The 71,867-nt window shown below is 43.6% G+C and overlaps 1 protein-coding gene across 1 annotated transcript; it reads left to right on the plus strand.

Moving 5' to 3' along the window:
- The first annotated feature begins 24,145 nt into the window (after positions 1–24,145).
- Positions 24,146–55,838, plus strand: LOC101614636 (GDNF family receptor alpha-1-like). The gene is made up of 7 exons (XM_045137632.1): positions 24,146–24,182; positions 24,811–25,101; positions 26,381–26,464; positions 37,537–37,873; positions 49,080–49,186; positions 51,617–51,751; positions 55,658–55,838. Exons 1-7 carry the CDS (start codon positions 24,146–24,148, stop codon positions 55,831–55,833), a joined length of 1,167 nt encoding a protein of 388 aa, XP_044993567.1. The 3' UTR covers positions 55,834–55,838.
- The last annotated feature ends 16,029 nt before the right edge of the window (positions 55,839–71,867 follow it).

Raw genomic sequence — 71,867 nt, forward strand, 5'->3', positions numbered from 1 at the left:
AGGCGTGCGCCACCACGCCCGGCTCCTAGGGATTTTTTTGTGAACACTTTTTTCTCCAAATTTTTGTTTATTTTTATTTATTTATTTGAAAAAGAGAGAGAGAAAATGGGCATGCCAGGGCCTCCAGCCACTGCAAATGAATTCCAGATGCATGCACCCCCTTGTGCATCTGGCTAACGTGGGTCCTGGGGAATCAGCCTCGAACCGGGGTCCTTAGGCTTCACGGGCAAGCGCTTAATCTCTAAGCCATCTCTTCAGCCTTTGTGAACATTCTTAAAGAAGCAAGCACTCACAGCGTGATACACGCCTGTCAGAGTTCTTCTCAACACGTTAGGAAGTGAAAAGAAAAAAAAAGTCTTTTATTTCTCTCTCTCTCTCCCCCTTTCTTTCAAGCAGGAGAGTGTAAGGGCCTGAGGGGCTGTTTCTGTTCTCTCAGGCTGTCGGCCAGCTTCATTCACTGAGCTCGGTCCAGCTTTCCAGTCCCCTTCCAGTTGGTCTGTGGGACTGCGCCTCCCGCCCCCCAACATCCTGGCCTGCGGTCAGTGCTCTGCCTTCAGGTTTCCTGCACAACATCCCTTGCCCTTCCACCCTCCCTCCCTCCCTTCTGGATGAGAGAGAGGGAGGGAGGGGAGAAAGAAAGAAAGAAGGAAGGAAGGAGGAAGGGAGGGAGGGAGGAAGGAAGGAAGGAAGGAAGGAAGGAAGGAAGGAAGGAAGGAAAGAAGGAAGGAAGGAAGGAAGGAAGGAAGGAAGGAAGGAAGGAAGGAAGGAGAAAGAAGAAAGAAAGAAAGAAAGAAAGAAAGAAAAGAAAAGAAAAGAAAAGAAAAGAAAAGAAAAGAAAAGAAAAGAAAGGAAAGACAGGGGTTTAACCTATCCTGGGGCGCCATCTAGCGGATGCTAATTTGTAACGCGGTTCCTCTGCACACTGCGTGGCAATGCAGTGCCTTGCTACCCGCCACTCCCATCCTGGCAGGCGTCTCTTGAGAGAGCCTTTTCCTCCCACCCTGTCCTGTACCGCCTAGGCGGACGCCCATTCCTCGCTGGGATCCAAACCGATTCTTCTAAGTGTCCTCCATCTATTCCTCTGCCTCCGCCTCGCCCACCCTTTCTTCCCATTCTTCCCCGGGGGGGGGGGGGGGGGGTACATGTCATCCATCAGATACTTCATAGTATCCGTTCTGCAGGTGCAGTCGGCGGTACCGGAGACGATGTCTGTGTCCAGCCCGGACTCCCCAGAAACTGCCAAGAACAAGAATAGGTTGCTTTCTGGCCCAAACACAGATGACTTGTAGGATTTCGAGTGGGAGAATGAACGCGAGGGTCTCCTGCCACTGCAAATGGAACTAACTCCAGACACACGCGCCACTGGCTCTTACGTGGTTAGTAGGGAATTGAACTCAGGCATCAGTGTTTGTGAGCAAGCACCTTTAACAAAGTACTGAGCCATCTTCCTAGCCCATTCTTTTAAAAAAAAATGTTATTTATTTATTTATTGGGGAATGGTGCGCTAGAGCCTCTATACAGAGCAAACAAACTCCAGATGCATGCACCACCTTTTCTTTCCTTTTTTTTTTTTTTTTTTTTTTTTGAGGTACGGTCTCACTCTAGCTCAGGCTGACCTGGAACTCAGTATGTAGTCTCAGGATGGACTCAAACTCACAGCAATCTCCCTACCTCTGCCTCCCAAGTGCTGGGATTAGAGGCGTGCATGCCTCACCCAGCTTCTTCTTCATTTTTTTTTTTTTTTAAACTGCTGCTGTGATTCTTCTAGTTGTGCCTCAGCCAGCGGGGAGTCAAACAAGGACCCAAGGGGAAATTAACCTGGATGAGAGAAAAGAGACACAAAAAGGAGACCAAGTCTATGTTCTGATCAAGGTCTTCAGATTTTTATTTTTTACACAATGGTTATATAGGGGAAGAAAGTGGGGAGTTAAGCTGGCTGAGGTGATTTAGGGCTGAGGGATTGTTAGGGAACCTAGAGGAGATGTAACCGGGTGTTTACCTAATCTTAGGGAGCCTAGAGGAGATGTAACTGGGTGTTTGTCTAACTTTGCCTCAATGGCTTAACAGCCTGACCACATCAGGCTTGACAGCCTGACCATAAACTGACCTTTTGCAAAAGATAAGATTCTGCAAGCAGTCTGGTGACCAACATTCCTAATTACAAACTGGATGGACCAGCTTTCTAATAAATGAGTCAACTTAAGAACAGGCCCAGGCAAAATGGAGAGGCTTTTGCTCTATGGCTCCTGACATCTCCTCCCTTCTTTTATACACAAGAGGGGGAGGCCCGTTATTCAGCGGTGGGCTTTTAAGCAAGTGGGGGAGCAGTTACCTGACTCCTCCTGTGGGATGTCTTTTTCCCGCAATCTTGGCCCTTGGTACCTTTTTGGGAGGGGAGGCAGGGCCTATGTGATAACAGTTATGGTACCAACCTCCATGCAAGTCAGGTTTTTCTCTCAGGGAATTCAGAAGCGGTCAGAAAGGGACCTTCCCTTGTGGTGCTTTGCCTCACACCCATGTTGGTGCCCATATTGCACTCACTTTATTGTGAGCTGATATGCATAGGTCTGAATCCTATGTACCTCCTAAAGGTGGGGAGTCACCTGGAACATAGAAGCCCTGATCAATCGGGTCCAATTGATGATAGTGGATTTGGATGGGCTTGGAAAGGGCACTGTCAATCAGTTGTTTAATAAAACCAGTGAGGCATTTAAAAATCCATGGGCCAAAAGAGAGCAAAAGCAGGATTCCTACAAGGGGTCCTAGCAAGGGTAGAAGATAAGGCAACAACCTGTTCCAGGAACCCCAGAAAGAGTTGTCAAACAGCTCCTTTTGTCATTTCTCAAGCTCTTCCTGATGTTTTCCAATGTGATCTTGAACAATTCCTGACTTGTTTGCATAAAAGCAGCAGCATTCCTGTAAAGTTAAACAAATTCCTCCCTTGTCTGTAGTTAAAAGATCTAATCCTCATCTATTTTGTAAAACTACTTCAGCTAGAGAATCGACTTGATTTTGTAAGTCCTTGACTGATTCATATACCAATTTTATATCATCTGCAAGTTGTTGGGACAACTTTGTATAGGAGTGGAGGACACGCCCACCCCTGCTAATCCAGTGGCAAGGCCACCGGTTATCTCCAGCCCTATGGTGAAGGGTATAAATTGGACTGCTCTGTGATGACGGGGAGTAGAGGTGTCAAAGCTGAGAAGAGGCACAGGCTGGTCTCCAGGAACAATATCTACATCAGGCAGAGGACGGCTGGGGCACAAACTCCAGTCCAATTTTGGGGAAGAGTTGAGTAAGCCATAGTATTTCCACAAGCTAAGGTTTTGCCCTTGTCAAGGCATATGGGACTTGTGTCATTAATTATAGTAGAACAAGAGGTAAAAGAAGCAAGTCCCACATCTATGTCAAAAGAATTGTTCTGAGCCTCGCTAAAGAAGCAAGTGGAGAAGTTAAATCCCATAGGTTGGACCTTAAAGGGGGTCATTAAGATGCATTCCTGACTATCTGAAATGTGATGGGAAAAATTAAAGGTGGGAATGGCTAAAGGCAAGAGGTTCCCAGAGCCAGCAGTCCTCTGCCAAGTGGGGATTGGTAGCGTTAAGCGCAAGGTGTGTAGCAGAGATAATATCAGTGGTCTGGGGGTCTAATTCTAACCCTTTGGGTTTGGGGAGGAGGAGGGGATGATAAACTACTTTGGGGATCATAGGATCAATTATGGTTTGAACATTTTCTTGCACCATACTTTCACAAACCTGATCAGTGGGCCCCCCATCTGATACATGTACTGGGGCTACTTTTGGCCAGCAGGCATTCTTTCCTGGAGTAGTAATGCAGTTGGCCTTGATTAGATGTTGACACTTGGAGGTTAAGAGACCAATTGCCCAGCAATGTTCCCCCATATGTATGGTGGGGAATAGCAGTAAAATACTGTACTCCATCCTTTGAACACTACTGTAAAGAGTCATAGCATATTGCATTCATCTGATTTACATATTTACATTCAAGTGGGCATTTGCCATCCTTAAGTGGGGGCTGTGGCTTTGGTTTATCGTAGCAAACCCAAGACTTGGGGGCAAAGCCAGTTCCTGTATTGGAAAGCTCCATACTAAGGCAGGCCTTATTATTTCCATAATCAACTTCCTGGGTACATCTTTTAGGTCTTAAGGAATGTCCTCCCAGACATTCACATGAGGGCCCAAATAGTTGCTCTCTAAGTTGTGGGGGATGGTTTTAATCCTCCCTTCAGAGAATGTGGAAATTGGAGGGCTATGAAAGCAAGGATCAAACAGCTGTAAGGCATCATTAGGTTATATATGTCTAGAAAGAAGCATTTGCAGGGTTAAAGCAAGTGTAACACATAGACACACGAGCACAACACAGACACAGAGGGCCCAATAGAGCTGTGTGTCCTTGATGGCCAGACGAGCCTGTGTCCTCCAGGGACGGTTCAATGATGCCGAACACAGTGTCAATGGGAGTCGGCCTCTCCTGTAGGTTAGCTGTCTTGAGGTCCTTCCAGCTTTGTCCTATCAGGGAAAAAAGGAGATTTTCTCAGGGAAGTGTTTCTTCCCTGGGTATGTGAGATGTCATTGGAGGGTCATCAGCTTGTTTTACGAGTCTCTCTGGCAGCCATCTCGCAGCATTTTCTTTGGTGTCAAACAAGCATACTGATCCTCGGCCCCAAATGAGAACTGGGTCTGGGCCATCCCATTTTAAGGATCTTTCCACATGGCTTTGGCAAAGGTATTTTTTGAATTTGTGTGCCAAAAGTGATCATCAGCTGAATTTCCCTGAGTATCAAGGGTTAAAAAGTTTAGGACAAACAAGGCATGATGAAGGATATTTCTTGGAGAGCCTTTTATGGGATATAAATCCCTTGTTTTTAATTTTTGGAAGGTATATTTAATAGTTTGATGGGCTTGCTCAACAATTCCTTGACCCTGGGGATTGTATGGTATGCCTGTAATATGTTTAATTTGTAGTTGATGACAGAAATTTTGGAATTTTTTTCCAGTATATTCAGGACCATTATCAGTTTTAATAATTTGGGGCTTTCCCATGACACCAAGGCAATTGAGTACATGAGCAATGACATTTTTTGAAGCTTCTCCAGCATGGAGGCTGGCAAAGATGAATCCACTAAAGGTATCCACAGTAACATGGAGGTACTTAAGATTACCAAATGAGGGAATGTGTGTTACATCCATTCGCCATATCTCATTGGGAATCAGACCTCTAGGGTTTATGCCCAAGTGGGGGATGGGTAGGAGGGTGACACAGTTTGTGCATTGTTTGACTATCTGGCAGGCTTGTTCCCTAGTGATTTTAAAAAGAAGACACAAGGTTTGAGTGTTAAGGTGATGTACACAGTGAGCTGCTTTGGCCTGGGCCACAGGATCGGGCTCAACAAGGAAGGCAAACTGGGTGGCTTTATCAGTCATGGCATTGCCTGTGGCTAGAGGCCCAGGGAGTCCAGAATGAGTACGAATATGGCCTATATAAAAAGGGCATTGCCTAGAATGTATGCATTGCTGGATGGAGAAAAACAGAGGGGTGGCATTTGTAGTGGGTTTTATATATGGCACAGTTTCTAAAAGGGGGATGGATTGAGCAATATAAGCACTATCAGTATACAGATTAAAGGCAGTATTTGGAAGTTATTGAAAAACCTGTAAAACAGTAACAAGCTCCACCAATTGAGCAGAGTGGAATGGGGATTATAGGGAAGTGATTTGACTGTTTACAGTGAAGGCTGCCACTCCATTAGAAGAGCCATCAGTGAAAACTAGGGAGACATGGGGAAGGGGTCCAGGAGAGGTCAATGTAGGAAAAACAAATGGTTGAGTTCTCAGAAAGTGGAGAAGCTTGTTAGCAGGGTAATGGTTATCAAGTGATCCCTGAAAAGAGGTGCAAGATATTGCCCAGTCATCATCATTTGTATTAACCACTGTATTTGGGTAGTGGAATAGGGTAGAACAATTTTATCAGGGTCCTCAGCAAATATTTTACTGCTTTGGTCACGTACAATTTTTATTAATTCTGCCAACCATGAGGTGTAAGGGGTAAGGACTTTGGGTGGTGAGGCGGGTAAATGGACCCAGAAGAAGGGCCCCTCCTGCTAGAACACCCCAGTGGGTGTAAAGTCAGTGGCACTAATGACCAAGAGAAGAGGCTTCTCATAAGAGATAAAAGTAACCCTTTGGCTCAGAATTGTGGTCTCCACTATCTTTAGGGCCTCTAGGGTCGGGTCCGTTAATGAGCTGCCAGAGGCAGGGTCTGGGTCTCCTTTGAGGATGTCAAACAAGGTTTAAGCTCTCCAGTAGTTAGCTTAAGATAAGGCCTGAGCCAATTGATATCTCCTATGAGTTTTTGAAAATCATTTAAAGTTTTTTTTTAATTTAATTTTTATTAACATTTTCCATGATTATAAAAAAAATCCCATGGTAATACCCTCCTTCCCCCCAACACTTTACCCTTTGACATTCCATTCTCCATCATATTTTTAGATGATCAGTTCTAAGTTGAATCTTTTGTGAAAGAATTTTGTTATGAAAAAGTTCAAAGCCTAAGAATAAGTAAGGGGGTTTTAATTGAATTTTATCAGGAGCTATCTGAAGATCACCTCCAGTAAGAGCCCTAGAAAGCTCTTGAGAGCAAATAAGGAGTTCAATGGGATCAGGTCTGGCCAAGAGAATGTCATCCATATAATGAATGATATACAAGGAAGGCCATCTATGTCTAAATGGATCTATAACTTGGGCCACAAATTTTTGACACAGTGTAGGTCTATTGGCCATCCCTTGGGGCAAGACTTTCCATTGGAATCTTGGCAGAGGGCCTCTAAAATTTACCACAGGTAAACTAAATGCAAAATGCTGACGATCCTCAGGGTGCAAGGGAATTGTAAAAAAGCAATCCTTCAGGTCAATAATGATTTTACAATATCCTGCAGGAATTGCCACTGGAGTGGGGAGGCCTGGTTGCAGGGCTCCCATAGGTACCATGGCCTTATTAATTTCTCTAAGGTCCTGGAGCAACTTCCATTTTCCAGACTTTTTCTTTATAACAAAGATAGGAGTATTCCAAGATGAGGTAGTAGGTTCAATATGGCCTGCAGCAAGTTGTTCCTGCACTAACATCATGGCTGCAGCTAATTTTTCAGAAGTTAAGGGCCATTGATCAACCCACACAGGTCTTGTTGTTTTCCAGGATATCTTATCTGCATGGGGTACAGGTATGTCAACAGCCATTAGGATAAATTTCCATAGCCTATTCCAGCACGATCAGTTTTTATAGTAACTGGGATTGGCTCCTTTGTTCCCTGAGACTGTTTACCCAAAGCTTGTCCTGGGCAGAAGCCTTGATTAAGCATTTGGCGAGCTACCAACTCATCAGGGCTGCACATAATGAGTTTCATTTGAGAGAGGATGTCTTGGCCTCAGAGAGTAATAGGCAGGCCTGTGACCACATAAGGTTGAATGGTGCCTTGATTACCTCCTCATCTTCCCATTGAATAACTTCAGGACTTTGTAAGGGGTTAGAGGCCTGTCCAATTCCTTTGAGATGGGTCATGGAAGCAGTGAGAGGCCAAGATGTGGGCCAATTTTTATTGGAAATAATTGTAGCATCTGCACCAGTGTCTATAAGACCTTCAAAGGTTTTTCATTTTCATTTTAATTTAAGAAGGGGTCTTATTTGAGTGACCTCTTGTGCCCAATAAATATCTGATGACCCAAACCCATGGGCGCCTCTCTTTTGTTTCTGGTAATGCACCTTATTATTGAGGGGCAATAGTATTAACTGAACAATCTGTTGGCCAGGAAGAATGGTAATAGGTCCCAAAGGGCAGTAGCCATTAATTTAATTTCCTCAGTATAGTCATTGTCAATGACTCCTGGAGAAATGGTTGAACTGGCATGTCCCAAGATAAGGCCAAAAGAGTCCTGAAGTAGGGGGCCAAAGACTCCCATAGAGAGAATTTGAGTTCCAAACTCTGGGGCTAATATTGATTGGGAGGCGGAACAGAGGTCCAGTCCTGAACTACTGGCGGGTGCCCGGGAGAGGGCAGTGATGTCACATTTTGGGCTGATTGAGGGACGAACCTGACAACCCCAGGGTTCTGCCTGGTATTGGTCTTGGGGCCTTGGGGTGGGCCCTGTAAGAAGTTTCCCTGCCTCTGAGGTAGAGGTTTACCCTGTATATCTGTTTTGGAGCGGCATTCAGAGGCCCAATGCTTGCCTCGCTTGCATCGCGGGCACAGAGAGGATGGGAGCAGCCGCTCAGCCTTAGGGGCCATGCATTTTCTGGAAAAATGTCCCAGTTGTTTGCAATTAAAACAAGTTTTGAGCTTGTACCCCTGGGTAAAATCTTTAAGTGCTGCTCCTATGGCTAATCCAATGCTGTGGGATATAGGGTCTACATCAGCACAGAGTTTAATAAAGTCAGAAATATTTTTGCCATGGCAATGGGGGAATATAGCTGCTTGGCAGGCAGAGTTAGCATTCTCAAAGGCAAGATGTCTGACAAATTCATTGTCTGTTTCCTCTTTTCCCATGAAGTGTTCAGCAGCCTCTGTAAGGCAGCCAATAAAGTCACTGTAAGGCTCTTGTGGACCCTGTCTGAGTTTAGCAAGAGAGGTGACAACTGACCCTCTAGAGGGAAGGCTCTTCCAGGTTTTGAGAGCCGCATGTTGAATTTGTGTAGGTAATCCTGGAGGAAATGTGGTTTGTTTTTCATTCATATCATAGGGACGGTTGCTCAAAAGTTTATCTAGTGTCCAGGATTTGGAAGAACCACCAGTGGCCAAGTTACGGTGGACAGTATCCTGGCTCCTCTCAGTGTAATCAGCTTTCCATAGAAGAAAATCGCCCCTAGTTAAAGTAGCTTTAGCTAACATAACCCAATAATTAGCAGTAAGTAAGTCTTCACTTAGAGATTCTAACAGCGAGACAGTGAAAGGAGCAATAGGACCATACAAAGATACTGCATTTTTAAACTCTTATATGTTTAAACTTAAGATGGCGCTATCGCTGGGTTTCATCCCCTTCCTCATTCTCAGCGCTTTCTTACCCAGCAGGTTCCCTTATCTCAGATTCTTCCTCCCCCCTTCTGGGATTTGTGGATCCTGCAGCTCAGCCTCATTAAATCTTCCTTCACTAGGTTTAACTTGGGAGCGAGTTACAGGAAAGGCGTGGAGAGTTTTACTTTTGGTTTTAGTTTTATGAACAGGGCTTGTGGAAGGGGAGCGTATTTCTAAATCAAGATTGTGTAATTGCTTGAGCAGCTGAGATTTCTCCTTTTTGGCTTGGAAGAGTGTCTTAAGAGATTGCGCCTTCCGAGAAAGTTTTGTAATGGCTTGTCTAGTTATTTCTCCTAAATCGGAAGGAGCATCAAGTGCCGGGGCACAAAAAGGGGGTGGTATGTTATAGGGTGGTGGCCGGGTACCCAAAAGTGCCTGGTGGGGGGCAATCAGGGTTATTCTAATTCAACCTCTCCCTCAGCTTCATTTGACTCTTTCTCAGGGGAAAGGGAGTCATCATCAGGATTGGTGGTTTTTAAGTCAGATAGAACTGGATAGATAGAACACGGGAGAGGTGAGGGAGGGTTATTAGGTGGCGGATCATCAGCATTTTCTGACATAGGAATGATAATAGAGGGACAATTAGCACCTGTGGAGGAGGGGCAGGTTGGTGGCCTGCAGTGCTGCATGGAGCAAGAGCCAGGCCGGGAATTCTCTGGGGGGTTCTCTGGGACTTCATTCTTATGGAGGGAGGTCTGACTGCTGATGAATTTATTTTTAAGGAATTTCTCTGGGACCTCCTTCTTATGGAGGGAGGTCTGACTGCTGGTGAATTTATTTTTAAGGAATTTCTCTGGGACCTCCTTCTTATGGAGGGAGGTCTGACTGCTGGTGAATTTATTTTTAAGGAATTTTTCACTATCTGTAACTACTTTTGAAACATCAGGGTGATAGTGGCGGACCTGTAACACATCATTTATGAGATTCCAATAAGAAAATGCCTGCACTGGAAACTTTTCAGGACCAAAAGAGTGGTAGTAATCATTTAGGCAGTCACCAACATGGCACCACTGCTTTTCATCTATAGTTTCTTCCTGGGGGAACCAGGGACAGACATCTTCTAAAAAGACAAAGAATTTCACTAAATTGTTTTTCTTAACCCGTATTCCTTGTGTCTTGAAAGAAGTTTTAAGCCCTTCAATAAACAATTAATGCTTATTTAATGTTTGTACCATAATTACGTTGCTTTTCTTACCTCTCTGGATCTGTATCACAGGCGGGAACTCCTACGGTGATCTGCATGCGGATCTTTACTCACTGATGAGGTGGCGATCCAATGGGGTGGGGGCGACGGCCATGCACTCGAGCAACATCCAGGTCACACTTCGTACCTCAAGCCCTACGTTCGCGTGCCACTTGCCCTGGCCAGCAGGGAGTCAAACAAGGACCCGAGGGGAAATTAACCTGGATGAGAGACAAGAGACAAGAGAAGGAGACCAAGTCTATGTTCTGATCAATGCTTTCAGATTTTTATTTTTTACACAATGGCTATATAGGGGAGGAAAGCAGGGAGTTAAGCTGGCTGATGTGATTTAGGGCCTAGGGATTGTTAGGGGACCTAGAGGAGATGTAACCAGGTGTTTGTCTAACTTTGCCTCAATGGCTTAACAGCCTGACCACATCAGGCTTGACAGCCTGACCGTAAACTGGCCTGTTGCAAAAGATAAGATTCTGCAAACAGTCTGCTGACTAACATTCCTAATTGCAAGCTGGGTGGATCAGCTTTCTAATAAATGAGTCAACTTAAGAACAGGCCCAGGCAAAATGGAGAGGTTTTTGCTCTATGGCTCCTGACATAGTTGTCCTGCAGGCTATTTGAACTAAAATGCAACAGACATTTTATAAACACAGGGCTTGCTTGTGATGCACAGGTATGTTTCATCTGTCCCTCTTATGGATTTTTATGTGAGAAGTCTTTTTTTTAAAATTAGATATGGACATATTTTGTATGTAAACAAAACATGTTGGTACCATCCTTTCCCTCCTCTCTGCCCCCTTTCTGAAGAGGGCTTCCTCATTTGGGATGCTGGTCAATCCCATAGGGATTTTGGGCCACGAATTATGGTGTGTGTGTGTGGGGGGGGGGGAGGCACTGTCTCTTTGCAAAATGTCCCAATTTGTGGCTCTAACTATCTTCCTATTCCCTCTTCTGAAAAATTTCTGGAGCCATGCTGGGAGCATTTTAAGTCTACTTCAGTGATGGGCACTTAGGAGCCTGTGGATCTCTGCTTTGGTAGGTGTTGAGTGTTCTCAGTGTCCATCACCCTTGTGCTGTTATCAGGTTCACTAAGAAAGCAGCATTCTTGCTCATTTCCCCAATTCCTCTATGGTTTCAGCTGAGGCCAGGGTGGAGTGTGCTGGGTCATTTATCGCCTGAGGTCCAGCTCGCATCTGAAAAGGAGAAGCAGTTTCTCCAATGGAGAGTGACATCAGTACTGGTTGAATGGGATAACCATTATTAATTTAGAGAGAATTTAAAAGGTGTAGACTCTCTTATAGCCCAAGATTAGTGGGAGCTTGATAATGGAAAGCAGAATCATTATCTGGATATGATTCTTACTTGTTTCCCAGTTCCAGATATGGTTTCCTTTCCACTGAGCAGATTTGTTAGCCAATCCAAGGGCACTTGGTTACCCACCTTGGCTGTGTGCCACTATTGCACTTGTGTGAGCATCACATCATGTTGTTTGCTTCTCAGTTGCTTAGATTTTGAGTTGCTTGGGCAGATGTTGGCCACTTTCCCCTGGTAGCTCATGTAGTGCCTTACAACACTAGATGGGCTATTGCCTGGGCACCCTCTCTCTCTTCTGGATTCCAACCAGGCCTCTCTATGGTCCATGCCAACAGTGTATCATGTCCTCAGCAGTAGGGTCTTACCATTAACCTCTGGTGGGAAAGCAAGTGTTCTGATAGAAAACTCTGTCTTGTTTGTTTTGGGAGATCTAGTAGGTCTCTCTGGTCAACAGCTCATTGTGGATGTAAACCACTTCCTGGTAGGAGGAATTACAGGCCAGTGCTAAGGGAAAAGAAAAAATAAAAGAGAAGAAAGAGAAACAGGAGAAATTTAAGGTTAGGTTTTGTTTCACCATCTGTAGGGCCCTTTGATTCAGGTGCTCTCCCTAAGGTCCTCTTGAGTGTTACACCATTTAGTCCAACTTTTGGGATATAGGATTCTATGTAACCATCTCAATTTGGGTTAAGTTTTGTGTTCTCCCACTTTTCCCCTTCCCCAATCCCTACCCTCCATTGTACAAGCCTCGAGATGCTATTCAGTTATGTTAGCAACTTGGGCTGATCCTGGTTAGGAAATTCAGATGCGTGAGACCATACAATTGTCCTACTGTGATTGTGCAAGTTCACTTAGAATGATCTGTTCTAAGTTTGACCATTTTTCTACAGATTTCTTTGTGTCATTATTTCTAATTGCTGAGTAGAATTCCATCGTGTAGATGTACCATGTCTTGCTTATCATTTCATTCAATAATGGGTCTTAAATATAACAACTTGCCCCACTTTTACCTTTGAAGCCCCACTCTCCATCATATTTCATCCCCCTCTAAATCAGTCTCTTTTATTTTACTGTCATGATCTTTTCCTCCTATTATGATGGTCTTGTGTAGGCAGTGTCAAGCACTGTGAGGTCATGGATATCCAGGCCATTTTGAGTCTGGAGGAGCATGTTTGTAAGGAGTCCTACCCTTCCTTTGGCTCTTACATTCTTTCTGCCACTTCTTCTGCAATGGACCCTGAGCCTTGGAAGATGTGATAGAGACTTTTCAGTGCTGAGCACTCCTCTGTTACTTCTGAGCACCATGGAGTCATCCCAGGGTCACTGTCGTCTGAAAAGGGAAGCTTCTCTAACCAAAACTGAGAGTATCATCAACATATGGGTATGAACATAAAGATAAATGTTTACCAGGCCATATGGAAAGCATAGTATATAAACTTATCCAGATACCAGTAGACATTATGCACCTGTTGGCTCATTTTGCCTGGCTGGCCAAATTTAAGGCTTGCAGTGTCCACTGTTAGTACCTCTGGTGGTGATATCTCTCTCTCCCATTGAACTGCATACAGCATAGATTTTTCTACCTTTCTGTCAGCTGGTCTACATGGAGGAAGTTTTCAGCTCTGCTCCAGAAGGATTTCTTGGTGACCTTGCAGTCCAAGTATGTAGAGTTTTAAGCAATAGGGTCTTGCCATCTACTCCTAGTGGGAAACCAAAAACCGAAATGGCCTATCATGTTTTGGGGTATCAGAGACTTCCATGGCCAACCATTCACTGGAAGGTATCCCATCTCTGGCACTGAAAATTTTCTAGTAACAATATATGCCTTCTGAGTGTTCCATTGTCCAACAAAGTAGGTTTCCATATGATTTATTTATATCCTCTTAGATTTTGATTAGCCCTCCCTCCATATTTCCTTTATTTAATCTCTTCCCCTGAACTCACTTAGGCATTTCCACTCCCATTAACCTTTTCTTCTACTTACACACACACACACACACACACACACACACACACACGTGTGTGTGTGTGTGTGTGTATATATATATATGTGTGTGTGTGTGTGTGTGTGTATATATATATATATGTGTGTGTGTGTGTGTGTGTGTGTGTGTATATATATATATATATGTATATTACCATCCTATTAAGTCCCCTCCCTCCCTTTCCATTTCCTTTGTATCACCTTTCTAGCTTATTCTGTTACTGAGTTTTATTCCTACTCACAGAGAAATCCAATCATTTGTAGCTAGGATTCACATATGAGAGAGAACACATGATGTTTGGCTTTTTGGGCCTGAGTTAACTCAGTAAGTACAATCCTTTCCAGATCCATCTCTTTTCCTGCAAATTTCATTTTTATTTACTGCTGAGTAGAACTCCAATTTATAAATGTGCCTCATCTTCATTATCCACTCATCAGTTGAGGGACATCTAGGCTGGTTCCATTTCCTACCTATTGTGAATAGTGTAGCAATAAACATGGTTGAGCAAGTATCTCTAAGGTACTGAGACAACTCCTTAGGATATATGCCAAGGAATAGTATAGCTGGATCATATGTTAAATCTATTTTCAGTTTTGCCAGATACCTCCACACTGATTTCCACAATGCTGGACCAGATTGCATTCCCATCAACAATGTAGGAGGGTTCCTCTTTTTCTGCATCCTTGCAAGCATTTATTGTCATTTGTTTACACAATGGTAGCCAAAATGACAGGAGTCTCTGACTTTTATCATGAAGGGATGTTGGATTTTGTCAAACTCCTTTTCTGCATCTAATGAGGTGATCATGTGATTTTTGTCCCTCAGTTCATTTATTGATTTGCATATGTTGAACCATCCCTGAATCTCTGGAATAAAGCCTACTTGGTTGGGGTGGATGATCTTTCTGATCTATTCTTGTATTCTGTTTGCCAATATTTTGTTGATAATTCTTGGATCTATGTGCATAAGGGAGATTGGTCTGAAATTTTTGTTGTTTTGTTCTAACGTTGTCTGGTTTTGGTATATGGTATTTGGTAGGATTCCTTATTTTCTATTTCATGGAAAAGGTTGAGAAGCATTGGTGTTAGTTCTTCCATGAAGGTCTGATAAAATTCAACAATGAATCAGTCTGGGCCTAGACATTTTTTTAGTTGGGAGATTTTTTTTTTTTTTTTGATAACTGTTTGGATCTCTGTTCTTGTTTCAGTTCTATTTAAGTGGTTAATCTCATCTTGATTTAATTTAGGTAGGTCATATAAAATCAAGAAAATAATCCATTTCTTTCAGATTTTGAAACTTAGTGGAGTATATAATTTCTTATAGTATGTTCCTATGATTTTTTGAATTTCTTTGGTATCTGTTGTGATGGTACCTTTTTCATCTCTAATTTTATTAATTTGTGTCTCTTCTCTTTCTTTTGCTTAGATTTGCTAAGGGTTTATCAGTTTTGTTTATCCTTTCAAAAAACCAACTCTTTGCTTCATTGATTCTTTGGTTCTTATTTGTTTGTTTGCTTGCTTGCTTGATTTCTATTTCGTTAGTTTCTGCCCTAGTCCTTATTATTTCTTCCCATCTACTGATTTTCAGGTTGTCTTGCTCTTCTTTTTCCACGGCATTAAGGTGAACATTAAGTTGTTTACTTGTGACCTTTTTAATTTCTTAATATAGACACTTAAAGCAATAAATTTCCTTCTTAGGACTGCTGTCATTTTGTCCCAAAGGTTTTGGTATGTTGTGTTGTCATTATCATTTTATTCTATGAATTTTTTAAAATTTTTGTTTATTTTTATTTATTTATTTGAGAGCGACAGACAGAGGGAGAAAAAGGGAGAGAGGGAGGGAGGGGGGAGAGAGAGAGGGAGAGAGGGAGAGAGAGAGAGAGAGAGAGAGAGAGAGAGAGAGAGAGAGAGAGAGAAAGAGTAACCCAAGGCCTCCAGCAACTGGAAATGAACTCCAGATTTATGTGCCACCTTGTGCATCTGGCTTACATGGGTCCTGGGGAACTGAGCCTCAATCCAGGGTCCTTAGGCTTCACAGGCAAGTGCTTAACCACTGAGCAATCTCTGCAGCCTTCTATGAATTTTTTGATTTCCTTCTTGATTTCTTCATTGACCCATTCATCATTTAGTAGTGTATTGTTTAGTTTCCAAGATTTTGTATATGCTCTATAGCTTTTCTTGCTATTGATTTGTAGTTTGTTACCATTGTGATATGATAGAGTGTAAAGAAATATTTCAGTTTTCTTGTATTTGTTAAGATTTGCTTTGTGTCCTAATATATGGTCTGTCTTAGAGAACGTTCCATGTACTTCTGAAGAAAATGTGTACTCTGCAGTATTTGTATGAAATGTCTGTATATATCTGTTAGGTACATTTGTTCTATGACCTCATTTAATCCAGAGGCATCTCTGTTTGCCTTTGGCCAGGATGACCTGTCAATTGATGAGAGTGAGGTATGAAAGTCACGTACTACAATTGTGTTTGGTGTTAACTGTGGCCTTAGTTTTAATAGCATTTGTTTGATGAAACTGGAAGCCCCCATGTTAGGTGCATATATATTTAGGATTGTAATGTCCTCCTATTGGAGTGTTCCTTTAATGAATATAAAGTGACCTTCCTAACTAGTGTTGGTCTGAAGTCTACCCCATCATATATTAGGATAGTGACCCCTGCTTGTTATCTAGGCCCATTTGCTTGAAACACCATTGTTGCAGTTCGGTTCGCATTGCTGTTAGAAATCACCCAACCAAGAGCAGCTTCTGGGAAAAGAGATTTATTTTGGCTTACAGGCTCGAGGGGAAGCTCCACGATGGCAGGGGAAAATGATGGCATGAGCAGAAGGTGGACATCACCCCCTGACCAACATAAGGTGGGACACAGCAACAGGAGGGTGTGCCAAACACTGGCATGGGGAAACTGGCTATAAAGCCCTTAAGCCCGCCCCCAACAATACACTCCCTCCAGGAGGCATTAATTCCCAAATATCCATCAGCTGGGAACCTAGCATTCAGAACACCTAAGTTTATGGGGGACACCTGAATCAAACCACCACAACCATTTTCCAACCTTTCACCCTAAGATAGTGTCCATCCTTTGTAGAAAGGTAAGTTTCATGGGGGCAGCAAATTGAAAGATCCTGCTTTTTAACCCAGTCTACAAACCTATGTCTTTGGTTGGGTCATTGGGGCTGTTGATATTAAGAGTTATTAATGAAAGGTGTATATTTATTTTTTCCATTTTTCTTATTTTGTAGTTCTTCCAGTTTTACCTTTGTTCTCTTGTATTAACTAGTACTTGAGTATTTTTTTTTCTCCAGGTTACTTATATGTGTGCTTTTCTTTCTGTTCAGCATGGAGGATCCTTTCAAATATTTTCTGTAGAGCTGGTCTTGTCTTCAAATATTCCTTTAGCCTGCTTTTGTTGTGGAATGTCCTTATTACCCCATCTATTTGAATAGATAGTTTTTCAGGTGACCTTGGTTGACAGTTGTTATCTTTCAGAACTTGGAATACATCATTCCAAGCCCTTCTGGCTTTTAAAGTTTGTGTTGAGTAATCTGTTGTGATCCTGATGGGCTTGCCTTTGTATGTGACTTAATTTTTTTCTCTAAGTGATTTCCATATATATTTTCTTTGGTTTGTGTGTTTGATAGTTTAATTATAATATGCTGTGGAGGGGTTCTTTACAGGTTTTGTCTATTTGGTATTTTAAAGGATTCCTTTATCTGCATTGGCATCTCTTTCCCAATTTGAGGGATGTTTCCATGTATGATTTTGTTGAAAATGTGTACTATGCTTTGGATTGAAATTCTCTTCCTTCTACTATACCCTGAATTCTTATGTTTGATCTTTTCATAGTGTCCCAAGTATCTTGAATTTCTCATTCATACTTTCCTATTAGTTTGTCTTTCTCTTTGTTGGACTATATTAGATCTACCACCTGGTCTTCTAGTTTAGATATTCTGTTCTTTCTTTTATCCATTCTACTGGTGAGATTTTCTAGAATTTCTTATTTGACCAACTGTGATTTTCACTGCTAGTATTTATGACTGGTTTTTCTTTATTATTTCTATTTCCTTATTCATGACTTATATTGACCTCCTTATTTCATTAAATAAATTTCCTTTGTCTTCATTGATTCCTTTGATTTCCTGTTTGATTTCTTTGAATGTATTTATAATCTTTCTTTTGAAATCTTTCTCAGTCTTTTCCTCTAAATCAGTCTCACTGGAGGTCATTTTTGATGGATTAATTTTTTTTTTTTTGGTGGATTTATATTGTCTTGATATTTTGTGTTTCTTGTATTATAATGTAGAGGACTTTGTTGGAACTGCGTTACTGGCATAAGAACTGCCTGCATTCTGCTGCTCAGGCCCAGAGACTTTTATCAAGGTTAACTTTGTAATGGACTGATGTGGTTGGCTAAAAATATTGGACTGAGAGGTTTAATATTTTAAGTTGGAAAACGTCAAGCCAATTAAAATTAGAGGCAATGAGACTGGTTTTAGGTTACTGAAGCTGCTATTATCAACACATTAGCAATCTCAAAGATGATGGCCCACTGCTTTACATAAAAACAATGGAGAGGGTGCCTGAAGAAAGACTGTTAGAAATGCAAACTCTTTTGGAAAGAGCTGAATGGAGAAAGAACTTGCTTTTAAAGGTTATGATTTATGTCATTCATGAATTAAGAATATAGCTGTGTCCTGCATCCCTGGTATTGGCTTTGGAAGCATGAAAAATATGTGGAGTGGTTGTGAAGTGCACATGGTTCCAGAAACTGTTGCTAAGATGCAGAATGAGGCAGAGCATAATGACCCTGATAGGCTGGAAGAGCCTTTGGAAGATGGACCATGATTTGGACGAAGACTTGAAGATGTTTTGGATATACCAGGACTGTGAAAGTGCTACCATGGAGCACACTGTTGGCTTGGGATAGAAGTGTTTCCTGGCTATTCTGCCCAGCTGGAGAGATGGAGTTGGAAAATCTGGAGACTGTCAGTCTCTGGTTTGTATTGGACTTGAACTACAGAGGTTTGATCAAATGGTGGTTGAAATTACATTGTTTTAGTCTCTCTTTGCTATGTCTTTGAAGGACCCAGAAACTGGATAATGCCATGACAGGCTTCAGTAGAGTGCTGCCCTGGTTAGGCCTAAGTTACAAGTTTCAGCTTAAACAAAGAAACAAAGGGGCAGCTGCCCTGCCCCCTGTCCAGGACACCTGAGACTTGTCCTTCCCACCTCCCTGCCCCAGCCAGTTAAGAGATTTAGCCCTCCTACCTCCCTGTCTTGGCCAATCGAAATACATACAAATGTTATTGCTGCTTGTTTAGCCAATCGCAACAGAGGTTGCTTAGTTACCTAACTCCTGCCCGCCAACTTTGCCAACTAAGCCAACCAGAAGAGTACAAGTGCAGTTTCTGTTTAAATCAACCAATCATGTACCCATTCCCTTCTTCTATGTTCAAATCCCTATAAAAACCCTACCCTCCTGCTACTGGAGGCTCTTGTATGGACCCACTGTGTTGGTGAAGTCAAGAGACTGAGCTTAAGCCAGAAAATAAAGCTCCTTGCCCTTGCATACGTGTTTGGTTCTCCTTGGTGGTCACTGGGGGTGCTGAGAACTGGGCATAACAGTCTTATACCAGTTGAACATATTGATTGAGTGTCTTTATAGGCTGAAAGTATTTAACTTGTTTGGTTTTATGGTAATCACTTAAGTGGCTTTGAATCTATTGGGGGCAAGTGGAAGAATGTGGTAGTTTGAATATATGCCCCCCAGTATATTCAGTGCTTTATTAGCTTGTGTGTGTGTATGTGTGTGTGTTCACATGCACAGACAACATCAAAGAACCTAGATCAGAAAACTGTCTCGGTTTATGTAGGCTAAAACATTTAGATTTCAATTCCACATATCTCTTGAAAGAGAAAAAGTGAAACTGTATTCAACCTTAATTTTTTAAATTATTTATTTGAGAGGGAGACAGACAAACAGACAGACAGAAAGAAGCAGACAGGAGAGAAAAAAAGAGAGAGAATGGGTGTGCCAGGGCCTCCTGCAATTTTAAACAAACCCCAGATGTACATGCCACTTTGTGCATCTGGCTTTATGTGGGTATGGAGGAATCAGACCCAGCTCATTAGGCTCTGAAAACAAGTGCTTTTAACTTTCTCTCCAGCCCTTGAAAGGCCCAAGAATTCAGAAGCTCAGAAATACTATCACACTCCAAAGGGAGCTTAAGCGGGCCCCCTGCATACCTCAAACTCCAGGCTTTACTCTCTGTTAGAAGCAAGTAAAGAATCCCTCTTCTCATTAAATCAGAGCCCGCTCCTAATATAAAACTAGGTAAAAAGGGCATAAGATAGCCCTCAAGGATGGGAAATGAGTAATAAAGTGAACCACATATTTGGTTTCTGTAAATAGCCTACACCATAAGCCTTAATAGCCCACACTGTAAGCCTTAGTAGCTCACACCATAAGCTGTAGCAGCCTGCCTCAGACCACCAAGGTCCTAGGAGGCTGATACCATACTCTGCCACCCCCACCTAAGGAATTGCACAAGTGCTGACCTCCAAGGTCATAGGAGACTGGTACCACACTCTGTTACTCCCACCCAAGGACCTGCGCAAATGCTGACCACCAAGGTCACAAGAGAATGATTGGTCCATGAGGGGCTTGAACAAAGTAAACTAATTGGCTTAGAAACTATGGGGTGGCACAAACTGACTGGCTAACACCTTGCAGGCTCCTGATATTGTTAAATGATTGGTCTAATGCACAGGCTTTGTTAGAAACCCTATAAAAACTGTCCCATTCCTGCATTCGGGGCTCTGCAGTCCTCTACCCCTGTGAGGTGTACGACTGTGGGCCCCAGCACACTCGGAATAAAATCCTCTTGCAGTTTGCATCAAGACCGCTTCTCGTGAGTGATTTGGGGTGTCGCCTTATCCGGGCAGAGCTTGGGGGCCCCCTGCGGGGGTTTTTTCCTACACCCTATGTCTTCTTTTTCCTTTTTTGAAAACTGAGTCTTACTGCATCGCAGGCTGGCCTACAACTAGTGCTTCTCCTGCCTCAGCTTTCTTGGTAGCTAGGATATGCACTGCCATCCCAGTCTGTACCAAATATCTTCAGCAGATGTCTCCTCCACATGCTACTTACTTCTTGTGTGTCACATGGGAAAGGACAAAAGACTCTCATGGGGACTGGAGAGATTACTCAGTGGTTAAGGCACTTGCCCGCAAAGCCTAACGACCCAGGTTTGACTCCTCAGGACCCATATAAAGCCAGATGCACAAAGTGGCACATGCATCTTGAGTTCATTTGCAGGGGCTAAAGGCCCTGTCATGCCCATATTCTCTCTCTGTGCTTGAAAATAAATAAAAAGTTTAAAAAAGACTTTCATAACACTTCCCCTAATAAATGGTTTAGAAAGAGATGCTCTCTGTTCTTTTTGTAATAAACCCATTGAAAAGATTATTTGACTCATGTGTGGTGATACACATCTGTAATCCCAGCACTCAGATGTTGAGGCGGGATGATCACCATGAGTTCAAGGTCAGCACAAGCTATATAGCAAGATTAAGGCCAGCCCGTGCTATGTAGTGAAAAAATTGTGTGTGTGTATGTGTGTGTGTGTGTGTGTGTATGTAAATACTAGGTGTGGTGGTGCACATCTTTAATCTCAGTACTCAGGAGGCAGAGGATGGAGAATCATAGTAAATTCAAGGACAGTCTGGGACTACAGAATGAGTTCCATGTCATCCTGGGCTAGAGTGAGTCCCTATCTCAAAAACAAACAAACTTGGCTAGAGAGATGGCTTAGCAGATAAGGTACTTGCCTATGAAGCCACTTGGCTGGAGGCAGTGCCACTGGGTGGATCTTAGGGTCCAGGCCTAAGGTGTGGTGCTGGGTGTGAGATTTCAATCTAAAGAGATGTAAAGTGTGCCTAGCTGGAATTCCTGAAGTGTACTGTGCTGTGTGTCTTTTGGCTTTTTTTTTTTTTTCCCTCTCTCTCTCTGCTTGGACCAGTGAAGGCAGGCCAGCTTCTTCTGCCATTATGGAACTGCCCCTGGATCAGTAAGCTTCAATAAATATTCCTTCCTTCATAACCTTGCCTGGTCTGGAAGTTCACCTCAGTGAACCCGAAGCTGTGTGCTGCAGGCCTCTGCCCCTTCTTCTTCCCTGAGAGGTCTTGTAACTGTGTGTAGTTTTGTATTGTGTGTGTTGTGTGATGTGAGAATTTGTTGTGTGTTATTTTTTGTGTGTTGTGGAAGTGTTGTGTGTGCTTTTTGATGTGTTTTTCTCTTTGGTTTGTGTGCATTCAGTGTCGTGTTTTGTGTTTGTGTGTAGTGTGTGTTGTTTTGGTGTTATATGTCAATGTGTGATGTTGTGGATGTGAGTTGTGTGTGTTCTATGTTGTGGGAATATGCTGTGTGTGGTTGTGTGTTCTGTGGGTGTGTGTTGTGTGTGAGTGGTGTGTGTCCATTTTGTGTAGTGTTTATTGTTTGTGTGTACTTTTGTTTGTGTGCTGTGGGTGTTTGCTCTCTGTGTCATTGTGTGTTGTGGGAACCTGTTAGGTGTGTTGTTTGTTGTGTTGCGTGTAGTGCTTTTCTCCTGTACTTGTGTGCATTGTGTAGCATTTGTCTATCACTCAGACATTTCCTGGATCTTCCTGTCATTCGCTTTTACCTGGAAGTTACAGATTCTCTAGGGTGAGAGCATCAAGCTGTCACCCTGTTACAGAATCTGCTCTTTCTATGTAAATTGTCAGACTGATTGACTGAAAATAGACTGCTGAATCAGTGACCATGTGCTAGACGGAATATGGATATTTTAAAAACTGCAAAGAATAGTGGATGGTAATGAAGTCTCTGCAATGGCCACAAATTCATCTCTGCCTGCACTTGTAAGTACACACCCCTAAGGATGTAGAGGTTAGGAACTGGTTTTAGATAGGGTTTATTTTAGCAAATACCAAGGGTTAGGGTTTTAGGGTTACAGGTGAGAGGTTGGAGTTAGGGGGTAGGAGGTAGGGGTTAGGGTTTAGGGTGTAGGGGTTAAGGGGGTAGAGATTAGGGTTATGGATTAGGGGTCAGGGGGCCAGGGGTCAAGGTAGGGGAGTGGGGTTACAGTAAGAGTTAGAGTCAGGGTCAGGGAGGTCAGGGTATGGTCAAGGTTGCTAGAGTTAGGATTCTTATGGTTCAGCTTTGGGTTGGAGTTATTGTTATGATTTGGGGTTAGGATTTAGGGTTTAGGGTTGGGGTAAGGGGTTAGGGTTTGAGGTTGAGGTTAGGGTTGGGATTAGGGCTTAGGGTGAGGGTGGTTAGGCTTGTTAGGGTTAGGGTGTTTAGGGTAGTTAGGGTTGGGAAGGTTAGGGTTAGGGTGGTTAGGGTTGGGTTCAGGGTTAGGAGCTCAGCACTCATATACAATGTCTCAAGTCCTCCATAGGTAAACTGCTCTACTTTCACTCATACTGGTGTTGGAGTGATCTTTCCAGAGAATTCCTACAACACATTGAGGTGGTGTCTGGAGTTTCCATCCTCTGTAAGTAAGCCCTCACCCCAAGGCTGAGGGAGGAGCATCCATGGGGGTAATCCTGAAATAGTGAGCCCTAATGTAGTGTTTATTTGGGGTCTTGTGCTCTGTAAGCAAACTCTCACCCCAAGGCTGCGGGAGCAGCGTAGTGAGCCCCACTGCAGCGCGGCTCCTGGACAGAGACCAGGAGGGTCTAGAAGCCTCCGCAGGGAAGTTGTCATTCACTGTGGAATGAGACCTCACTACGGTATGGCTGCTCTGGGGTCCTGATGCTCCCTAAGTAAGCCCTCATCTCGGGGCTGAGGGAAGAGCATCCAGAGAGTAATGTTGAAACAAGAATCTCCATCAATGTGGCTGCTTTGGGGGCCCCATGTTCCTACCGGTAACCCATCTTCGTGTTCTGTAAGTGACCCCCCAGTAAACCCATTGGTTCACTGAACTGGTGTTGGTGTCGTGGTACTTTGGTTTGTCTCCTGAGTCCTCTTTGGGGTGAAGATGTGTGTCTTGTTTCCCCAGGGGAACGTTTCCCTCGACTGTGGGTCTGAGCACAACTTGGAGGGTGAAGGGCTGTGGCCACCTCTGCCCCCCAGGGCGGGGACTCCCTGCAAGGCGGCTTCCGCCCCAGAGCTAGGACCTTAATTAGGTGTTTGCCTCTGGGGTTGTGCAGACCCCCGCGTGGGCTTCCGGAGGGTGTCCGCACCCTCGGCGCCCTCCCCCACGGATGTGCGCTGACCTCCCGCGCTCAGACCGGATCCAGGCGGGGGGCGCGTCCACACCCACAGGGAGACCCCCGGAGCGAGCTAGGGAGGGGGAGGGTGGAAGGAGAGACTTCGGGCTCTAGTGTCAGCGCGCTTTCGAGGTTCAGGGTCGAGCGGGACCAGAGCCCCTGCCCGCCACCCACAGAGCCGGCCGAGCTGTGACGGGACTTAGCGGGGCGCTGCGGTGCGGGCGGCGCTCCGAGGCCCAGAGCCGGCTTGCCCAGCACCAGGGACCCGCCGGCTGCTCGCACTTGGGGATCAGCTGCCCAGCACCATGTTCTCGGCTCTGTACCTCGTGCTGCCCCTGCTGGGTAGGTCCAGGCCCGCCGCTGGCCCTTCTGTCCCCGGGTCTTTCCGGAGACCACTGCGCCCTAGATGCTCCCAGACTGCAGGGCGTGCGGTGAAGAAGGCCAGGGGGAGAGGTCACGGCTCCGCTTGGGAAGTGGTGGCTTGTCGCCTTCGCTTGTGACTCGGCTGTGGGTGTCGAGAGGTTCGAACCTCTGCTCCCGCCCGGACAGAACGAGTCCTCGGGAGCGGGCGAAGGAGCGCGGCAGGTGGAGCGCGGGCGAGCGCCGCGTCGGGAGAGGGGCTTGGGGAGAGCTTCTCTGCTTTACCTCCCCACCGGCACCGGCACATGCAGGGCCGCCACTCGACGCCTCCCGCTGCCCGGCTCCTCTCAGAGCTGCTCGGCGAGGTGACAGCCTGAGCCGCTCACGGGGCACCAGCCATGGGGACAGCGGCTCCAGGCTGCAGGATCCTGGGCAAACCCCCTCAGATCACAGGCTAGGGAAGAGGGCATTGAGGCAGGGCAAAGCGGTGGACCAGTTCTCTGCCCAGGGTATTCCCCCCCAATGGACCAATCGTCCTTGTATCAGGCCCCCACCCTCTCCTGGGCCTGGAGTTGGCTCTTCAGTAAATAATTCTGCGTTCACGCTGCAGAATTGCTCCTGTCAGCAGAGCTGAGCGGTGGGGACCGCGTGGACTGCATGAAAGCCAAGGAACAGTGCTGGAAAGAGCGGGGCTGTCGCACCAACTACCGCAGGCTGAGGCAGTGCTTGGCGAGCAAGAAGACCGACTTGAACCTGGCATCGGGCCTCGAGGCCACGGATGAATGCCATAATGCCGCAGAAGCCCTGAAGCAGACGTCTCTCTACAGCTGCTACTGTGAGCGTGGAACTGACGAGGAGAACTGTCTGCGCATCTACTGGCGCATGTATCAGAGCCTGCAAGGTAAGCCCATCGCCCCTGCCTGGTCCTTCTCAGAAGGCATGTGGCCCCTAGGTCCCTGAGCAGGCCATCCAGTCCTCCATTCCCTTCTCCCTAGATGGGGAATGAGCATCCTGGAGACAGTGACAGCTGGTGCCCATTTTATTTTCCTCCCCCTCAAGCTTGATTAAAAGGCATATGTGTGTTAAACCAGTATGTCATCTTAGATTAGTTGACTCTTCAATCAACTGCTGCTGTTCGCCCTTCGTTAAAACATGCACAATTAACTCAGGGAGAAGAAAAACAACTGATCACAGCTGTCCATCCCAGTGAAAATTTAGTTATTTATTTTTAATATTTTAGAGAGAGAATTGGCACCCCAGAGCCTCAGCCACTGAATTTGAACTCCAGACTCCTGCACTACCTAGTGGGCATGTGCGACCTTGCATTTGCCTCACTCTTGTGCCTCTGGTTTATGTGAGATGTGGAGAGTACAACATGGGTCCTTGGACTTCGCAGGCAAGCGTTTCACCTGCTAAGCCATCTCTCCAGCCCCTGGTGCAAACTTTTTGGTACTTATGTGCCAGAGGCCACAGGAATCTATAAATTGCCCAAAAAACATGTGGCACCTTTAATCTCCACCAAGAATCACAGTAGAAACGTTCATGATATATTGGTCTGGCCCATTAGCAGCCATTTCAGAATCTATTATATAAAAACCTATTTTAGAAATATTTCTTGAATAGCCAGTATACCTGCTTTCCAACCATATACCATGGTTTGGGGAGGAAACCAAAATAGAGCCTCTCCTTGGTCCCCTTCCTTCCATAGGTTCTTGAAGTCCACTGGGTCTTTACTCTCAGATTCCATTCCTTCGTAAAGAGTGGAAGAAGGGGGCTGGAGAGATGACTTAGCAGTCAAGGTGCTTGCCTGTGAAACCCAAGGACCCAGGTTCCATTCCCCAGGACCCACATAAGCCAAATGCACCTGGAGGTAATTGCCGTGTCCAGGGACCCTGGTGTGTCTATTTTCTCGCCGGCCTGTCTCATAAACAGAATTTTTTTTTTAAGTGTGAGAGTTTTCTGGTAGCCAGGCTGGGTTGTGCTCTAGTATTTTCATGGCGCTCTGGGAGACTGAGGACAACAAAGACAGAAGAAAAAGAAAATCATGCTCTTAAAATCTTTGAAAGTTTTGGTATATTCTTGTTACACAGTCATAACAGGATTAACATTCAGATTCATCAGTGAAATACTGCTTGAATTACAAGATTTACAGATCTGAGCCCAATCTTTGTGGTTTCCAGGAAATGATCAGCTCAAAGGTTCCCCATATGAACCCGTGAACAGCACACTGTCAGGTGTATTGCCGGTGGTGCCAATCCTGTCAGGTAAGCAGATTTACACTTCTACGCAGACGACTTCGCCAACCTGAAGTCAGTTGACTTGCATTTTCTTTGGCTCTCAAATACGTTGTAAGAAACCAGTAGAATGGCACGGTGTTTCTGGTAAATTAGAAGTAGGATGATGAAAATCATGAGACAGAACCCTTAGCAGTGATTGTTCCACTTCAGAGTAATTCTCAGGGAAGTACTGTGAGTGGTTTTGAGGGAAGTGACTGACTTGTTTGGTTTTTTAAACATTACAATATATTTGAAAAAAATGTGTGTGTGTGTGTGTATATATATATATATATGATATATATGTATATATCATACATACATACATACATATATACATACATGTATACATGGCCAACTTTTGGCCAAGGAAATGCTGCTTCTGTTTGTGGCAGTCGTTTTCTTATTGTTTATCTTATAAGCACATGCCTCAGTGGAATGGGATCTTCTCTAATATTGCAACTCTGTTAGGAAACACTGAAGATTACCTTAAATTATTGAAGAATTTTGGACAGATTCACTTGTCTGCCTTTGATTTAAATGCTTAAATTCTACCATTTCTTAATAGTTCCTTCCTTCCTTCCTTCCTTTCTTTCTTTCTCCCTCTCTCCCTCCCTTTCCCCCTCCTTTTTTTTTTTTTTTTTTTTTTGAGGTAGCATCGTGCTATAGCCCAGGCTGTCCTGCAGTTGACTATAGTCTCAGGCTGTCCTCAAACACATAGTGATTCTACAACCTCAGCTGGGATTAAAAGCATGTGCCCACACTCCCCATCATTTTTGGGGTGGCATTCCTGCTGCTTCTAATGCTTCCTGGCCAAGTGTTGGCATCAAGAGACTCTTTCACCCCAGTGGCCCCTGAAAATGTAATCTTTCTTCCTGTGACTTACTTTGCCTTTCTTTGCAGTTCTCCAGTTTGCTTTGGTTTATAAGTGATTTTTAAATTTAGAGTTATGTTTTTCTTATTATCTGAATTCAAGACAGCCCATAAATTAGGGTCAAGGCAGGTTTCATGAGAAATTATCTTTTTTTTTGAGAAATTATCTTTATTTATATACAGTTAAGACATTTTCTCATGTATATATACCACTAAAAATTACACATTTCTTTAAAAAAATTTTTTTTGTTCATTTTTATTTATTTGACAGCAACAGAGAAGGAGGCAGATAGAGAGAGAGAATGGGTGCACCAGTGTCTCCAGCCACTGCAAACAAACTCCAGGTGCATGCGCCTCCTTGTGCATCTGGCTAACATAGGTCCTGGGGAATTAAGCCTCAAACCAGGGTCCTTAGGCTTCACAGGCAAGTGCTTAACCACTAAGCCATCTCTCCAGCCCACATTTCTTGGTGGCCGAACATGGTAGTTGAATTTGAGTTGAATTTGACTCTATGAGGTAATGGCTTGTTAGTGAGTGTTCTGCATTCCCAGTGATTTGTACTGTAGGAAAGTACAGATGCAAGGGAAATGGTAAGGATTGACGTGTGGGTTTTACATGCATACTCATTTGCCTAATATCCACTGGGCAGGAATGTGCTCTCACAGATGTTACACTGTGTTTGCAGTGAGCCAGTTATCACCTCTACCCTGTGTATCTTATGAACCACCAACTACCAGCACTTTTAGAGCCTTGACTGCATGCCAGGCATTGTGTGGAGAGATTTGCATCATTAACTTACACCCTCATTTTTGGATGCTTCCATTTTAGAGATGAGCAGATTGAAGCACAGCAAAGAGAGGACACTAGCTCAAGATCACAAAGCACCCAAATGGAAGAACTAGATGAAAACACACACTTGACTTTTTCCTTAAAACAGCTACCTCTTGATGTTTAGAGTGCAGCCTCATCTAGGGCCACATTTCAGAAGGCCATGGAGCCCCTACTTTCTCAGCTTAATCCTTCTATCTTCCTGGAAGCACCATACCTCTTTCCATTAAAGCTGTCTGGGCTAAACTGTCCCTCAGGTTTTCCATCTGTGCGCCCCTCCTGGGTATTTGCCTGTGACCTTGCCTTGGCTTGGGAAGCATGTAGTAGTTCTTCAAGACCATGATCACATTTTATCGCTGAAAGTCTTGTTGGAATTTCCTGAGACAGGTCCTTTCACTCAGGACTGTGCTGTTGATTTTATGGTGGCCACTGATGATGGCGCAGTGAGAGGTTTTAGTTATGTGTCTGTCTTTCCCCTAGAAAGTCCAGACTATTAGTTACCCACTGTCTGCTCAGCACTCCTCCTGTTGTGGAGCAGACATACCATTGTCTCTGGGTACCTGAATGACAGAGGGCTTATTTACTGTTGGCCTTTCCCCTAAAAGCCAGGAACTATTAGTTACGCTGTGTTTACTCACAGCTCCCTTCCTTGTCTGGAGCTGGTGTACCACTGTCCATGGGTGGCTAAATGATAGAGAAGTGTTCTTAGAGGTCTAGTCCAACCCTCTTACACTTTCTGTGTCCCAGAAGGTCATTGGAATGCACTGTGCCTCACTTTCCTTGGATATACAATGGGGTGATAACACCTACTTTGTAACTTCTTTTAGCTTAACAGTGTTTTATGTACAATTCATAGCATAGGGTCTAAAACATGCTTGATCTTTGATAAACCCTGGCCATTTCAAAGCATTGCTAATGCCCTATAAACTGTTGGCTTGCTTCTGACTCTAAGACTGGGCTTCTTATTCCCCAATAAGGGATTAAAAGAAACTTGCAGTCCTGAACCTTCAGGAAGGCAGCTCTTAAACTACATTGAGCAAGGAATGAACAATCTACTGTACCTCGTTTCTTTCAGCGTGGGTGCTTATCAAATATCTTCAGTAAAAGTGAATTTGTAGTTGGGGCTGGATGTGGGTTGATGGCATGCTTTGCTTCTCATTTGTGAGGATATATTTTTATCTGGAGAATATGTTCCAAAGTAAAGTATATCTGTGGCAGGAGGGGAATACATGCAAAAAAAGATTTTAAATTTCACATAAAAATAATGGAACTTGTTTTTCATGAGAGATCAAGCAGATTATTAAAAAATCAAGGTAAAGTGTTGAGGAGATGGCTTAGAGGATAAGGCGCTTGCCTGTGAAGCAAAGGACCTAGGTTCGATTCCCCAGGACACACGTAAGCCAGATGCACAAGGGGAACATGTGTCTGGAATTCCTTTACAGTGACTAGATGTTCTGGCCTGCCCATTTTCTCTCTCTCTCTCAAATAAATAAATATAAAATAAATGTTTAAAAAACAAGGTGAAAGGTGCTATTGAAAAGGAAGACAGTTTCCTAGCTGAAGAAAGCATTAGATGAATATGCTGTGCTGTAGTAACTATCTCACTATGTCATTATGTATTGATACATCATAATGTGCATCTTAAATGTATGCCGCAAAAAGAAGGAAAACACATTCGTGTAAGTAGTGTTTCTGGAGAAAATAGGGATTCACTTTAGAGAACTTTGTGTGTGAACAGTACACATGGTATGGTGTGTTGTATGTATGTGTATATACTTGTATGCAGATATGCATGCTCTGTGTCCATGTGTGCAGAGGCCAGAGGAGCACATCTGGGGCCATCCTTAGGTTGACAGATTTCTCAGGATGGCACAAAAGAATAAGGTGGCTGTCTTGTTGGGAAAAACACCAGTTGGATGATCCAGCTTAGTTCAGAAATCCTGCATTAATTAGAATGGTAATTATGAGGAGGGGTTTGCCTTCTCAAGAAAAGTGGGAGGTAAAATGCTTCTGAAGCCCAGGAGCTGAGGAAAAAGACAAAAGGAGCCACACCTCAAAACAAATTGATAGGAAGTGAGCTGTTCATATGGTCCATGGCAAGAAATACTGATTATAGCAATCGACACACTCCCCCGAAGCCATGTTTGTTGGAGTCTAAGGAAGATAAGTGTTTTGTCCACTTTCTTCTGTAAGAGAGGCCTTTATAAAGAGTTTTTATTTGGGGGTGAAAGGCCCAAGAATTCAGAAGCCCAGAAATAACTATCACGCTCCAAAGGGAGCTTACGCGGGCCCCTGCATACCTCAAACTCCAGGCTTTACTCTCTGTTGGAAGCAAGTAAAGAATCCCTCTTCTCATTATATCAGAGCCCGCTCCTAATATAAAACTAGGTAAAAAGGGCATGAGATAGCCCTCAAGGATGGGAAATGAGTAATAAAGTGAACCACTTATTTGGTTTCTGTAAATAGCCTGCACCATAAGCCTTAATAGCCCACACTGTAAGCCTTAGTAGCCCGCACCTTAAGCCGTAGCAGCCTGCCTCAGACCACCAAGGTCATAGGAGACTGATACCACACTCTGCTACCCCCACCCAAGGACCTGCACAAATGCTGACCACCAAGGTCATAGGAGACTGATTGGTCCACGAGGGGCTTGAACAAATTAAACTAATTGGCTTAGAAACTATGGAGTGGCACAAACTGACTGGCTCGCACCCCGCGGGCTCCTGATGTTAAAAAAAATGATTGGTCTAATGCACAGGCTTTGTTAGAAAGCCTAGAAAAACTGTCCCGTTCCTGCATTCGGGCTCTGCAGTCCTCTACCCCTGTGCGGTGTATGACTATGGGCCCCAGCGCGCTTGGAATAAAATCCTCTTGCAGTTTGCATCAAGACCTCTTCTTGTGAGTGATTTGGGGTGTCGACATATCCGGGCAGAGCGTGGGGTTCTCGTTCTGGGGGTCTTAGAGGGGCAAAGGGGAACACTGGATAATGGCAAATCAAATGTTTTTTTTTTTTTTTAAAGAAACCAAGCAAGAGTGGAAACTGTATGGACCAGACACTTCGAAGATGTTTCAATGGGCTAAATCTTTCTTTTTGGCCAATAACAGTGGAAGATTCCCTCTAGGGTCTATAATTTTTTAACAATAAGACTTGATTTACTTTATATATATATATGTATATATACCCCAAGACCCACGTAAGCCAGATGCACAAAGTGGTGCATGCATCTGGAGTTCATTTACTGTGGCTGATGGCCCTGGGGAGTGAGAGAGAGAATGGGCATACCATGATCTCTAGCCAATATGACTACTCCAGACACGCCTGTGCCAGCTTGTGAATTTAGCTTTATGTAAGTACTGGCGGAATCAAACCTGGGTCCTTTAGCTTTGACAACAAACACCTTAACCGCTAAGCCTATCTCTCCAGTACATTTTTTTGTTTATTTTATTTATTTATTTATTAGAGAGCAACAGAGAGAGAGTTAGAGAATTGGGTGTGCCAGGGCCTCTAGCCACTGCAAATGAACTCCAGATGCGTGCGCTCCCTTGTGCATCTGGCTAACGTGGGTCCTGGGGAATCAAGCCTGGAACCAGGGTCCTTGGGTTTCACAGGCAAGTGCTTAACCACTAAACCATCTCTCCAGCCCTCTCCAGTACATTTTTAATACCTATTTTTGTGAAGTATATGTTAAAACATTTGGTCTTATTTTTTTAGAGAGAGCAAAGTGGGGGGGGGACGACAGAGAGAATTGGTGAACCAGGGCCTCAGCCAGTGAACTCTTAACTCCAGATGCTTGCATCACCTAGTGGGCATTGCAGCCTTGCATTTCCCTCACCTTCATGCGGCTGGCTCACTTGGGATCTGCGAGTCAAACATGGGTCATTAGGCTTTGCAGGCAAGCACCTTAACTGCTAAGCTCCAGCCCCACAATTGATTTTTTATATGAACTTTATATTTGCTGAGTGATTCCACTTATTCTAATGGCTGTTTTATAGAAGCTCTGCTCATATGCAAACAGGTATGTCTTCCTGTGTACTCTCTATACCTTTTATTTCTTTCTACTGCTTGATTGCAAAGGCTAATAGCTTTAGCATAATATTTACTATACATGGTAAATGAGCTTTATTTGCTCCTGATACTAGGGGGAGACAATCAGAATTTTACCATGAGATGTGATTTTAGTGTGGGTTTTGTCACAGCTTTCTTTGACCAAACTGAGGAAGTTCCGTTCTATTAGATTGCTGAGTCCATGTACATTTTTCTTAAATAATAGCATTAAGGTTAAGTGAATACTTTTTCTGTTTCTTCGGAACTAATCATATTTGTCTGTACTTTGTTAATGTGCGTGGTACTGATTTTTAAACATTAAGTTACTTTAGAACCCTTGGAATAAACCTCAGTTGTTCCCGATACAATATCTTCTTCACATGCATGCTAAATGCACTTTGCTAAGCTTTTGAGAAGATCTTTGAACTTAGGTTTTGCAAGGAGTGTGAGTCTTGTTTTCTTTTGCCTTTGTTGTGTTCTTGTTTAGGGGTAAATTGGTCTCAAGTTGAGAAGGTTGGGTGAAAACATTTTGATAATGAGTGAAAAACATAAAGGAAGTCACATGTTAACCTAAGAGATGACAATAAGTTACTGTTCTCTGAATGTACCATGTTGTATATTCTGAAACTTGTCACCACTCTAGAGTGAGGTGGTGTTCCAGTCAGACTTATATATCGATGAAAACTGGATTAGCAGAAAGTGAGGCAAAGTCATTCCCAGTGTTAAAATGAAGTTAACTTTTTTTTTAAATATTTTAAAAAATTTTTTATTTATTTATTCGAGAGCAACAGACATAGAGAGAAAGACAGATAGAGGGAGAGAGAGAGAGAATGGGCGTGCCAGGTGCAAACGAACTCCAGACGCGTGTGCCCCCTTGTGCATCTGGCTAACGTGGGACCTGGGGAACCGAGCCTCAAACCGGGGTCCTTAGGCTTCACAGGCAAGCACTTAACCACTAAGCCATCTCTCCAGCCCAAAATGAAGTTAGCTTTGAGTAAGCAATTCAGAAATGAAATGGCTTACTATTTCCACCTTGTACAAAACTTTTCCTTTAAAATACTGCTGTTCAGTTTTAATACACTCTTAGGAAAAACTTAGCAGCCCACATAATTTTAAGACCTGTTAAGATAACAGAAAGGTGTATACCAGGCCAATTTTAAAGCTGTGTGTTAACATATGTGTCACTTGCAGAGAAAAAGAAATTTCTTACATGATGTGTATTCAATGTAAGGAATGACTTTTTTGTTGAAGCAAAGTGTTCACAATGTGAATGCAGTCTTTGATGTCAGTGTGTTTGTTTGAATTTGACAGGCTCCTAAGTGTGGATGCCTCTGTTCTTCTTTTAACATAGAGGCTAAAGTGTCCTCCATCAGACATAAAGTGCAGACAAAAATCCAAGTAGTTAAATCATGTATTTACCAATATTCAGCCCTTAAAGTCCTAATTCAGATTACTCAATGTGGTTTTAGTAAATTGTAGTTGATGATTATACAAATGCATAACTAATAAATCTAGAGAAGAATAGACTTTCAGAGTGTCCTTGGTCCCCAAAGAACAACTTTAGAAGTTTCAAGACTAGGCTGGAAATGTCACCCAGGCCCAGATTCACAGGTGTCAGCCTGGGCACACCGTGGCTGTTTCCTTCCTGGGGTCCCAAAGAGTGTGAGTATGTCCAATAGAAACAGGCTTTGGAGTACGAGGTGCGGAAGGCTGCACCAGGAGCGCTTGCTGAAGTGGAGGGCTGCCGTGGGCGGACACTGGCCGCACCTGTACTGCTCACTGTGAGATGATGGAGGTCGCGTTTACTGCGTCCACACTGAATTTGTAGGATGAACCTATGGTGTGCTGATACATGCCCTGTGCGTCAGGGTATAATATTGAAGTTTCTGATTTCAGGGATTCACTTAAAACAACGTACAGTTTTCATAGAACATAGGAAGTTTTCTTTTCATGAAGAATTTGTTACTTTCTGTGCCTTTTGTTTTTATGTTGTAATGAATATATTTTTGAAATGTGATGAGAATATTTAATACTCAGTTTGCCTGCCTATTAAAAATAAGACTTAAAAAGTGTTCTGTATTCCCTGTAGCAGTTACTTTTGCATTTTCTGTGAACAAACACCTGACCAGAAGAAACTTAAGGACATTTATTTTCAGCTTAGGGGCTATATCATGTAGGGAAGCTGTGGTGGTTTGAATAGGATAGATGGCCCCCAATATATTCAGTTGTTTGTTTGTAGTTTGCATCTGCTGGCTACCTGGCTGGAGGCAATGTCACTGGGTGATCTTAAGGTGTGGTGGTGGGTTTCCATTTCAATCTAAAGATATGCAAAGTGTGCCTAGCTGGAGTTCCTGAAGTGTGCTGTGGCTTTTGACCTTTAGGCTTGTGCTTCTCTCTCTCTGCCTGGTCCTGTGAAGGCAGGCCAACTTCTGCCATTATGGAACTTCCCCTGGATGTGTAAGCTTCAATAAATCTCTTCCTCCATAACTGTGCCTGACCTGAAAGTTCATCTCCGTGAACCTGAAGCTGTCTGTTACAGAATCCAAGACAGGTGTGATTGCTGGCTCCTCACATAGTCACCAGTGCACGCAGAAAACAGAGCAAACGACACATGGGGCTCCAGCCCTCTCCACTCTACTGTGACCCACTTCCCCCAGCTCGGCTCCCCAAGATTATAGGACCTTCCCAAACAGCACTACCTGCCGGGAATCAAGAATTCAAACACATGAGCCTGCCACACTCAGCCCATCACATGCCCCTTTTAGATGTCTGTCCTGTTTTTTAGCCCCATCCAGACAACCGGAACCCCCTCATCCTGACACTTCTCTAGCCTCTGGTACTTTCTCAAGTGTTCCTGCCATTTTGGGGTGTATAAGCAGGACAAAAAGGAGGCACAGAATCCGCAGTGGAGCCGAGGCTTGAGTGGGAACTTACTGGGGTGCCTGATCCCGTCGTTGTGGGGTCCTAGTCTCCTACCTACCTGCCCCCTCTCAAGGATCTCCGGCACACGTACTTATCAGTCTGACGTAAGCCACCTTTACCAAATGACTCTGCAGGGTTTGTGTCACTTTCTTTTCCCTGCTGGAGGAAAAACAAATCTTTATGGGGGATCTGAGCATAGTCCCTCTGGTCCATTCACTTGTAACTTTGTAAATTGTGTATGACCCAGGTCAACCTGCACAACCGTGCTCCCTGGCACTGATATACATACAATACAAGCGTGTCCCAGGGCTGGGGAAATGGCTTAGAGCTTAAGGCATTTGCCTGTGAAGCCTAAGGACCCAAGTTTGATTTTCCCAGGACCCATGTAGGCCAGATGGACAAAGGGGCATGTGCATCTGGAGATAGTTTGCAGTGGCTGGAGGCCCGTTCTTTCTCTCTGTCTCTCTCTCATAAATAAATAAATAGATAAATAAATAAATAAGTAAATAAAACTTTCAAAAGAAAGCGCCCCAAAGTAAGTGGCGATGGTTCCCCAGGCATCATGAGCACAGGGAATTTGAGCAGAAGGCAGTATGTGGCTTGTGATAATCCTGTAGCCCTTGCTGTGGAAGCCCAATGAAATGCTATCCAAAGTCCCAGCCAAATCTTCCTAGTTGGAAATTTTTAATAATCACAGAACAGATGTTTTATATGTAGGGAAATAAGTGATAATCAGGGTTTGCAAATTTTTAAATGATGTATTCTGTTTTTCTTCCAATGGTCTGGGAGCTAAATGTTAAATACAGCAGGCCTAATCTTTTGTGGACTCAATTAACCATGCAATTGCTCTAAAAGCATACAGTAGTCAGCATGTCCTACATGTATTTATTAAATAATTATGGAGAACTACTGTAGGAAAAAACCCCCGCAGAGGGTCCCCCACGCTCTGCCCGGATAAGGCGACACCCCAAATCACTCACGAGAAGCGGTCTTGATGCAAACTGCAAGAGGATTTTATTCCAAGTGCGCTGGGGCCCACAGTCGTACACCTCACAGGGGTAGAGGACTGCAGAGCCCCGAATGCAGGAACGGGGCAGTTTTTATAGGGTTTCTAACAAAGCCTGTGTATTAGACCAATCATTATTTAATATCAGGAGCCCCTGCAGGGTGTTAGCCAGTCAGTTTGTGCCACCCCACAGTTTCTAAGCCAATTAGTTTACTTTGCTCAAGCCCCTCATGGACCAATCACTCTCTTATGACCTTGTTGGTCAGCGTTTGCGCAGGTCCTTAGGTGGGAGTAGCAGAGTGTGGTACCAGTCTCCTGTGACCTTGGAGGTCAGCACTTGTGCAATTCCTTAGGTGGGGGTAACAGAGTATGGTATCAGCCTCCTATGACCTTGGTGGTCTGAAGCAGGCTGCTACAGCTTATGGTGCAAGTTACTAAGGCTTACAGTGTGGGCTATTAAGGCTACTAAGGCTTACAGTGTGGGCTATTAAGGCTTATGGTGCAGGCTATTTACAGAAACTAAATAAGTGGTTTACTTTATTACTCATTTCCCATCCTTGAGGGCTATCTCATGCCCTTTTTACCTAGTTTTATATTAGGAGTGGGCTCTGATATAATGAGAAGAGGGATTCTCTACTTGCTTCTAACAGAGAGTAAAGCCTGGAGTTTGAGGTATGCAGGGGCCCGCTTAAGCTCCCTTTGGAGCGTGATAGTATTTCTGAGCTTCTGAATTCTTGGGCCTTTCACTACATAGCAATTATAACTCATTCAGCATATCATTTTATGTACTGTATCCTGAACAAGTATATAATTTGTTGGTTTTTGAAAATTATTTTCATTTATTTATTGGAGAGCAACAACAGAGAAACAAAGAGGCAGATAGAGAGAGAGAATGGGCACAACAGGGCCTCCAGCCACTGCAAAGGAACACCAGACACGTGTGCCCCCTTGTGCATCTGGCTAATGTGGGTCCTGGGAATCCAGCGTCAAAACGGAGTCCTTAGCTTCACAGGCAAGTGCTTAACAGCCAAGCCATCTCTCCAGCCTAATTTGCTGCTTTTTGGATACTAGTTTCCTTTCTCAGAGTAAAGATTGGAAACATTTTTGTGTTTGCTAGTACGAGGCAGATGCCTGAGATCCTGTGCCTAGCTCCATAGTGACTACTTACCCATCTGCGGGAATCCCAGGAGCTTGTGCTACTGTGGACCTCTGCTGTTTGCATCCCAACGCCTTTTCCGGGAGACTCATCGGGTAATTAGCCTTAAAATTCCTTGATTTCTAGAGGTGTGAATATGATCAAGGGAACAGCAAAATCTCTGTGCAAATGTGGAGGTAGAGGTAGACAGAGGCCAAGCACTGTGATCATGTCTGTCTTTCTCTGCTTTGCAGTTAAGCACATTTCTGAAGAGAACAATTGCCTGAATGCGGCCAATGCCTGTAATCTCAATGACACCTGCCATAAGTATAAGGCGGCCTTCGTCACGCCGTGTATCACCAGCGTTTCTAACCAAGTCTGCAACCGCCACAGATGCCACAGGGCCCTGAGGCAGTTCTTTGACCAGGTTCCTGCCAAGCTCAGTTACGGCATGCTCTTCTGCTCCTGCCACAGCGTGGCCTGCAGGGAGCGACGGCGACAGACCATCGTGCCTGCGTGCTCCTATGAAGAGAGGAAGAGACCCAGCTGCTTGGCTTTGCGGGAGTCCTGCCAGAGGAACTACATCTGCAGGTACGTGTGCTGGCTGCAGGATTTAACGTGGTTCAGAGCGATCCGTGGCTGCTGCTCAAGCTGCCAGGCTCCGGGTGTCTGTGCTGCTCTTAAAGCCAAGAGCAAGGCCAGTTCTGTGAATGAACTGAGACTTTGACCTCTGCATCTGTAACATGGATTTTCATAGCTGTTTAAGCTCTTACCCTGGGGACAGTCCTGTCTTTAACTGGGGAACGCTTTTGAGGCAGGTGGTCCATGGTTGATACAGGTTTGCAGACATGAGCCTACTCCTCAAGTCCTGGGAGGCTGCCCAGTGAGGAGAAGGCTGGTAGGAGATAAGGAGACTCTTGATCCTTTCAGAAAATTGAAGAGCAGTGCGTGGTGGAGCACACCCCTAATCCCAGCACTCCGAAGGCAGAGGTAGGAGGACTGGCATGAGTTCGAGGCCACCCTGAGAATACATAGTGAATTCCAGATCAGCCTGTTTTAGTGAGACTTTACCTGGAAAAAAAAAGTCACAGAAAATGAGATGTAGAATTGGGTTTGAGTGAAAGGAGAATATCTCGGTCACTCTACTCATGCGCAACCCCAAGCCCCAGTGACCACTGCTGACAACTTGATAAACATGTTCCCAGGACTTAGGGTTGGATTCTGTTGCTGCTGGAATCAAGTCACTGCTGCTGGGCAGAGACTGAGACTGACACCAAGGCTCTGCCATGCTTCTTCAGAGGTGTGCGCTGGATCCCAGCTTACAGGTTCAGCTCCTACTGCCCAGTGCCTGCCCTTGTACCCAGGACCGGGCCAGGAGACTTCCGTGCCATCTGAGGCAAATCCTGCATACTCAGTAGGTGTGTGACAGGTGAGAAAGCAGGTGAATGTGACTAGGTGCTTGTTTTCGTAAAGGTTCTTTATTTCTGAAGGCCAGAGAGCAGGTACCGCGTGGGACATGTTAGCTGCGCTTCTGCTCAGCTTGTCTTGCTCCGGGGGCATGAGGCCCCGCGTTCTTTAAACAAGCTGTAGCACTGACCAGAGGAAGTGGCACCCTTATTACTTTATAACACTCTCAGGTTGAAGACGTGCTGAGAGTCATGGCCTTCCACTTTTTTTTTTTTTTAAGTTGGAAGAAGCTGATCTGTTTTATAAGGAGGATTCAGGTGGCAAAACATCACAGGGACAATTTGTGCATTGGGAGGAGACAGATAGTCCAAAAGTGTAACTCGAAAGACTCTTCCCTTTTCCTAGCCACTAGTCCGCTGGGGCCCTTCTAGCTGTGGGCTAGGAGCAGAGCTGTGTGCGCTACAGTCTTGAGGCTGGGCTGGGCTGGGCATCAATAGACAAGAAACTTGGGAAGAAGGATGGGAAAGACTGAAGAGGCTTGGCCATGTAGAGGAAGGCTCAGGGATGCTGAAGAACAGGAAGGCTTCTCTCTTCTGTGAACAGAAATGGGTTTCTGAAGTCTCCGGCTTGGACACTGACCACTCCTCTCCTAAGATACCACGCTATTCACTATTGCCCCACTGCCTGTGGAGGAGACCTTGTCTCCACTGAGAATGAGAAGGAATACAACTCCTCTCCTAAGATGCCACGCTATTCACTATTGCCCCACTGCCTGTGGAGGAGACCTTGTCTCCACTGAGAATGAGAAGGAATACAACTCCTCTCCTAAGATACCACGCTATTCACTATTGCCCCACTGCCTGTGGAGGAGACCTTGTCTCCACTGAGAATGAGAAGGAATACAACTCCTCTCCTAAGATGCCACGCTATTCACTATTGCCCCACTGCCTGTGGAGGAGACCTTGTCTCCACTGAGAATGAGAAGGAATACAACTCCTCTCCTAAGATGCCACGCTATTCACTATTGCCCCACTGCCTGTGGAGGAGACCTTGTCTCCACTGAGAATGAGAAGGAATACAACTCCTCTCCTAAGATGCCACGCTATTCACTATTGCCCCACTGCCTGTGGAGGAGACCTTGTCTTCATTGAGAATGAGAAGAAATACAACCTGCTGTCCATAGACTGACCTCACTCTGACATTGGGATCCAGTTGGTTGAGTTATGCTCGAAATGCGTCCCCAAACAGGATTTTAGAGTAGTCACTTGAAAAGAAATGCTGCTTCCCCAGAATGACCTTCAGGGCAGTCTGAGCTGAGCTCTTCAATGAAGGACAGCTGTGTGGTCCTTAGCTCTGCTTGTCACTTTTATACATGGAAACATCTTTGCTTGTCAGGAAGAAGTTGGAGTGGGCAGAGCAGACGGTCATCTGTGCTGCTTCTCAGTATTCTCAGTGCAGACAAAGTAAGAGGGGGTTAGCCTGGGTAGCCTTGAGACACCACCTCATATCTATCCATGAGAGCCTATTACCAACCATGTATGAGTGCCGCCCCTCCCCACCGGGAGACAGCCTGTGTCCCTGCCCCCGTGCTGGCGGGAGGCATGGTAGAACCCAGCTAGAGTCTTAGCTCCTTGCCAGTCTGGCCTCCAGTAGGTCTTGATGATCCCTCTCAGCTCTTTTTCATGCTCCCCTCCTGTGAAGGAGGAGTAGCACCTGCCCATATGGTCTCCCAGTGCCATGTTACTGGTCAGCTGTGTGAGAAGATCCTTGAGAGGAGGAACAGCAATGTGCATGTCCAGGTCTCTCTTAGGCACTGAACTTGCTACCTGATACTGGGTTATAGGCTTTAATCCTGAACACTGCCTCATGGAGAAGGCATCAAACTTTGGTATCTGTATTGTGTCCATGGGAAAGTAGATAGACAGGTGCATGAAGTACAGTACCAGGGCAGTTGGCATTTGGTCAGATTTCAGATGTCACGTCCTTTCCCATGATCCACGGCACCGGCCCGCTCTGCGATAGTGTATGCATGCACATATGTGTGCATCTTTCTTTTCAAGGGAGTTGCCTAAGAAAGTGATCACAAGTATGCAGTTCATATGGAAATGGTGACAGAGTTCAAGAGAGGAAATGAAAAGGCCCAACATCTTAATCTTTCTGCATTATGGGTGAATATGGCATTGAGAGTGTGGGCTGCTTTTCTAAACCTTATTCTGACTCTAACCATGTGCATATCTTGGCTGGTTGTGGGTCTTACTGGGCTGCAGCATGCTCACCTGTGAAATAGGGCCAACCTGGAGGTTACTGCATGGTAAAAGTCACTCCAGTCTGCACAGTATCATGTGCAGTGACTGATGGTAAATAAACATAATTGTAAAAACAATGTCTACAACAATGCAACTTGGGCTGCAGTTCATTCTCATGTGAGGGCTGGAAAGATGGTTTAGTAATTAAGCACACTTGCCTGTGAAGCCTAAGCATCCTGTTCGAGGCTTGATTCCCCAAGACCATGTAAGCCAGATGCACAAGGTGGTGCATGCGTCTGGAATTCGTTTGAAGTGGCAGGAGGCCCTGATGGACCCAGTCTCTCCCTCTCCCTCTCTCTCTCTCTCTCTCTCTCTCTCTCTCTCTCTTACACTCAAATAAATAAATAAAAATAAAACAAAAAATACAAATAAAGATAGTGAATGTGTACAGCAGTGACAGGGAGGTTGTGGGTATCAAGGCTGACGTGACAGACCTTTGAGAGCTCTGTGAATGGGTCAAAGTAAACCTTGTGATTGTCCGGCAAGGCAGAAAAGTTGATGAACTCATTTCTAGAAAGTGATTTTGTATGAGCCAAGAATCTCAGCTACTTTACCCTTAAGAAGAAAAGGTAGAGTGTTTAAATGCAATTGTGAAGGTCTTACATAAAATGCAGAAAAGGGGATAAGGTGAGGTTGTTGTTCACAAGAATATATTGAAGATAGGAATGGATTACCAAGATGAGGAGCAGCAGACTTCGTGGGAAAAGGAAAGTTATCATCTGATGTCAGTGGAGTGATTTATTAACCCCAAGAACAAAACACCATTTTCCCCGCCTCCTGAGCAGGTATCATACTCTCTATGTCCTTTCTTGGAAGGAAGGATTTAGGGAGTAGTTGCTTGCTAAGCTCTAAAACCCTGTTGGTTTTAAAACCACTTGCCTAGAAGAAACATGGCCTCTCGTATAATTACTATTCTATATAATTTTCATCAGGATGTCTGTGGGTCCATTAAGGAATAATAGAGGATCTTGTTTTTATGTTTCTGTTAAAGATTGTGTTCATGGTACTGTCAAGTCATTAGCCATGAAGGCACTTATTTATCTACCCCTTCCAACCCTTCTACAGGCTCCGCTTTAACATACCACAGGTGAATTAACATTCTGCATAGCAGAACGTTAGACCTGAGTTCCACAGTGGCAGTTAGTGCTCACTTTAGTAGGTAGGGAAAGGGCCTTTGTAAGTTATTAAAGGGAAAGTGTGTGAATTTTTAATTGTTAATCTTCTGGAAACCCAAAAGCACCACGTTTTGGATGAAGGAAGATGCATTTGGGATCATTTGTAGAACATTTTTTTTCCCAAAGCTAATTAGAGCTTTGGCACTGTGGTTGGAAAAATCAGCATGCTAAGTTGTCACAACCTTCTGAGAGCAGTCAGCACATCTTAAGCATACTGGCCTGGTGCTCGGGTAACCATCCAGTCTCCTGGCAGGAAGCACACCATGGTCTCATTGGGCTGAGATCAAGGTGTTGACAGGGTTGAATTCCTCCTTCAGGTCCAGGGGAGAATCTTTTCCTTTCCTTTAATCCACCCAGACAATACAGGGTAATCTCCCCACCTAAATCTCATCAGCAAAGTCCTCTCTTTAATCCATGCAAAGAAACACTCTCAGGATTTAGAGATTACATTGTAGCTGCCTTCAGGATCTAAAGATGCCCAGTGGTAAGTATTCATCCTTCTATATGAATGTTTTCCTTCTTTAGCTTTTTATTGACAACTTCCATTCATATAGATGATCTACCATGATCATAATCTCCTCCCTTTTTCCCACCCAAAACCCTTTTCCACTGAATCCCTGCTTCTATCCAACTACTCTGTTTTTGTTTTGTTTTTCAAGGTAGGCTCTTGATCCAGCCCAGGATGACTGAAATTCACTGTGTAGTCTCAGGGTGGCCTTGAACTCATAGCAGTCCTCTTACCTGTGTCTCCCATGTGCCGGGAGTAAAGGTGTGTGCCATGACACCTAGTTTCTAACTAGTCTATTTTGATGTCATTACTTTCCCCTCCTATCATGCAGGTAGCCACTGGGAGGTCATGAATACCACACCAACTTTGTGTCTGGAAGACAGTACTGCAAAGCACTCCTCCATTACACTGACTCATACATCCTTTCCACTACCTCATCCACAGTGGTCCCTGACTCTTGGAGGGTGTAATAGAGATATCTCACTGTGGTAGTTTGAATAGATGGCCCCAAACATGTTCATTTTTTTTATTAGTTTTTAGTTTGCATTTGCAGCCACCTGGCTGGAGGTGGTGTCACTGGGCTGATCTTAAGGTGTGAATGTGTGTTTCAGATTTCAATCTAAAGATATGCAAAGTGTGCCTAGCAGGAATTCCTGAAGTGTGCTTGGCTGTGTGGCTTTGGGCTTTTGGCTTTTGGCTGGTGCTCCTCTCTCTCTCTGCTTGGTCCTGTGAAATCAGGCCAGCTTCTTCTGCCACTATGAAACTTTCTCTGAATCTGTTAGCTTCGATAAATCCCTTCCACCATAACTGTGCCTAGTCTAGAAGTTTATCTCAGAGAACCTGAAGCTGTCTGCTACACTCACTTAGTGATGAATACACCATTGTCATTTAGTGTCACCATTTTAATGAGTTTTTAGTTTACTAATGTTGACAGCCATCTGAAAAGAGAAGTATCTTTAACCCAAAATGATCGTAGCATTAATAAATGGGCACAAGCCTAGGTATTTGTAGGGTACTTTGTTGGTCATAGTATATATCCATGTACCCAAACAGTGATAGTTTCCCCTCTAGGGCTCATGACTTCTTCAGTCATAGGCTTTTGATAAGATTTTCACTATCAGTCAGGTATTCCCTCCCATGGAGTAGGCCTCAAATCTAATCAGAGAGCAGTTGGTTTGTTCCATAACAGGCATAACATTGCATCAATTAGTGTATTTGGCTTGGCTGGCCAGCCCTAGAACTTTCAGGGTCCACTGTTGGTTAAAACTATTGATGGATTTTCTCCCTTAACAGGCTATATGGCTCTCTGTAGCCTGACAGCCAGTCAACAGCAAGGAGGCTTCCAGCTCAACTCCAGTTTAATTTATGTGACATGAAGCCTAAGCATGTGGTGTCTTCAGCAGTAGGGTCTTACTGTATAGTTCTGGTGGGCAACCAAGAGCCTTGGCAACAGCCCACAATATTTATTATTATTCATTTTTATTTTAACAAATATTTCTGGGCACAGCATTATCCACCCCTCTTGAGTAGTTTGGCCTAAACTTTCTCCTTTTAGCACATATATTATTTACCTAACAAAGTAGATTTCTATATGGCTTATTCATGACATCTCACATGAATCTTTTCTTGAGCATCTATCTTTTAAATTTTTATTGGTGAATATCATGCCATGGCTTGTGGAAGTACTTTTATTAATTAATTAATTTGAGAGAGAGAGAGAGAATGGGTACACCAGGGTCTCCAGTCACTGCAAACAAAATATAGACACATTGTGCATTTGGCTCTGTGTGGGTCCTTAGGCTTTGCAGGCAAGCACCTCACTTGCTGAGCCATCTCTAGCCTTGTCACTAGTTTTTTGCTTCCAACCCAGGGGTAGGTTGATGGCTCAGAGCCAGATATGTAGCTTTCACCTAGCTTGTTGGGGTGTGTGCGCTGAGTGTATCTCAGTATGCTTAGTTTGAGTGTAGCCCAGTATGCTTAATTTTTTTTTTTTTTTATTTGGTGGGGAGGAAAGTTCTCATTCTAGGTCATGCTGACATGGAACTTACTCTGTAGTCTCTGGCTGGTCTTGAACTCAAAACAGTTCACGTACCTCTGCAGCTTGAGTACTGGGATTCAAGGTACACACCACCATGTCTGGCCTTAGTATTCTTTTGGAGGTGGACATAATAATAATTAAATGAAACCATGGTGAGAGTCCACTACTGCTCAGAGATACTGAGATGATGTGGGGGCTTTGTAGAGTTCCAGGATATATGTGAGACAATTTCTGAAATATCTCCTCAAGACAGAGGGACCTTGTGAATTCTGTGTAACATATATACAAGCCATCTTTTCCTGGTTTGGTTGACCTCATGAAAGATTGGTTGACATGATGATTAGATTTTTATTTCTCCTTATAGCCGCTTGTAATAAAAATAATTTATTAATTTTCCCTGGAGAAATATGAATGGATTATTGGCAAAAACTTACTCTAAGGGGTTTGAGCATGTTTGTAATCTGTAGTTATCCCAGCAGACACAATTGGATAGATGAGAGCTTTATGATCTTTTCATCACATACAAAGGTCTCCATTTCTTTTTGGCTTCAGTTTCTTTCTTGAAAAAACAAGCTGGATGTTCTTCACTAATAGACATACAATGGCATCAGTAATCCAAACAATTTTATTTAAATTATATATCCAATACAGAGCCACCTATGATGTTTTTCTTTCTCTGTCTCATTATTATCATATTTATACTGTGCTCAACAGCTTGTGCAGGGGGAGGAATTGGCTGAGGGTGATGGAGGAAACAGTCTGTACTAAAGGGGAGCCCTAGGGTATGAGATCAGGGTCTCCTAAAAGCCCTTCCCATTTGGGTAGATACCCATGCCAGGGTCCAAAATTTGCCTTTCAAGTTTTCTGAAGCAATTGTAGATGTTGAGTTCTTCCAACCACCTGACACACATGGATGATGCCTGCCTTTGTTCGTACAAGGTCACTTTTGTAGGATTCCAAGTTGGTCTGTTGCTGGCCAGACTTCCCTCAGGGGCCACTGCAGTGTGATAGGATCAGAAAACGGTCAGGCAATATTACCTTTGCAGACTGATTGCTGCTAATTAAACCTGGAGAGATCCCAAAGTAGGAAGCACTGTCTCGACAATGTAAGATGTCCCTGTCATACCTGAACTTCTTTCTGAGGCAAGGCTTTGTGGGAGCCCTTGTGGGGACTGGCTCAGAGCACAGCGAGGGCAGTCTTGTGTGACCCACGTGCCAAACCCTGGTACCCGGGACCTGCCATGGTGTTTGGCCAAGGGAATAGCAGTTAATTAGTGAATCCTTCGGGATGTGTGCAATAGTGTGGAGCCTAAAAAATACAAGGATAAGGGTGAGCAGTGATTTGGGGAAATGGGTTGAAATCCACTTGGACACAGGGCCCTTCCTGGCCCAGGAAGCAAAGTCTCAGAGGCTTCTTTCCTAAAGGGTGTGACAATGAGAGGTTCTACGTGGCACCACAGGATTCTTGGGTTTGGACTTCCTCAAAACTTGCTTGTGGTCAAAGTTGGTACTTTTTCTACATGTGTAATATGAGGGACTGCAGAAGACCGACCAAGATACATGTTTCTGTAGTTGTGTTTATTGGAAGTCATAAAGTCAACATGACAGAAACTACCCAAAGAGGTGAAGAGATGGATGTAATATCAGAACAGAACAGGAACTGGGGAAAGAGGTGAAGCGATGTGTGGGATGTGTGTAACTTCAGAATGGGACAGAAATGGGGAAGAGGTGAAGGGATGGGTGTAATGTAAAGATGGGGTAGCAATGTTTAGAAAGGTAAAGGGGTGGCAAGAAAATTGTACTGAGTAGCAGGTGTGTCGAGGAACTCTACATTATTGTCACTGTGTCACAAAACCACAGGGCTCACTTTCCAGATGATGAACTTGAGGCTAGGAGAAGTTAAATGCTAAAGATAAGAACATTAGAAGGGAAGCTATACTAGGCGCAGGTGCTTGTAAACCTGAGTACATTAACTTACTGACTGAGAATGCATTCAGATACTGAAAGGCCCAAGAATCCAGAAGCCCAGAAATACTATCATGCTGCAAAAGGAGCTTAAGTGGGCCCCTGCATACCTCAAATTCGAGGCCCTACTCTCTGTTGGAAGTAAGTTAAGAATCCCTCTTCTCATTATATCAGAGCCCGCTCCCAATATAAAACTAGGTAAAAAGGGCGTGAGATAGCCCTCAAGGGTGGGAAATGAATAATGGAGTAAACCGCTTATTTGGTTTCTGTAAATAGCCCACACCATAAGCCTTAGTAGCCCACACCATAAGCCGTAACAGCCTGCCTTAAACCACACTTTGCCACCCCCACCCAAGGACCCGCGCAAATGCTGACCACCGAGGTCATAGAAACTAATTGGTCCACGGAGCGGGGCTTGAGTAATTTAAACTAATTGGCTTAGAAACTATGGAGTGGCATAAACTGACTGGCTCACACCGTGCGGGCTCCTGATGTTAAGAAATGATTGGTCTAATGCACAGGCTTTGTTAGAAACCCTATAAAAACTGTCCCGTTCCTGCATTCGGGGCTGTGCAGTCCTCTACCCCTGAGTGGTGTACGAGTGGGGGCCCCAGCGCGCTTGGAATAAAAAACCTCTTGCAGTTTGCATCAAGACCTCTTCTCGTGAGTGATTTGGGGTGTTGCCATATCCTGGCAGAGTGTGGGGTCCCCGTTTTGGGGGTCCTACAATACCAAATGCTTTGAACAAATCCAAGACTTTGAAGTGGGAGTCCTAATGCTAACATTGGGTCAGAGAAAATTTCCATTTACTTATATATTTGTTTTTGAGACAAGGTTTCATGTAGCACACACTAGCCTTGCACTGTGCCCCTCTCAAGCTGTGATTGGGAGGTGGCAATTCATCCTTTCTCTAGTGTATGTTAATGTGACCACCTGCTCTGAGCAGGTGCTTTGCCTCTTTGGCTCTTGATTGTCTTGCAAGTAGGATGAGGATATTCCTGAGAGAAGTCTTCTGCATATTCAAAGGAAAGGAGGTGTATTGACACTGAAATCATGGTGAATAGCAGAATGGAATATAAATAATAATGCAGATGCATGTGCCCCTTGTGCATCCGGCTTATGTGGGTCCTGGGGAATTGAACCTGGGCCCTTTTGCTTCTCAGGCAAATGTCTTAACCAGAAAGCCATCTCTCCAGCCCCTCCTTCCTGTTTTTTTTTTAAATAATATTTCTCTTTACTTACTTGAGAGAGATAGAGACATAAAGGCAGTGGGAGAGAATGGGGGTGCCAGGGCCTCTAGCCACTGTGAATGAACCCCGGAGCATGCACCACTTTGTGCATCTTGTTTTATGTGGGTGCTTGGGAATTGAACCTGGGTCCTTAGGCTTTGCAAGCAAGTGCCTTAACTGCTAAGCCATCTCTCCAGCTTGTCTTTCTGTGTTTTGACTTGCACAGTTAAGTACCTTCTGTTCTTTTTATTTTTTTTTTTAACTCTTCCTTTCCCTCTGACCCAGTGCTTTGATCTGGTTCTCCTAGGAAATCTTTCTGCCTTCACTCATTTGCTGCATTCCCCATTGCTACACAATGTGGGTCCAGAGCAGATCCCAAGAATGCCTTTGCTGAATAACTGACAAATACAAGAGTCTGCCTAACATGCAAATCTGATCATCTTATTTCTAGATTTAGAGTCCTTCAGGGGCTCTCATTGCCATGAAGACAAGATCCAGACACACTTCACCAAGGCTTTTAGAGACATCAATACCATCATCTCATCTCTATCCTGTGGCCTGGCTGTCCTAGGTGAAATAGCCAGCAGTGGTCTTGACAAAGCCCGTGGTGAATGTAGTGGTTGGGAGTCATGTCTGGTGTTGGAATTGAATGAAATGTTGCCATGCCCTTCCCATGGAGGGCTACAACATGAAGGGAATCATTTATGGAATACAGTGTGACATTTCAAAATGTGTGTATGTATAAGGTCAGGTTAGTTGGCGTGTGATTCAATCTTGAATCATTTCTTGGATTGGGAACATTCAAATAACTCTACTAACTTGGCAATCACAGTTGCCTCAATGAGCCATAAAACATTAGAAGTTATTTCTCCTGGGGGCTGAGGAGATAGCTCAGCAGTTAAAGGCACTTGTTTCAAGTCTTGCTGGCCAGGTTCCGTGCCCCCGCCACTCAGGCAAATGCAGACGGAAATTTGTTTATAGAGAGCCTACACTGCCCTGTGCATGCATATGTGTGCACACACACATGCAAATAAATAAATCATATTTTGAAAATAAAGCAACTTCCTCCTAGGCATCTGTGCCCCTGGGCTTGCTCTCCCTCCCGCACTCCTCCTCTCAGCTGGGAGGCCTATGATGTTTTCAACACATCTCTTTTCTTCCTATTGCAGAGCTCGCCTTACAGTTTTTTTTACCAACTGCCAGCCTCAGTCAAGGTCTGTCACCAGCTGTCTTAAGGACTACGCTGACTGCCTCTTGGCCTACTCAGGGCTCATTGGTAAGACGAGAGAAGATGGATGGGAGGACAATATTACTTTGAAAGTCTGTTTGTGTCTGCACAAGTGGCAAGTGTCTAGTAGCCTCTTTGCTGGGGTTTTCAAGATAAGCTCTCTAAAATTCACTACTGGGAAAAAAATAAAGAAAATAACAATAAGAATAAAGGATGCAAGAAAAACAGGGCTTATTAAAATCCATGCCAGGTGAGGAACTTCTCACACAGAATAATGGCAGGGGAAAGTGTGCTTATTGAAGAAGACAGCAAGTAAAACAAAGTTAATGGAATTAGAGAGCTTTGAGGAGATGGAACTCAGAAATCATTTTACTTGGGAGAATAAAATATGTTTCCCAAAAGTGGCTCATTGGGAATAAACACCCAATACTAGGTGCTTCTTGCCATTATTGTTCTTGGTCATCTGACACCTGTTGTACAGGGGGTGCTTAAGGGGAATTTTCCCTCTAGAGATACTGTTTGCATAACAGGAGTAGCATTTTTAGCCCTTGGAAGCCTGTGAACAGTTAGACATGGCTCCCTTGTGTGGGAAGGGAGCCAGAAAGAGGAAAACATGTCTGAGGCAAATGTGGCCAGCAGGAGGAAAGATAGGTTTCCTGGGGTAAAGGAGAAGCCTCTGTCAGGGTCTGGATGCAGTGAGCATTTGAAAAGGATCACTCAGTGAAGGCTGTGGAAGGTGTGAGAAATCAGTTATCATATCTTGATGGCTCAGTGTCACCCATTCCTGGGAGTCCATGTCAGGGTGACATGCATGACCACCAGGAACATCCTCCACCCTGAATGACAGCACAGTCTACACTCCTTATCACCACAGCATCTTCAGCACAAGCCTTTGGAAAATCAGTAATGGTATGCAATACAAGGCTATTGTTCTTGACACACTTGCCATGCTCAGTTTTGTGAAAAGACACCTGTGCTTCCAGGGATGATCCCTTTAATAGTATCTTCGTGATTCCTCCAGTGATGGACTGTTTGTTGATCTAGTCAATGAGTACACCTTTCTTAAGCCAGAACTTCAGGTTTGCATTCACATTTTCCTCTTAGCAAAGTAGTTAAGGCATGTTTGTTGTTGAAGATGAAGGGAAAATAAAGCCAGTGGCGCTCCCAGAAGGCACTGTTAAGTGTCTGCAGCCCACTCCCAGGTGAAGCCACTGTTAGTACTTCAGTCTGTATCCTTCCAGGAGTCCATGCTTACTAGCTCCCCATGGGTGGCCAAAGCCAGGTCTTGCCGGGACTTCATTGAGCTCTCTCCTAGACTTCAGAAATCCAGTGATGAAATGGAGGGAAAAAATGGTAGAGGCAGTACTTTCTACAGACCAAAATTTATTTATCTCCTCTGCCCCTCCATACTAGTTAATAGGTCCATGGATCCCACCTTGTGCACAAAGCTTGTCCCTACCTCTTCCATATGTCAGGGACCCATTAATTGTGGTATCATGTATATGTTCCTTTCTCACTTGTGTTTGAATAGGGATTCACTAAAGGTTACAATTCTCATACTAAGGTGTACTGGGTTATTCAAGTTCAAGTCAGTAAGAAATGTAGGGAAACTACAATACGCCCTTGATTCAAAGAAACTTATCAAATACGGTTTGTGACCCAACTCATCTTATGGACTGCTGGCACCCTGTTTCTTCTTCTCTCTACAAAATAGCTAAATACACAAGGTTCTTGACATCCTTGGGCATGGTTGGTGTGAGCCACCTAGAGGAAGATATTATGGTTGTATTGTGTCTAAATGCATTGAGTATTTGACCAGTTAAGAACTCAGTAACAAAGCCATGACTATCACAAGATATAAACAGATAGGTTGATCTAGAATCTTTTTGAAAGCTGTGAATGGTCCACATATAATAGTTAGGGACCCTTAGCTAAGAACAGTTTCCAATTCTTTTACAACTTAAATCATTGAGACTCTGGGTCTCATTATATACATTGGCATATATTCAGGATGTGGGGAGCACATTGGACATTTACACACTTCCCAATGTTACTCTAAGAAAACAATTTGATCCTGATAGTAGTGGATTAACAGCCCCCAAATAATTCTTATGATGTGTAACCCAGTACTATCTATGAAGATTAGTCTCTTTCAAGAAAAAGCAAGGGATTTTGCAGCTCAGGCACTCTTAAGTTTCATTCTTTCCTAGGCCATGAGATCCAAAGCATTTGTGCAAGAAGAAAATATCCTAAATGTAACCCAAGGAGTTTATTTACTGTTTTAAAAGTAAATATGTAAATTATTTTATGCTCTAGATAAATTGCAAAGCAAATGGCACTGCTTAACATAATGCCCCATTTGGCAATTATAGTGTTTGTGATTTTCCACCGCATATCCACCATAGAGGAACACTTTCTTTTTAAGCTACAGAGAAGTCCATAATATCACAGGAAGATGACGTGTTTTCATTCTTTCAGGCACACTTATGACCCCCAACTATATAGACTCCAGCAGCCTCAGTGTGGCCCCATGGTGTGACTGTAGCAACAGTGGGGATGATCTGGAAGAGTGCTATGAATTTCTGAATTTCTTCAAGAACAACAAGTGTCTTAGTGAGTTTTTGTAAAATGGGGAGCATGCAAATACATGTATACTTTCCTGTCTAGGCTAAATGTGAATGTCTTTGTTACAACTGCTCTCTCTCTCTCTCTCTTTCACTTTCCTTTTCTCTTTCCCTCCCTCCCTTCTTTTTGTTGATTGCAGGTAGTAACTCTAGCTCCTTTTGGTACACTGACTGATAGAGCAGGGAATCATACAAGTGATGAACTGGATGCTGCCAAGATTGTGATCCCAATAACACAGTGCATTATAGGGAAAATCAAAGTTTGATCTTCAAAACAAGCAATAGTGTGCTCTCAAGGTTCCAAACACCTAAAAGGAATGCACAGTGTGAGAAACTCAGACAAATTAGATGGAGACAGGTCTCTAAGGACTCTGGTAAAAAATGGAATGTTAAGACCAACAGCTACCTTCTTGGATTTTCAGGGTTGGCTTAGAGTTGAAACAACAAACTTGGGAGGCAGGCTATTCGTGCAGCAGAGAGATGCAGGGTACAGGTTATCTTGTGAGATCACTAATCACTGATGAGCAAGGATCGAGCTGGTTATCATGCTGTTTAGGCACTTTGGAAGCATGCTTGACAAAGGAACAGAAGTAGAGAGAATTAAACAGATACTAACAATGGGCATCCATAAGACACACTCCAAATACAAGATGTCAGGTCTCCCTCACACACCCCACAATGGCATGCTCTGGTTGACTATCCAGCTGAGAAATCTAAAACTTCATTCACTCTTGTGACAAGCACCACCTAGGCAGGGCCTTCAGTGTGTTCTAACTCTCTTTATAATATCCATACTTCATTTTTGTTCTCAAACAAGAATATTATTACCAAATGTATAAAAGCCAGGCATGGAGGCAATGCCTTTAATCCCAGAACTTGGGAGGCAGAGGTAGGAGGATGTCCATGAGTTCAAGGCCACCATGAGACTACACAGTGAATTCCAGATAAGCCTGACCTAGAGGAGACCCTACCTCAACGTCCAAAAAAGAATGTTATGAGATACAGATCTCATAATCTGAGTAAAAGAGTAGTATTACTTTAAATTCTACAGAGATTGGGCATGCTAGGGCCTTTAGCTGCTGCAAATGAACTCGAAATGCATGTGCCACTTTGTGTATCTGATTTACATGGGTCCTGGGGTATCAAACCTAGGTTCTTTAGATTTGCAGGTAAGTTCCTTAACCACTAAGCCATCTCTCCAGTCCTAGACTAGTCTTTTAAGATACCCCAGATGTGGTAGAGTTAGGATTCAAAGTCCTGCGCAGGCCCCTGTCTCCAAAAGGACTTACACATGTCTGATACTAAGACATTTCTTGGATAAGAGTATAATCAAAAGGGTCAAGGACCAGCTGACTACCTGGTGATAGGGATGGGCCAAATTTCAGAATCAACATTCAGCCATGTTCCTGAGAGCCTTGTCCTCAAAGGGCAAATTCTTTACAGTGCTCTTCTGAATATTTCCTGATCCATGAAGAACTGGATAATGATTTACCATATATGCATAAATGAGTTTTATGTGTTTTTCTAAAACCTCATTATTTTTTCTGCTAGCTCGTTTGCTCACCAGTGCTTCAAATAATGTGTTTTTGTCCTCTTACAACTAAAACAATGAAGGCTCGGTGGAAAAGTGCTCACTGCATAAGCCTGAGTACCTGGGTTGAGGTCCAGACTCCATAGAAGAAGCCAAAGCCATGGTGGGTTTCAGCAATCCCAGCAAGCTGACACTGTGAGAGATGGGAGGAGGAGCAGAAGTGCCTAAAGCGCTCACTGAGAGCACAGCCAAGAAAACAGGAGAATCCAGAGAGACAAACACTGCCTCAAATGAGGTGGAAAGTCAGGGAACTGAACAAAATAGTGTACTTTGATCTCCACAGGTGCATGCCGTGACACGTGGCCCTGCACGTGCACACATGCGTGCCAGCAAAAATGCTTACTCACACAAGCACATACACACAAAGTAAATAAAGCACAAGAATTCAGCCTTGGATCACCAGCACCCACTCACATTCCTTGAAGAGATTCCTGTCTGCCTGTAGTTCCAAGTCTTAGGAGAAAGGATCCTCTGAGAAGCTGCCTAGCTAGACTATTTGATCTGTAACCTATATGTTCAAGTTTAAGACTATGGGCTGGAGAGATGGCTTAGTAGTTAAGGTGCTTGCCTGTGAAGTCTAAGGACTCATGTTCTACTCTCCAGATCCCATGTTAGCTAGACACACAAAGGTGAAGCAAGCACAAGGTTGCACATACCCACTAGGTGGCACAAACATCTGGAGCTCGATTTCAGTGGCTGAGGTGCTGGTGTGCCAATTTTCTATCTCTCCTCTCCTCTCCTCTCCTCTCCTCTCCTCTCCTCTCCTCTCCTCTCCTCTCCTCTCCTCTCCTCTCCTCTCCTCTCCTCTCCTCTCCTCTCCTCTCCTCTCCTCTCCTCTCCTCTCCTCTCCTCTCCTCTCCTCTCCTCTCCTCTCCTCTCCTCTCCTCTCCTCTCCTCTCCTCTCCTCTCCTCTCCTCTCCTCTCCTCTCCTCTCCTCTCCTCTCCTCTCCTCTCCTCTCCTCTCCTCTCCTCTCCTCTCCTCTCCTCTCCTCTCCTCTCCTCTCCTCTCCTCTCCTCTCCTCTCCTCTCCTCTCCTCTCCTCTCCTCTCCTCTCCTCTCCTCTCCTCTCCTCTCCTCTCCTCTCCTCTCCTCTCCTCTCCTCTCCTCTCCTCTCCCTCCCCTCCCCTCCCCTCCCCTCCCCTCCCCTCCCCTCCCCTCCCCTCCCCTCCCCTCCCCTCCCTCTGTCACTACAAAAAGTTTAAGACTGTATTAGTAAACACAGTGGAGAATGATGGAGGAATTTTATACCAAGCTTGGGCCTTCATGAATACTCACACACATGAGAATATAGACACACACCACATACAGATGCAATCAATAAATAAAAGTTTTGGATTCTGAGGTAAAATTCAAACCATAAATTGAGCCTAAGTATGGGTACATTTTTGGTAAGGTCTTTGTTTTGAGAAATTTCAACTTTGACCTCTGACTTGGTCTTGACATAATTCATTTCTTCCCTGTATCTTGAGTTCTCTGACCAAATGAAAGTTAGCAGAGATAAGGCAATGGCAATAGAATTAGCATGAGGAAAGATTTCACCCAAAACTATAACGTTGCAAAAACAAGCTTCCAATTTTTCTAAACTTAAAGGATATTAATAATGTTAGAACAATACCTAGAGGAATGTTAAGGCCTAAATTCTTCTGTCCTTATGTATCAGAAATGCCAACTAAGTGTCATATATGAACAGTTTACCCATTTGAGTCCCAAATGAAGGACTTTGATTTCTTATACAATTAATATGAAATGAAGTCCTAAATTGAGGCCAAGTTTCAAAGACTGCTACTCTGGTGGGCTGGAGAAGATGGCTTAGCAGTTAAGGCACTTGCCTGAGACGCTTAAGGACTCAAGTTAGAGACGCTTAAGGACTCAAGTTAGTTTCGCCAATGCACAAGGTGGTGAATACATCTGGAGTTTGTTTGCAGTGACTAGAGGCCCTGATGTGGTCTTTCTTTTTCTTTCTTTATTCATTTCTTTCTTCTCTCTCTCTCTAACAAATAAATAAACAAAAATTTTAAAACTATCAAAACAATCTAATGAGATTTGAAAGTTTTACATTGTAAACTTTTCATATGAACAGGGCTGCTTCTACCTAATTACGGAGAGTTTGTTTAGAAGGGTGGGAACAGGAAGGGAAAAATTAGCTTAGTTCTTAAATATTCACTAGAACTGGTGATGACTTTTGTTCAGAGAAGTCAAATGCTATAATCAGGATGTCTTTTTTCCTCTCTCCGCTGTGGGTTTTACTGTCTTGTTACATTTGCTGCTTCACTTTGACATTTGATTTTCTCTGTTTTACTGCAGAAAATGCAATTCAAGCTTTTGGCAATGGCTCCAATACTGCTACCAGCACAGCTTTCTGGGTCAAGAAGACTCTGGGACCAGCCGGGTCTGAAAATGAAATTCCCAAACACGTCTTACCACCTTGTGAAAATTTACAAGTAAGAAGTGGGTTCAGATTTTCCAGAGCTTACTTCTGAAGAGAATGGGCTGGACATGCACTTATTTTCTGAAATAATAGGAAACGCTGCTCAGATTTGAATCTTGAAGCTGTATTTTAAACATCAGTGGAGATTGTGATATGTCATGAAGTAAAGAGATGGAACTGGCTGCTTCCTATTATGGATGTGTCATTGGTCAAGGCACATGTATCTGGTCTAAAAAATAAAAAAAAGAGGGATCCAGACAGATGCACACCTGAGATTTTGTTTAGATACTGTAGAGTTGTGTTGGCTATCTGTCTATATTTACTGCTGATTCCGTGACCGCCATAAAGCTACAGCATATTGAAAAGAAAGGAGCTCTTGCGGTGCCACTATTGTGGCCGTATGAACATGACGTGGGGTGTTTAGCTGTATCTAAATGTAAACCAGACAGTGTTACTAGTCAAGTCTTAGCTTCTATTTGGAGTCCTGGAAGGATAGTTCTTTAAGAAGCAAAAGTAAATGCTCATCCACAGTGAGAGGAGCTGCACACTAATCTGAAAAATCTTGTGTGTGGATCTGATCAAGTGAAGGTTTAGGAAACTTCTTAGTGACTAATGCAGATGTATATGAGGAGAACTGAAACATAGTATGGTGCTTTCCTGTCTTCAGTCAAAAGCAGAGTGTTGATTTGGTCGTTTTATTGAATTTTTACAATAGTGAGTATTTATTTGGAGGTTCGCAAAAGATTCTCCCAAAGTTCACCTCTCTGGATGGTCTGACAACTGAGGGAGAAGTGCTGCTACCATGATAGTGTGGTCTACCTCTTTCCTCTGAAGACCTTGGCTTCAGAAAAGTGACAGTTCTGTTCAAGTTTGTAGAGTTGTCTCAGGAACCTCTACACCGATTTCCATAATGGCTGGACCAGATTGCATTCCCACCATAAGTGTAGAAGGGTTCCTCTTTTTCTGCATCCTTGCCAGCAGCTACATTCATTTGTTTTTATGATGCTAGACAATCTGACAGGAGTGAGATGGAATCTCAACATACTTGTAATCTTTATTTCCCTGATGACTAGGGATGTAGAACATGTTTTTTAGATGTTTATATGGCATCTGTGTTTCTTCTTTTAAGAACTCTCTATTTACTTCCATAGCCCACTTTTAATTGGGTTGTTTGATTTCTTATTATTTAATATTTTGAATTCTTTACATATCCCAGATATTAATCTTCTATCAGATGTATAGCTGGCAAAGATTTTCTCCCATTCCGTATTTTGTCTCTTTGCTCTATTCACAGTGTCTTCTGCCATAAAAAAGCTTTGTAATTTCACGAGGTCTCAGCGGTTAACATGTTGTTTTATTGCCTGAGCAATTGGGGTTATATTCAGAAAGTCCTTGTCAAGACCAGTATGTTGAAGGGTATCCCCTGCTTCTTCCTCTAGCGGTTTTGGAGTATCAGATCTGATTTGACCCATTTAGACTTAATTATTGTGCATGAAGAGAGATAAGGATCTATTTTCATCCTTCTACAGATACATATTCAGCTTTTCCAGCACTATTTGCTAAAGAGAGGCTGTCATTTCTCCAATGAATATTTTTGGCATTTTTGTCAAAGATCAGGTGGCTAGAGCTACCCTGACTTACATCTGAATCGTCTGTTCTGTTCAATTGATGTACATATCTGCTTTTGGTGCCAAAAACCATGCTGTTTTTGTTACTATGGCTGTATAGAATAGGTTAAAATCAGGTATGGTGATACTACCAGGCTTATATTTATTGCTCCAAACTGTTTTAGATATTCGAGGTTTTTTATGTTGCCAAATGAATTTTTGCATTGTTTTTCCTATTTGCGTGAAGAATGCCATTGGAATTTCCATGAGGATTGCATTAAATGTATAGATTGCTTTTGGTAAGATTGCCATTTCCACAATATTGATTCTTCTGATCCAAGAGCAAGGGATGTTTTTCCATTTCCTAGTGTTTTCTGCAATTCCACAATTGAATGTTTTAAAGTTTTCATTGTAGAGATCCTTGACTTCCTCAGGTTTATCCAAGGTACTTTTTTTTTGATGCAATTGTGAATGGGAGTGATTCTTTGATGTCATCCGATGTGTGTTTATTATTAGCATATAAGAAGGCTACTGATTTCTATGTATTTATTTTGTATCCTGCTATATGGCTATAGGTGTTTATCAGCTCTAACAGTTTGCTAGTAGAGTCTTTAGGGTCCTTAATGTATAGAATGTCATGACATGACACCTGCAAATAATGATAACTTGATCTCTTCTTTTCCAATTTGAATCCCTTTTATGTGTGTCTCTTTCCTGATTACTATGGCTAAAACTTCCAGTGCTATATTAAATAAAAGTGTGGACAATGGACACCTTGTCTTGTTCCTGATTTCAGCGGAAAGCTTCCAGTTTTTCCCCATTTTGTAATATGTTGGCTGTAGGCTCATCATAAATAGGCTTTATTATATTGAGATATGTTCCTTGTATTCCCAGTCTCTGTAGGACTTTTATCATGAAGGGATGTTGGATTTTGTCAAATGCTCTTTCTGCATGTAATGAGATGATCATGTGATTTTTTTTTTTTTTTGTCCTTCAATCCATTTATATGATGTATTCCCTTTTTCGATTTGCATATGTTGAACCATCCCTGCATCTCTGGGATAAAGCCTACTTGGTAGGGATGATCTTTCTGATATGTTCTTGTATTCTGTTTGCTTCTTCCCATCTACTAATTTTCGATTAGCATTGTTCTTCTTTTTCCAATGTTTTAAGGTGAAGTATTAAGTTGTTTACTTGTGACCTTTCTAATTTTTTAATACAGGCACTTAAAGTTTAAATTTCCCTTTTAGAACTGCCTTCATTGTGTCCCAAAGGTTTTGGTATGCTGTGTTCTCATTATCATTTGTCTCTGAAGCTTTTGATTTCCTTCTTGATTTCTTCATGGACGCACTCATCATTTAGTAGTGCATTGCTTAGTTTTCCATGATTTTGTGTATGCTGTATAGCTTTCTTGCTATTGATTTGTAGTTTGATCTCATTGTGATCAGATAGAGTGGAAGGAATTATGTCAATTTCCTTGTATTTGTTAAGATTTGTTTTGTGTCCTAATATATGGTCTTATTTTAGAGAATGTTGCATGTGCTGCTGAAAAGAATGCGTATTCTTCAGCATTTGGATGAAATGTCCTGAACATATCTGTTAGGTCCATTTGTTCTATGATCTCATTTAATCCAGATGCATCTCTTTTTATTTGTTGCCAGGATGACCTGTCAGTTGCTGAGAGAATGGTGTGGAAGTCACCCACTACAGCTGTGTTTGGTGTTATTGGCAACCTTAGTTCTAACAGCGTTTGTTTGTTGAAGTTGGGAACCCCCATGTTTGATGCATATATGGTTAGGATTGTAATGTCCTCCTATTGGAGTGTGCCTTTAATCTATATAAAGTGACCTTACTTATCTTTTCTAACTAATTTGGACTGAAGTCTACCTTGTCAGATATTAGGATAGCAACCGCTGCTTGTTTTCTAGGCCCATTTGCTTGAGACACCATTTTCCACCCTTTCACCCTAAGATAGTGTTCATCCTTTGTAGAATGTTGAGTTTCTTGGAGGTAAGAAATTTTAGGATGCTGCTGTTTAAAACCCAATCTGCAAACCTATGTCTTTTGGTTGGGGCATTGAGGCCATTGATACTAAGAGTTAGTGAAAGCTGTGAATTTATTTTTGCCATTTTTCTTGTTTTATAGTTCTTCCGGTTTGACCTTTGCACTCTTTTATTAACTAGAATTTGAGTATGGTTTGTTTTTTTCCACATTCCTTATATGTGTATTTTTCTTTCTATTCAGCATGGAGGATCCTTTCAAGTATTTTCTGTAGAGCTGGTTTAGGTTTCAAATATTCCTTTAGCCTGCTTTTGTTGTGGAATATCCTTATTTGTCCAACTATCTGAATGGATAGCTTTGCAGAATAAAGTAACCTTGGTTGACAGTTGTTAGCTTTCAGAACTTGGAATACATCATTCCAAGCCCTTCTGGCTTTGAAAGTTTGTGTTGAGTAATCTGCTATGATCTTGATGGGCTTACCTTTGTATATAACTTGATTTTTCTCTCTAACTGCTTTCAATATTTTTTTTTTTTTTTTTGGTTTGTATGTTTGGTACTTTAAATATGGCAAGGAGAGGTTCTTTCCAGGTTTTATCTTTTTGGTGTCCTAAAGGCTTCCTATGTGTTCTTTGGCATCTATTTCCCAATTTGGGGGAAGTTTTCTGCTATGATTTTGTTGAGAACACCTACTATGCCTTTGGAGTGAAGTTCTTCTCCTTCTACTATACCCTGAATTCTTATGTTTGATCTTTTCATAGTGCCCCGAATATCTTGAAATTCCCATTCATACTTTCCTGTTAGTTTGCCTTTCTCTTTGTTGGACTGTATCTGATCTGCCACCTGGTCTTCTAGTTTAGATATTCTGTCCTCTCCTTTATCCATTCTACTGGTGAGATTTTCTACAGTTTTTTTTTTTTTCATTGACTGTGGTCTTTGATGCTAGTAATTCTGACTGGTTTTTCTTTATTATTTCCATTTCCTTATTTATGTCTTGCATTGCATTGACCTTCTCATTTCATTAAATTGGTTTCCTGTGTCTTCTTTGATTCCTTTGATTTCCTTTTTCATTCCTTTGATTTCCTCCCTGATTTGTTTGAACATATTTATAATCATTCTTTTGAAATCTTTCTCAGGCATTTCCTCTAACTCATTCTCACTGGAGGTTACTTCTGATGCATTAATACTTTTGGTGGATTTATTTCATCTTGACTTTTTGTGTTTCTTGTGTTATTATGTACATATTTTTGCATCTTGTATTAATTTAATGCTTGGGTTTGTAATTAGCTGCAGTATCATTAGATGTATCAATCCATCTGATGGTATATATCTTCTGGGTAGGAGCTTAAGGTGTTTACTGTGGCTCTTAAGACTCTCAGAGAAACTACAAAAGTGACCCTAGATGTTGGGTTTGCCTGCTATGAGAGTATTCAAGAAGGCTGAGTGGAACAAAATGCAGGCAGATTCTAAAATTTAACTAAACAATGTACAAATTCAATGAAAAACAGCAGAGTATTTATGCAAAAGTAGGTATTATGACTACCAGTTCCTCAAATAGAGTCACAAAACCTTAGGATATGTGTTGCATCACACCCTTAATCCTATCAAGTAGGAGGCTTAAGATTTCATATTTGCTGAGGGTTCCAAATCAGCTTTTGACCATGTGAGACCGTTTCCTGGTGTAATGCCAGTTACCTCTTGGGATGATTTTGGTCTCAATTATGCTGTGCTCCTGATTGGGTCCCTCTGTATTGTGCTGTGGGTTCAAGTAGACTGGTTGGGTAGCTGGATCATTGCTCTGCTCGCCTGTTGGGTGCTGTGTAGGCGGTCTCCCTTCCGCAGGTCTCTGGTACTTGCTGGTGCTTACACTGGTGGTGGGCAAGGGGAGGCTGTGGATGGTGGCTGATGTTTTCCCGTTTTCATATTCATCTTTCTCACGAGCTGCTCCTACGTTCTTCCCTGCTGTCCTCCCTTCACATTTCTTGAGTTTTAAGGAGCTCTGGTGTGAGTGGAGAGTCTTCTTTCCTGGCTTTTCCTGGGGCTCAGGCTGAACCTTGTGGCTGGAGCCATGCGGACCTGATACTGCCGCTGCTGGAGCCACTTCTGCCTGCTTATGTGGGCTGTAGCTGCTCTGGATCTCTCCTTCTCTGCTACAGTTGGTAATTTCTTATTCACCACACGTTTCAGTAGAAGAGTGTATTTGCTATGGTGTTTTTTGTTTGTTTGTTTGTTTTTTGGTTTTTCCAGGTAAGGTCTCGCTTTAGTTCAAGCTGACCTGGAATTTACTATGTAGTGTCAGGGTGGCCTCAAACTCACAGCAGTCCTACCTCTGTCTCCCAAGTGCTGGGATTAAAAGCGTGCACCACCATGCCTGGCACGTCTTATCTTGGTTGAACTCACATCTGTACACATGAGACGTGAGATGGAACCCCTGTTGTTGTAACCTTAAATAGTATGCTCACTTCTCTAAGCCTTAGCTTTTTTGTCTACAAAGCACCAGAAAACCCTAGCTGCTAGCATTGAATCAATGAGGTATAATGAGTGCTCCAGAATGGCACTTTAGAGTGTCCCCTGTGGTGCCTGATCCCCAGTCCATCAATGGTCCTTCTACAAAAATGGATAGTGATGCTGTGCCTTGCTCAGGACTAGGGTGATGAGGGTTTGCAAAGGAGCAGTGGGGTGAGTAAACACTAGCAAGTGGAACGTACATTTGGTTATTGAAAACTTGTGAATGCTAAGCTGGATATGTTCATGCCCATCTGTAATCTCAGTCCTGTGTGTGGTGGGGGCCTTTGAATCACTGGGATTCCCTGCCTGGAAAAATCATGGCAAAGGGGCAGCTCTGGTTGAATGGGACACTTCTTCACAATGAAACAAGCAGATGAGCAAAAACAGGAGGACAACCAATGGTCCCCTCTGGCCTCTGCAAGTGTGCACACAGTGCACATGCATCTGCACAAGCATGTAATACACCACACACACATCACATCAGAGAGAATGAATACAAAACCCTTTGATGGGCTGGTCCCACAGCTAGTTGAGGAGGTGATAATGACTAGAATCCAGGTAAGGCAGAAGCTATCATTGAGAGAGCTGGTGTCCGAGCTCTTCCTGAAGGTGAGCAATACGATTGAAGAGACAGATACAAAGCCCATGCTCTATTGCTGACTTCTTCTGGCCTCAGATGCAAGGCACAGCTTAGAGGGAGGATTGAAAACTTGCTAGAAGGAGTTTTGGCAGCATGATTCCTTCTTGAGAGTGAACTATATAAGTGTCTGAGGTATCATTTGAGGCCACAGGATGAGGATTGGGTGACATTGATAAATCAAAGGGCTCCAGCTGATTTAGGGCCTAGTTAGCTATGGGGGCTCCAGGATATCCATTCTTCATATCTGCTTTTCCTTTGCCTGTCAGGATGAATTACCATTAGCCAGAGAGCCATAGAAATACCTGGGCATGGTGGCACATACCTCTAATCCCAGCACTTGGGAGGCAGAAGTAGGAGGATTGCTCTGAGTTCAAGGCCACCCTGTGACTACATAGTAAATTCCAGGTCAGCCTGAGCGATAGTGAAGCCTCATACCTCTCTCTCTCTCTCTCTCTCTCTGTCTTTCTCTCTATATATGTATATATATGTGTATATGTATGTATATATATATATATATATACACACACACATACATACATTCATACCTACCTACATATATATATATGTATATATATATATATACATATATATATATATATATATACACACACACACACACACATACATATATATATGTATATATGGAACACCATTTGGTCCAGCTACCTGTGTCTAAGAATAGGACTGAGTTAAGCCAACTTGAGATCCATTGGTAACAGATTTGGAGACAACCAAAGACTTGGACAGCCTTAAAGTTCATTTATTATGAGAATCACAGTCTTTTAGTATTTTCAGATATCCAATAATATAAGAAAACTCTTGGAGACTACGGTATCTGTCAACATTTGAGATATATTTCCTTCCTGGGAGTGAAGAAAAGAGAATAAACATTTATCAAACTTCTCCCTGGAAGTGTGATTATCAGTTAAACATATATCAGAAATGTTTGGGGAATGGGTAGCCTGGGTCTGGTGAGTGTAAGGCTGATGGGTAGCTCCAGTGAAAGGCAATTAAAAACAAGGAAAGTTGATTGATTAGTACAGTATCATGCAAAGTTCAACGTGCTAACCCCTTGAAGTGATAAAATACTATTTTGGGGTAGTGCACTAAGCTCCCTTGTCAATTAATTGGCAGTTACATACATAAAAGGCATGATGCACGTGGCACTGTTTTTCGTGCGTTCCTTTGACATGTAAAAGTGGTCACATGGAAAACAAGAAATCATAGTAATTCTGTCAGTTACATCATTATATGTACACTTGAGTGGTCCAGGATTTGGAAAAGCTTAGGATATGTAAGCCAGATGGACTGTGCTTGTTGCTCACTTAAACTAACTATCTTTCGAGATGTTAAGTCAGTGTTGGAAGCATTTTCATTTTACATCACTGTATTGTGCCTTCTAATGATGACCCTTTAATGTGGTGTATGTAGACCTCTGAGTTCTGTGTTCAAGTACAGTCAGTTGTTTTTTGTTACCTGAAGGTGCCTGATTTTAACACCTCTCAAGGATACTCAAATCCATGGTCATGCAAATCTCTTACATGAAAGGGTATTTGCATATAACCAGTATACTTTACCTCACTTAGGTGTCACTTAGAGGGTTTAATATAGTGATTTGAATAGCAGTTAAGCTGTAGCATTAGGGAATAAAAAAAAAAAAAAAAAAGGTATGCGCCTATTGAATACCATTGCACTTTGAAGAGTAGGTGATTCGCATGGGTTTTGCATTTTTGTCCAGGCTGTCCTGGGACACACTGTGTACCAGTCATCCTGCCTTGGCCTCTCATGAGCTTGAACTGCAGGTGTGAGCCACTGTTTCCAGCTCAAGTGCATTATTTTAAAAATTTATTTATTTATTCATTATGAAATGGAGAGAGAATGGGCATGTCAGGGCCTCCTGTCACTGCATATGAACTCCAGATGCATGCACATACTTGTGCATCTAGCTTTACCCTGGTACATTACCTCAAACATTATACATAATCACCTTTACTCTCTAAGCCATCTCTCAAGCTCTTTTAATTTTTGTTTTTAACACAAATTATTCACCAAGTGTTAGTTGATTTCTCAGAGCTGATAGAAACAATGGGCCGACTATGTTGGAGGCTGGGCACTGCCACCTTGGTGAGATACGTTGACTGTCTCTGATCTCTTTCTACTGAAAGTAATGCAACAGGTCATGGGTCACACACTCAGATCATGGTTAGCAAGCAAGTTGTCTAGAGGACACCTCTGGGAAGTTGGCAGGTGTTTGAGGTTCATAGAGAAGCCAAGTCTACACCTCCTGACTTCACAGCATAGCCCAGTTCCTTTCCTGTTGTGCCAGAGAAAACTCAAGCGTGCACTACAGACTGGCGCTTGTAGAATGTGACCCAGGGGTGGCAAACAGGTAAAAGGCATGGAGGAAAGGCAATGGTTGTAACTGTTGAATATTTTGCATGAGAATATAGAAAATGACCAGCATTTAGGAGGCTCCCTTCTCTTCTGTGCCCCAGTATTTCATGAAACCTGAACAATGTCCATTTGTTTCAGATAGGACCAAACCGTCTAGAACTTATTTGCAAACTTCCATAAGTCTAGAGGTAGGACAGGAAGATGATTATCTATAAACATACTAAATATGCAGCACTCTGCTGACTGTGACCATGTACAAATTTTTAAATGTTGACTTTTTAAAATTTAATTTTATTGTTCGTTTGTTCTGTTTTTCCGAGACAGGGTCTCACTCTAGCCCAGTCAGGCCTCGAACTCAGTGATCCTCCTACCTCTGCCTCCCAAGTTCTGGAACTAGAGACATGTGCACCCACACCCCACTATTTTACCTTATTTTTTTGAGGTACGGTCTCACTCTAGCTGACAATGACCTGGAATTCACTATGTAGGCTCAGAGTGGCCTCGAACTCATGGCAATCCTCCTCCTCCTGCCTCTCGAGTGCTGAGATTAAAGGGGTGTGTCGCCATACCCAACTCCCAAGTTTTGACTTTTGAAAGGAAAGCCCCCAAGAGGTGTTCACACACTGTGCCTGCAGACTGATCCCATTATTTTAGCTAATCTTGGAAATACAGGAAGTAGATTTAAATCTTCACACATGAGGGCTGGAGAGATGGTCTAGTGGTTTATGCACTTGCCAGCAAAGCCTAAAGACCCACGGTTCAATTCCCCAGAACCCCCATAAGCCAGATGTACAAGGGATGCATGTGTCTGGAGTTTGTTTGCTGTGGCTAGAGGCCTTGCCATGCCCATTCTCCCTCTCTCTCTTTCTCTCACTCCCTCTGTCCCTCCTTCTCAAATAAATTACTAATTTTTTAAAATCCTCATGCATGAAACCATCAGCATTCTAGATATTTTTCTTGCAATTTTTGCTTGCAGAGTAATGGGGTGTTTTAGCATTCCATTTATCTTCCACGGGAGAAGAGTTCTTGTGAGGAGGCCAGGGTGGTGGGGTTTTGAAGATGTCAGGTGGGAAAGCAGCCCTAGGCTAAAGAGAAAGGGATTTATTTCTGCTCCCAGGTGGTGAACTGGGGCAGTGGTTTCAGACCACTGAGCTACAAGGTATCTAACTGCACCATTCCCAGGAAGCTGGAGATGGGCCCCAGTCCTTCTCAGCTTCCCTCTTACCTGTGCTAGACAGTATAGCAGTTACTTAGCTAGGATGAGGCATAACTGAGGAGTTAGCTGGATCTGAGTGAGAAGGCTGGCTTATCTCCTATTGCGTTGTGATCTGGCGCATGTTCTTTAACGTCTCTGAATTTCTGCTGCAAAATACTATCATGTGTAAGTTTCTTGCATGAATTAAAGAATAGCACATGTATGCCCAGGGACCCATGAGCTCCTTAACACTTTGAAAGTAGCCACCCTCGTCATAAGATAGTTTCAGGCCCTTGGGAATGTCGCTTGTCCTGTGAATGCACAAGCTCCAAAGGGGAGGGGATGTGTGAGCCCAGGGAGACTGGCGGCATTGGAGGAAGATGAGACTCTTTAGAATTTTAATTTGTAAGAACTTTAATCAGATGTCACCCTGCCCATTGTTAGCAGTCATTTTGGAAAGTTTGGTAGAATGAGGGAAAAGGGTGAGGCATTCTTCAGACTCTAGGTCCAGGTGTGGCGGAATTAGAAATGCTCAGGGCTCCATCTTGCTGCCCAAAGGCATATCTTGGGAGCTCTGTCCTGACAATCTGCTCAGGGTCAGATGGTATCCTGTTTGGTTTTGCAAATATGACTGTCTGCCAGGGGCCTCACTACAACTCTAACCAATCAGAGATAGCGTGATTGTAAAGGACACAAATTAGGACTAGCCAAATGAAGATATCCCTAGGGCAGTGTGGGAGGGTGAATTCTGTAGGTCTCCTTTCCTCATCTCATGAAAGTTTAACACTTCTGTCACCTGGAGGTGTTAACCAGTCAGGAAGCTCCAGGAATCTCAGTGGCTTATTTTTTGGTCAGTTTTGCTTGATTTTGTTTTTCAAGGTAGTCTCATTCTAGCCCAGGCTGACCTGGAATTAACTATGTGTTATCAGGCTGGCCTCAAACTCACAGCAATCCTCCTACTTCTGCCTCCTGAGTGCTGGCATTAAAGGTGTGCAACACCATGCCAGGCACTTTTATTTTATTTATTTATTTACTTTTTTGATTTTTCAAGGTATGGTCTTGCTCTAGCCTAGACTGACCTGGAATTTACTATGTAGTCTCAGGTTGGCGCTGAACTCAACAGCGATTCCCTTACCTCTGCCTCTCTAGTGCTGGGATTAAAGGTGTGTGCCCCCACCATGCCCAGCCTTGGTTTTTATTTTATCTATTTGACAGAGAGAGAGAGAAAGAGAGAGAATGGGCATGCTAGGGCCTTCAGCTACTGCAAACAAACTCCAGATGCGTGCGCCACCTTGTGCATCTGGCTTTGTGGATCCTGGGGAATCAAACCTGGGTCCTTAGGCTTTGTAGGCAAGCGCCTTAACCACTAAGCCATCCTTCAGCCCTGTTTTTTTTTTTTAATTGGAGTTATATTAGATAGGTAAGGTAACTGAGTCACTGACTACCATGTGACTGAACATAGTCTTCAGCCCTCTCTTCCATTCCCTGAAGGTCAGGTCAGTCTGACCTACCCTACCCTGGATTAAACCCCAACTTTGACCCAGACTTGCTTTCTCTGGTGACCAGTCCCTCCTGAGGCATCATCACCACACACCTAGATATGATCCAGAGGACCACGAAGTGACAAAGACACTGTCACTTATGAAACTCTGAGGACCTAATGATCATCTCTCAGAGACAGAGAAGAAAGCCAGGCAAATTCTTCCTTAATGCAACACTACCATATTCAACTTGATTTAAAATGAGTTCTAAGTTCTAGAGAGAAACACCATGAAACTTCTCGTAAGGAAACTGGAGTTGAAATATGAACCTGGACTTACATCTGAAATTTCTAGTCATGAAACTTTTGGCCAATTACCCTGTCTGCCTCAGTTTCCTCATTCATAAGATGAGAGTGCGATTAGGGAAGGATGACTTGTATTCTTGCCCAGATGGCGTCCTCCGAGCTGTGCTCACCTCAGAGTTTGAACTGTGTGAGAATTTACTGTTATAAATGGTTTGGAAGATTCTTTTCCTTCTCCATCACACCTTCAGTTAAGGGAAGTACTCCCAGAGGCAGGCAGAGTTACACGTTGCTTTGAGTCTTGTTTCCAAAAGGGTTTCTGGTCCAGAGGCCAGCAGAATTTTGCATATGAAGACTAGGCTTACTGCAGATAGGGAAAGTGAAGACGCTGTCACAGTGGTGGTTTGGAAATGCAGCTTCAAGTCAGATGCTTCTCCAAGGGAAAGTATTGATCCCATGACGTTCTTTGCTGGAGGCGAGCTGCACACCCCTTTGCCTGCTTTGACAATTTTTTAAAAGCATTTTTTAATTTATTTGCAAGCAGAAAGATAGACAGAATGCACATGTTGGGGCCTTCAGAAGCTGCAAACAAGCTCCAGACACATGCTGTGCATCTGGCTTGATGTGGGTACTGGGGAGTCAAACCCAGGTCCTTAGGCTTTTCAGGCAACCACCTTAACCACTAAGCCATCTCTAATCCAGCCTTGACAATTTTAACCCTTATTAAAATTTGTTTAGTCACCTCATGACTCTGAATTGGTCAGTTCTCCTGGGTCAGACTTACTCATTGCTGGCACTATTGCCATTCGGTTTGGATGTTTGGCTGTTATGGGGTGGGGTGCATGTCTTGGCATAGTAAGATATTTGATAGCATTCTCAGCCTCTTAACTGCTAGCCACTTGAAGTACCTTCCCCCATTATGACAACTAAAACTGTGCCCAGGCATTGCTAAATGTCCTTTGGAGGGGAAAAAAAAATACCCTGGGTGGGAATTAAAGTCCTCTTTATTCTTCTCAGCTTTCCCCCGTGTGGGAAGGTCCCCAGGGTGATGCCAGAGTCAATTTACTGGTGGTGCAAGCAAAAATAATGCCAGTGGTTGTGGTCCCAGGTCACATGGGGTGCTGGAACAAAATTAGATAAGGAATGGAAATCTAGCAACAAACATTTATTTCTCACAGTTCTAGAGATTGGGAAGTCTCAGGGTTGCCTTGAACTCACAGCGATCCTCCTACCTCTGCTCCCCAAGTGCTGGGATTAAAGGCCAATGCCACCATGCCTGGGCCTTTTCTTCCTTTGTATGTGCAGAAAATAATTTGGGCAGATGTGTATGATGTATATAGTAGACTTGTTATGTGTCAAGTACTAACCATAGAAGTGGATAATCAGGTGATCTGTTTATCAAATGCAGTGAGCAAAATGCAGCCTCTGAAGCAAGCACTGTGATTGGTTATCCTTCATACTTCATGATTAGATACAGTCCCTTCTTTCCATGTTCTGTCTTACAAGACAAGCAGATTTGCACACTTAAATTGAGAAATGGCTTCACATTCCAAACTACTTTAGAAAGAACTGATGCAATGGTTTTTCCTGGAAAGAGTCCAGTACATGCTGCAGAAGTGGTTCATATGCTAATAAGCAGGTATTGACAAGTGTGAGAGATGCAGTAAGGTACTTAGAGAAAAGCTGATTGCATTTTACAGTCTGTGTGTTTCTCTGCTTATTGCTTGCATTCTGTCACTAAACAAATGCCTAATATGGTCAATTTTTAATCATTAAAACAAGAGAAAAGACCCAGAGTTTTTAAGATTGGCTGCAGCTGGGCAAATCTGTTGCAATTGGGAAGTTTCCTCTGGTTTTATTTCCCGGAAATAGAGTACAGAATCAATAGGTTTTCTCCTCTGTGGAGGAGAGCAGAGAAATGTTTCCATGCCCCACTGCCTGACAGCTAACTAAAACCCCAAGATTAAAAACTGGTTTCTCACCAGGCATGGTGGTGCATGCCTTTAATCTCAGCATTTGGGAGGCAGAGATAGGAAGATGACCATGAGTTCAAGGCCACCCTGAGAGTACATGGTGAATTGCAGATCAGCCTGAGCTAGGGAGACCCTACCTGGGAAAAAAAAAAAACAAAAAACTGGTTTCTCTACAGAAATTGAGTCCTGTGAAGCAGAGGCTAGGCTCTGCATGAACAGAGTAAGCATGCTGCTCAGAACGCTGACCTATCCACAAGTCCTGCAGAGCCTACTGAGGGCAAAACTAGGTGAACCCCATTGAACGCTGTAAATCACGTGTCCGCTCACATGTTCTGCAAAAGAACACTGTGGCACAGACTAGCTTTCCAAATGCTAATGGTGGGGGTAGAAGGCAGAGGCACATCTGTGAAGACCAGCTGCGTTCCTCAGCCACTGCAAGGGCAATGGATAATGCTTCGTCTTAGGTTAACATTTACAGGTCATGTGTAGATCCACCGGCCTGAACCTCACTAAGTAAAGGATTTAAAACCATCTCCCTCCCATCTGTGTGTGATCCTTTGATTCCAGTACTCATGTAACTCCTGTCATTCCAGTAGCTCTTCACTTTCTAGTTAGCAGCACATCTTTTATAGTCGTGGCCCATGCTAGGTTTGGGTGGACCCTGCAGGGCTGCACCTCTTCTCCGTGTTAGGACCTGAGCTGGCAGCTTAGATCTGGACACAGAGACCTGCCGGGAGGTTTAGAAACACTTAACATGAGGCACTCTGTGAGGAGGGATAGAGATCTACGTGTGCATGTGATAGCACCTAGACAGAAGGAGGCCCTTTCTGGTCAGCTGCTGTAAGGACACCTTGTTGTCACAGTCATTTCATCCTGGGAACATTCTCCTTGTGCTGCTTCAGGTCCTTGGCGTGATAAGAGAGCAGCTAAGATTCACAGTTGTGCATCTTTTCTTCCCCTAGAACACAACGAATGGCCTTTATTTCAGTATCATGCACATTTCGGCATTTAGTGGTCACACAGTAATGTGGCAGGAGGTCAGGTACACCACTGACCCCAAGCTCCTTCGTGTCCCCGCAGAGGTCTGAGCAGCAGCAGCAGCACCCACACTAGAATCCTCCGGTCTAGGTCCTCTTGTTCCAGCTGTCAGGTTCCACACTAGACCCGTCAGATGGTCAGGGTGTCCTCTGAGCCCTGCACAAAACCTTCTTCAACAATGTTTAAAACAAATCAGCTACAGGCCAGGGGAAGGGCTCCGTGGAGCCATGTGCCTGCAGTGTCCTCGTGGGCCCTTCTCCAGGTGTGACCACGAGCTCTCCCTGTGCTGGCAGGTCTGCGTCACCCTCATCAAACCTGAGCTGATGGCGCATCATCTGATGGTGACTGCAGCCTGGTGGCGAGTAACGAACAGTTCCAGAACTAAGCGAGGGAGGCCCGACTCTTCCAACCTTATCTGATGGCGTCTGGCCACAGCAAGGAAGAGTCGTGAAAGTGTTGGCTGGCGACAGGCAGCAGGGAGGGGAGGAGAGAGAAAGCAGCACCACTCAGTAAAGGGGGGGAGGAGACGGGAGACCCTGAACTCCTCACCCAAGGCCCATTTCAGAGAACAGTGGGTTGCAGTCGATGTGTTGGCCGAGAGTGAGAGTGGACGAGGGTGGGGACAGGATAGTGGCTTGGAAGAGGGTGTCAGTTAAGACTTAAGAAAGCAGGGGTACAGGTCAAGCACCCCCCAAACCCACCAGTACTGCCACAGGCTGCTACCTGAAGCCTTCCCACATCCTCTAAGGAGCAGCCAAGCAGTGGGCAGTGGCGGGAGGGCAGCGGAGAAGGCAGACCCAGGCCAGTAGCCAGCAGCAAGGTGACTGCGTGACGAGTCTGTTCACAGTTGTGTGAGATGTGCCCCACTGCTCCTGATGGGAACCGACTCAAATAGACCTTCTCGATCCCAGAAGTACAACTACGCGGACGGAGGTTACACTTGACAGGAT

This window comes from Jaculus jaculus, chromosome 18 (genome assembly GCF_020740685.1).
Source record: "Jaculus jaculus isolate mJacJac1 chromosome 18, mJacJac1.mat.Y.cur, whole genome shotgun sequence".
Lineage (NCBI taxonomy): Eukaryota > Metazoa > Chordata > Mammalia > Rodentia > Dipodidae > Jaculus > Jaculus jaculus.

Excerpts from the sequence above, each read along its gene's own strand:
- LOC101614636 (XM_045137632.1), top strand. The coding sequence starts at position 24,146 with ATGTTCTCGGCTCTGTACCTCGTGCTGCCCCTGCTGG. Across the intron at positions 25,102-26,380 it reads CATGTATCAGAGCCTGCAAG|GAAATGATCAGCTCAAAGGT; the intron begins GTAAGCCCATCG and ends TGTGGTTTCCAG. Across the intron at positions 37,874-49,079 it reads CAGAGGAACTACATCTGCAG|AGCTCGCCTTACAGTTTTTT; the intron begins GTACGTGTGCTG and ends TTCCTATTGCAG.